Raw genomic sequence first — 72,089 nt, forward strand, 5'->3', positions numbered from 1 at the left:
TCATAATTGGAATTTAATAAAGAAAACAAATAAAGGGAAGGAAAAATAAAATAAAAACAGAGGAAGACAAATCACAAGAGACTCAAATATAGAGATCAGATTGAGGGTTGCTAGAGGAGAAGTAGGTAGGAGGATGGGATAATTGAATGATGGGCATTTAAGGGGGATACTTGAAGTAATGAGCACTGGGTATTATATGCAAATGATGAATCACTGAATTCTACCTCTGAAACTAATAATACAATATATGTTCATTAAATTGAATTTAAATAAATTAAAAAAATAGTTGTCCACCAGGGCACCTGGGTGGTGCAGTGGGTTGGGCATCCAACAATTGGTTTCTTCTCAGGTCCTAATCTCAAGGTTGTGAGATCAAGCCCTGCATTGTGTTCCACATTCAGCATGGAGTCTGCTTGAGATTCATTCTCCCTCTCCCTCCGCCCCTCCAGCTCATTCTCTCGCTCTCAAATAAAAATAAATATTTAAAAAATAAAGGGCTGCTTACCATTTACAGAACAAATATTTCTACTTCATTTTAGTTTCATATCCTAAGAGAACAATAATGGCAGTGCAATTATTGTCAGAGCTGTGTTAATGTTACAGGTAACCTTAAGAATTACACTGTTAAGTCTATAGAGTCGAGGTTTCTGGTTTTCCCTTACAATTTGGATACAAGATAGAGAAGGTATTTTATTTAAAATATTCATGCAAATTTATTGCCAGTGTGTTACAAGATAGTTTTAACATCAAATTATAAGACACAAGGGACGCCTGGGTGGCGCAGTTGGTTAAACGACTGCCTCCGGCTCAGGGCGTGATCCTGGAGTCCCGGGATCGAGTCCCACATCAGGCTCCCAGCTCCATGGGGAGTCTGCTTCGTTCTCTGACCTTCTCCTCGCTCGTGCTCTCTCTCACTGTCTCTCTCTCTCTCAAATAAATAAAATAAAATCTTTAAAAAAAATTATAAGACACAAGACATGAGAAGACTTTTCTGACTCTGCACTTTTTCATTCCAATGCAGTATTGGTAATTTTTTTCCAGAATGAGATGGGGAATTGTTTCTTTCCTCTTGACAGCATTACAATTTTCATGAAACTTAACACTCATTGAAAAAAATAATTGTATGTGTCCATTTTGAACAATAGTCATTATAATTGGAATCTAAGGAGAGGTGGGAATGCATAAAAAGAGTTTTCCCTAAGTCTTTCTCAATAGCAAAGCTGCTAAAAGTAATTACATTTTTCATTTTCATTTTTAATTAATTTTTATTATTACTCAGCAATCAGAAATGATTAATATCTGCCATTTGCATTCACCTGGATGGAACTGGAAGGGATTATGTGTAAGTGAAATAAGTCAAGCAGTGAAAGACAATTATCATATGGTTTCATTCATATGTGGAACATAAGGAATAGCATGGAGGACCACATGGGAAGGGAGGGAAAACTGAATGGGAAGGAATCAGAGAGAGAGACAAACCATGAGAAACTCTGGACTCTGGGATACTTTTTATTTTAATATATAGTTCACTGGTGATGCCTTTTATAGAAAGGATCAGTACATTTGGAAACAGAAATCACAAAATTTATTTTGCTAGGTATAACAATTGCAATTATTTCACTGCATCATTTACTCCAGTACCTAGACAAATTTAACAAGTAGCAAAGAGATCTTGCAATCAAATCTAGAATATGCTTATTTCTCTTATTACCAGCAGGCAGAATATCATGGAGGCAATTGTAAACTGAAATGGACAGTGATAACCTAGTAACTTTAAATTTTGTAAGAAATGCAACTAAGAAATTGTCCTAATAATTTATTCAAGTCAGGCTTGCATAATTCATTTTTAATACATTAAAAAGGAGTATAAAATATTAAGGTCTGATACAAAATAAACAAAGTGTTTATTTATAAACTTTTTGCATAGCAATCCATCTGCCTCAACTTTTGTTCCAGAAGAGATTCAAGGGTACTAAAAAGGAAGTAAGTTTTATAGAGTAAAAAGATGCAATAATGAGACAGTGTCAGGTTGGCAAACTTTTAATGTTTTTTTTTTAATCAAAGACTTTACAATTGGTCTTCAGACACAGTTAACAATCCTAGGTTGGCTGGGAGGAGGCAAGTGAGCAGTTTGGAACATTTCAAAAGAGAGGACAGTTCAAAGATAGGGGCAGAGTGTTTTCTGTGGCTAGCCTTTTCTCAAACAAGTCAGGGATGGGTGCTTTTTTTTTAATGAAAATTGTTCTTATGAGACACTGACTACCATTGTAGGCATCACCCCATTATATGTCTATACTTTCATTATGATTGGAAAGTGGCTAATATTCTGTACCAATGGCATTCCTAATGTTTTCACACTTTATGGCAAGCACAAAATCACAAATTCCATGAGCTTGGCTGAACCAACACAAGCAGAAATATACAAACATAAATGTACTGCTATACATTCATGTGTGTGCAAACACAGGCACATAAAACCCCCAACCTTGATCCTATGTGTCTGAAGAGTTGCCTTACAGTAAAAAGTGATTTAAGTTGGTTACAGTGATTAAAAGACATATTGTAATGAATCCCAGGCAACAAATCATAACATTATGTAATTGCTAATGCAAATCATATACAAAGAAAAATCTAATGCCAAATATATCACTGCATACAGTATGACTTCGGAAGATCTTTCATAACTTGCAATGCAGGTGCATTTTATCTTTGAGAGGACAGTGGTGAAAATAAAAGCAATAATTAGATTGAAGTTCATGGGTTAGAACTTTTGTTTTATCAAAAGTGACTGAGTAATTATTACTAGTTGACATCACTTTTTTAAGATTTTAGTAGCTATCCCTGTGCAGTTAGTGGGTACTGTAGTCAGAAGTATTATCATTAAATTAATTTTATGGATGAAGGTGACTTTTTGTACTTACTTGCATAGTCAAGCCTGGGTCTGGCCAACACTCTACTACTGCCACCATCTTCCTGTTGTTGATATTTTGTGTTGAATGACAATCCCCTATTTCCTCATTTGTTGTGTTGAAAGATATTGGACAGGGGCTGATGATTGTAGACCATGATAAAGAGATTTTTAAAGTTTTTTTTAATTGGTCCCTAGAGACAATAAAAAAGAGATCCATCTTCAACTGACATGGAAAGAGGTGAAAAAAGGAAAGAATAGAATAACCTGGAGCAGATCACACACCATACCCCCACCCTCTACCTTAGGACCTAAAAACACTACCTATGTCAAGCAGTAAAGAATAGTGGTTAAGGGACTGGGTTCTAGAGCCCAAATTACCTGCATTCTAATTATTGACCTGCTGCTTTATCAGGCATATAATCTTGGATAAGTTATTTAATCATCTGTACCTTGTTATCACATAAAATGAAGCTAATATTAGCAACTCTCTCTTGAGGTTATTGTGTATTAAGGTGAATTAAGATATGTTAAATACTTGAAATCATGACTGGCATGTAGTAATTTAAAGTAATGTAATTGTAGCTTTTAAGTAATCACATACATTGCATTGGTCAAATTATAGCTAACATTTATTAAATACTTACTACATGTCAGCTCCCTCCCCTAAGGATTACTGCAGGCTACCTGGGTCCTTTGCTCAGGATACTTATTCCTTTCCCGGTGGCCTATTCTACATGATTCCCTCCTTCTAAATTATGGTAACACTTCTTCCCTAAAATTGGTGTCAGTCCTATGGTTATTATTTTCTTTTGGACCTCTCTCATCAGGATTTTTATGCAGTATGAGACTTTTTCTTTTTCTTTCTTTCTTTATTTATTTTTTAAATTATTATTATTTTTTATTTTTTTAATTAAATTGATTTATTTATTTTCAGAAAAACAGTATTCATTATTTTTTTCACCACACCCAGTGCTCCATGCAATCCATGCCCTCTCTAATACCCACCACCTGGTACCCCAACCTCCCACCCCCCATCACTTCAAACCTCTCAGATTGTTTTTCAGAGTCCATAGTCTCTCATGATTCATCTCCCCTTCCAATTTACCCCAACTCCCTTCTCCTCTCTAACACCCCTTGTCCTCCATGATATTTGTTATGCTCCACAAATAAGTGAAACCATATGATAATTGACTCTCTCTGCTTGACTTATTTCACTCAGTATGAGACTTTTTCAAATGTTCTGAAGATTCTGGTTATGTGCTTGCTGGCACACTGGATGCAGGCACCTAAAACAAAAACAAGAACAAAAACAAAAACACACAGAACTAAGCAGGGGCTGTTTGAACCAAAAATTCATCTCTGAATAAGAAGAAATCAAAGACGGAAACAAACCAAGAGAGGCTCTGGACTCCAGGAAACAAACCGAGGGTTACAGGAGGGAGGGGGTTGAGGAGATGGAGTAACCGGGTGGTGGGCACATGTGGTGATGAGCACTGGGTGTTATATACAACCAATGAATCATTGAACACTACATCAAAAACTAATGATGTACTACATGTTGGCTAATTGAACATAAACAAAATGCATCTCTAGACAGGCCCTGGGTTTCTATCCTACTCTTTTTTTTTAAAACCTCCCTAATTCTTACCTTCTTCAAGCCCCTCAAAAAGTGTCATCTTTTCTGTGGTATATGTATATAATGAAATATTATTTAGCCATAAAAAGAATGAAATATTGTCATTCATGACAACATGGATAGACCTAGAGGTTTTACACTAACTGAAATAAATAAAATAGAGAAAAACAAATAACCATATGATTTAATTTATATGTGGTATCTAAAAAAAAATTAACAAACAGACTAATAAATACAGTGACCAAACTGGTTGTTTCTAAAGGGTAAGGATATGGAAGAATGGGCAAATAGGTGAAGGGGCTGAAAGGTTAAAACTTTCAGTTATAAAATAAATAAGTCACAGGATGAAAAGTTCATTACCGGGAGCATAGCTAATAATATTGTAATAACTTTGTATGGTGATGTGATAGCTATACTTATTGTGGTGAGCATTGTATAATATATAAAATTGTGAAATTACTATGTTGTGCACCTAAAATTAATATAACATTGCATGTGAATTATACTTCAACTTTTAAAAAGGTCAGATAGGAGATTCCTACTTTAGGTTTAATTAAGACATGTAGGGCGCCTGAGTGGCTCAGTGGGTTAAGCCGCTGCCTTCGGCTCAGGCCCTGATCTCAGGGTCCTGGGAACGAGTCCCGCATCAGGCTCTCTGCTCAGCAGGGAGCCTGCTTCCTCCTCTCTCTCTGCCTGCCTCTCTGCCTACTTATAATAAATAAATTTATAAAAAAAAAAGACATGTAAATGGTTGCTGAAATTGGTCTGAAATATTTAAATGATTACTCTTTATTTTGCAGAGTGTGCATTTTGCAAATGAATTTGCAAATGTCCATTAAACATAAGTGTGATGTAAAAAAGTCTCATTTTCTCTTATTAGTCTCCTTACATGAAATGCTTGATGACTGACATTTGCATAGTAATCCATTAATTCAACATTTAGTGAATGTCCCTTTTGTGTCAGATACTACATGAATAAAATTTGGATCAGCTTCTGGGTATTCAATCACTTCCCCACCTTCATGGTTTTCCCTTGTCTCTCCTTGGCCAGAGCTTCAGAAAGTAACAGGCTGGGACTAAAGGAGGTGAAAAAATAATACTAGTGGAAGATCTTAATGTTTCTAAAAGAACACCAAGATATATGGTGCTAGAAGAAGTGAAGGCACTAATTTAACCACTTAACTCTGTTACTAAGCTGTCAGTGACTGGGTCACAGCCATCTGTGGTGGAGAGAAATCCACGTTTTCTTTTATTTTGTACCCAATACTTTTGAGGACTAAGTTACAGAAGTCAGAAAGAGTGAAAGGGATTCAAGGGAAGGGAAACAAAAAGCATCTATGCACTTGATAAAGGCTGAAATTTCTCTCAATAATGGGACAGAAGGAGACCAACTTTTCTTTCCTATATCCTGATATCTCTATAGGAGATCTTAGGTACTTTGGGTTTTGACAGTCACACTGAAGATCAGAGCACGGTTTTATCAGTTTTGTTGAAAGGTATCTACAGAGAGAACTCTAACTGAAACAAAACAAATAAAAAATAAATAAACTAAGGGCAGCCTGGGGGTAAAAAAGGGACTGTATTTTATTTATGAAAGTCCACAGGTTCTTTTCATCTTTTTAATAAGTTTATGCTAAGAATTAAGAGTTGGTCTATTGCTCAAAGCTTTGTTTATATACACATTCCACCTTTTAGAATTTTATCCTTTTAGTTTAAGAATTATATTTTGTTGAGTTTGAGAAGTTCAATAGCCAAACTGTGGAAGGAGCCAAGTTGCCCTTCAACAGATGAATGGAAAGAAGATGTGGTACAGATACACAATAGAATATTACTCAACCACCAGAAGTGGTGAATAGCCACCATTTGCATCAACATGGTCAGAACTGGAGGATGATTATTTTAAGTGAAGTAAGTTGAGCAGAGAGACAGCTATCATATGGTTTCATTAATATGTGGAACATAAGCAATAACATGGAGGATCATAAGGGAAGGGAAGGAAATCCAAAGGGGGAGAAATCAGACAGAGATGAGCCATGAGATACTATAGATCCCAAGAAACAATCTCAGGGTTTCAGAGGGGAGGAGAGTGGAGGCAAGGAGTAACAGGGTGATGGGTATTAAGAAGGGCACCTGCTGTGATGAGGACTGGGTGTTATACTTAACTAATGAATCATTGAACACTATATCAAAAACTAATGATGTACTATACAGTGGCTAACTGAACATATATATATATATATATATACTGTGTTGCAAACAGAACCCAGCTTCTGACTATAGACAAACTAGGTTCTACCCCCTACTCAGCCACACAAAAGTTGTGATGCTGTCTCATTAAACCATTCCAAGATTTCTTTGTCTGAAAAATGGAGCTAATAACAGCCTGTGCAGAATTACCTGAGGAGTGCATCTGTAATACATATAGAAACTTAGCACAAAACCTGGCACATTGAAGATACTCATATTGGGGCATTTCTATGGCTCTCTTCACTTTACACAAATTCATCTCTGAGTCCTGAGTGCAAATGCATGACCAGAAATTGACCTAGTAATATGGGAAGTGCCCAGTTCATGGAAATTAAACACAGAGAAGATCGTTTAGAATTCTGCCAAGGGCCCACCCTGAGTCTGGAACATAATTCCTTCATGCCATAACCCCTAAATCTCAACACAATTGAGTTTTGTCTACTCTTTTTTTCCTTTCTTCACTCTACTTTTGCTACTAAATCATCACTTGTTCTCATTTTCAGTTGTTGAGGTAAATTTTATTTTTATCCTGGAATTAGGGTGTCTAAATTAGTTTCTGTGAATAGAAAAGAAAGGTTTGTCCACCTGCTGAAACCAAACATAGGAAAATATACCTAAGACCTTTGTTCTAGGATCTGTTCTATATGACTATGAGGATTAGATTTCTAGAAAGTCAAAAGCTGTTTACACATTGCCCCCAATCAATCAATCAATCAATCCAATCAATACAGGGAACTTCAAAGAACCTGCAGATATCAGGCTAGAGTAGGTGAGCTTCCTCTGGGCCAATGATGTCCTAGGTCTATCCTGAGAGTCCAATAGGCTCCTTTGCCAAGATATACAGTGCAGCTTCCTGCGGTACAATTTTTTAAAAAGTTTTATTTATTTGTTTATTTATTTATTTGAGATAGAGAAAATGAGAGAGGGTCAGAGAGAGAGAAGCAGACTCCCTGCTAAGCAGGGAGCCCAATGCCAGACTCGATCCTGGACTCCAGGACCATGACCTGAGCCAAAGGCAGTTGCTTAACCAACTGAGCCACCCAGGCACTGCTGAGGTATGATTTTAAGAAGTATATTTAATGTTAATAATTACTAACTATGAGGTAGGCAGTGTGCTAATTTTCTTATATGCCTCATATATAAACTCTCAACAACCCTATGAGATTGGTATTACTTGTCTCATTTTACAGATGAGGAAACTAAGGTACATACAACTTACACAAATTGCTCAGGGTCACAGGTAATGGAGAAGCTGGTAATTTACAGCCAGAACTGCCAATTCTAAGCCCCATACTCTAATCATTATGCTATATTGCCACCTGCATATTCTCTCCAAGCTAGTGAAGTGTAGTATGTACAATTTTTCTTTGAATTTACACATACCCCTGGAAGGCAGATGACATAAATTTATATAGTTACTGTTATCTCTATTTGTGAGTTTCAAATATTTTCTTCATTATTTCCCTCATTAACCAAACATTTACTGGGCACTTACTTGCCACAATGAATTGTATGTAGGTTTCAGGAGTACAAAAATAAAAATAAGATGCAGAACCAGCTCTCTAGTGTGTTGCCAATGGACAGGCTTAATTCGTTTGTGGGTAAGAAGGATTATATTTATAAAAATGACTTTACATTCTGTTCACATTTGTATTCAAGCTCCTAATCAGTCACAGAATAGATACTCAAACAAATGAATAAGGGTGTCCAAGTCAAGAGTCACCACCTTCCTGGGTTTGCAAAGAAGTCTTGGTGCCAGATGCCAAGGCAAAAATTCTAAAAGCTTATGCTCCTGACAAGTGCCGAAAAAGCAGGTTCCCCCATAAGACATGAGAAAAATAGCCAATTTTTCCCTTTGAAGCAGCTTTGTATAGTTAACAAAACAGAAAATGAAATGTGAAACAAACATATCCTGTCCACCAAACATTTCTAAGACCCGCATAAAATTAAGGGTACCACTGTTAACTAAACAGTATAGTCAATGGTGGATTAACTGTCTAATTTCTTATATTAGCAAAGTGGTTGACCATATATGGTGAGGTAGGAGATGCTATCACAATGTCAATCCAGAATTTTGTCTGCCTAAGGATATGATCACTGCCTTACTCCCATTTTAATCCCCAGCACTGGCATGCACAATGCTTAAAATTCATATTTCTTTGATTTAGGATAGTGGCTAATTTTTCTCAAAAATCTATGGCCATCCAAACCATACACACACACACACACACACACACACACACACATATATAACTGAAAAATAACTTACCTAGAGGAATGAAGCATTTCCCAAGGACATTTTGATGGGCTAAGCAAGAGAGTTAACACTGAATATATTAAAATCAGGATTAGGTATGACATTCCATTAAGCTGGGTGAGAGCTTGGCCTAAATGGCCTTAAATATCCCACTTAGCCCAAATACTACAACACATTTTGCTTGGGACTCTCTGAATCTGTTTTATCACCATCATTTTAATACCACCTTCTACCTACAAAGCCTTGGAGCATATACAACGCCCTTTTACCTGTAGTCTTATTTCGTGTTTCCAATGAGCTTGTGAAAATCATATGTCCAATAAATATTTATATAGTGAAAACATTTTCCACAAAAAGAAAGTGTCCCAGGGTCATGTGAATGATAGGATGGAATCAGCCATTGAAGCTTGCAAATGCTATTATATTTGTGGAGAGACACAAACATGTCAGGATACTTCTTTGCTACTGAAAAAGTGATTTATCAAAGAAGAATATATATATTCTGTTGTGTATCAGCCCATTCTGATACATACTATATATCTTATATTTGTTATATAGCTATATATCTGTTAAATATTATGTATATTATGATTATGGAGGCATCAGTGGAACATGAGATAAGTAAATACAACTTTCTCATCTGAGTCATAAAATACATGTTTTCTTTCTCAACAATCAGAATTGTTCTTTTTAGCAATGCATGGGGTACACTTTTTGTCAGAACTGAGTCTGTGGGGGCACTTTTTGGTATTTACTCTGTCTCTTCTTAGTAAATGCCAGGCTATTTAGTCAGCATTATTTGGCTATCTCAAAACAGGCCATTTTTCTCAAAACAGCAATCTAAAATAGAGCTTTTCTGTTCCTAATGTTGACATCTTTTTGCTTGTTTTCAATGTTGTTGAGAAATAATGTTCTTTTAGCATTGCTGCTGTGACTCTATCATAGACAGGAGCTCAGTCATTTTCTTTTATTCAGTCTCCATTCTCTGGGCTACTGAAGTGTGTATTCTAGTTGATTGAGGATAGTGCTTCTACACAAAGCTTCATTCCCAAGACTGTTATAGTTTTTTAAAGACCTACCTCTTCCTTTCCTTTATATATGGAGCACAGTCTCTCTCCAAGTTTGGTATATTTAGAATTATAGACTATGAAATAGCAGAGTAGGGTGGGGAAATGCATATTCACTCCCACCAGCCCCAGGCTTCTTTCCTCTTTCATGATTGGTCATCATTTATAAGAAGGCCTACTGTGAAAAAGGTAGCCACCAGTGCTCAGGGTTGGTCAGCAGCACCAGGTGAGAGGAGTCTTCTCCCACAATAGGAAAGCAGAATTGTATATATCCACTTGTTCCCGAACCTGAGGCCCAAGTCTATGATCTTCTGCATCCAATCCAGTCTGCAAAGATGATAATAGGTCCATTTCAAACTCCTGCAATGAGGACGGGTGAGAAGTGCACCTGTGCATAGCACTTCCATTGTCCCAGGGTGGAGGAAAAATCCAGGTTCTTTTTGATTACATGCTTTCATACTACCTTCATCCTCATTGTTCTCTGATAACAGATCATCTCTTCCTTTTGGGGCATTACCATCCAGCAAGAGGCCCAAAGAACACCTGTGATCTTCCTAAGACTGCTAAACTGAGCCTCTTAGAGCCCTTCGTGGCTTTCCTCTGCCTTCAAACAGAGGTGATTTGTGCAGCAAAACCTGCAATGAGGCTTCCACATAAACTGTAGATATACTCTGAAAATAAAATTCTTTGAAGGAATACTAAAGTTAAACAGGCGCTGAGTTATTGCCCAAGGCTAGTGTATCTGAACATAGTATTTGTTTGAGAAGTCTTCTTTCTAAAAGAGAAAAAAAAATTTTTTTTGAGAGAGAAAGTGTGTGACTGTGAGCGTGGGGTTGAGGGGAGGGGCAGAGGGAGTGGGAGAGAATCTTAAGCAGGCTCCACACCCAGCACGGAGACTGATGTGGGGCTCAGTCTCATGACCCTGAGATCATGACCAGTGCTAAAAATCTCAGAGTTGGATTCTTAACCCACTGGGCCACCCAAGTGCCCCAAGAAAATAATTTTTACAAAGTCATCAAATCACTTCAGTACCCAGATAGTAAGAAATATCATGTTTTTGCAAGTAATCGACAGGACAAAACACTGTGTTATAGGCTTATGGGGATCATTTTCCTGGGAAATCTCTAGTAGCTTTTTTTTTTAAAGATTATTTATTTATTTATTTTCAGAAAAACAGTATTCATTATTTTTTCACCACACCCAGTGCTCCATGCAAGCCGTGCCCTCTATAATACCCACCACCTGATACCCCAACCTCCCACCCCCCGGCCACTTCAAACCCCTCAGATTGTTTTTCAGAGTCCATAGTCTCTCATGGTTCACCTCCCCTTCCAATTTACCCAAATTCCCTACTCCTCTCTAACACCCCTTGTCTTCCATGCTATTTGTTATGCTCCACAAATAAGTGAAACCATATGACAATTGACTCTCTCTGCTTGACTTATTTCACTCAGCATAATCTCTTCCAGTCCCGTCCATATTGCTACAAAAGTTGGGTATTCATCCTTTCTGATGGAGGCATAATACTCCATCGTGTATATGGACCACATCTTCCTTATCCATTCATCCGCTGAAGGGCATCTTGGTTCTTTCCATAGTTTGGTGACTGTGGCCATTGCTGCTATAAACATTGGGGTACAGATGGCCCTTCTTTTCACGACATCTGTGTCTTTGGGGTAAATACCCAGGAGTGCAATTGCAGGGTCATAGGGAAGCTCTATTTTTAATTTCTTGAGGAATCTCCACACTGTTCTCCAAAGAGGCTGCACCAACTTGCATTCCCACCAACAGTGTAAGAGGGTTCCCCTTTCTCCACATCCTCTCCAACACATGTTGTTTCCCGTTTTGTTAATTTTGGCCATTCTAACTGGTGTAAGGTGATATCTCAATGTGGTTTTAATTTGAATCTCCCTGAGGGCTAATGATGATGAGCATTTTTTCATGTGTCTGATAGCCATTTGTATGTCTTGATTGGAGAATTGTCTGTTCATATCTTCTGCCCATTTTTTGATGTGTTTGTCTGTTTCATGTGGGTTGAGTTTGAGGAGTTCATTATAGATCCTGGATATCAACCTTTTGTCTGTACTGTCATTTGCAAATATCTTCTCCCATTCTGTGGGTTGCCTCTTTGTTTTTTTGACTGTTTCCTTTGCTGTGCAGAAGCTTTTGATTTTGATGAAGTCCCAGAAGTTTATTTTCGCTTTTGTTTCCTTTGCCTTTGGAGACGTATCTTGAAAGAAGTTGCTGTGGCTGATATCAAAGAGATTTCTGCCTATGTTCTCCTCTAAGATTCTGATGGATTCCTGTCTCACGTTGAGGTCTTTTATCTATTTTGAGTTGATCTTTGTGTATGGTGTAAGAGAATGGTCGAGTTTCATTCTTCTACATATAGCTGTCCAGTTTTCCCAGCACCATTTATTGAAGAGACTGTCTTTTTTCCACTGTATATTTTTTCCTGTTTTGTCAAAGATTAATTGACCATAGAGTTGAGGGTCCGTATCTGGGCTCTCTACTCTGTTCCACTGGTCTATGTGTCTGTTTTTATGTCAGTACCATGCTGTCTTGGTGATCACAGCTTTGTAATAAAGCTTGAAATCAGGTAAGGTGATGCCGCCAGCTTTATTTTTGTTTTTCAACATTTCCTTAGCGATTCGGTGTCTCTTCTGATTCCATACAAATTTTAGGATTATTTTCTCCAGCTCTTTGAAGAATGCCGGAATGCTCAGAAGTGTTTCAGGGTGCACCTTGACTGCACCAGAGTTGATACATCCAGCTACATCTGTTCAGTCTTCTCCCACCAAAATGACTAGGAGGAGGAATGCCCAACAGAAGAAAAATACAGAGGATGGACCTTCTGCAACAGATCTAATGGCTATCAACATAGACAATATGTCGGAAAGAGAATTCAGGCTAACAATTATCCAGGCAATAGCTAGGTTGGAGAAAGCCATGGATGACCAAACAGAATTGATTAGGGCCGAACTGAAAGCGACCAGACAGGATGTTCACAATGTTAGGGCGGAGCTTAGAGCTACCAGGGAGGAGGTCCACAATGCTCTCAATGAGTTCCAATCTAATCTAAACTCTCTCAAAGCTAGGGTAACTGAGACAGAAGATAGAATTAGTGATTTGGAAGACAAACAGATAGAGAGAAAGGATCAGGAGGAAGCCTGGAACAAAAAGCTTAGATCCCACGAAAGCAGAATCAGGGAAATAAATGATGCCATGAAGCGTTCCAACGTCAGAATTATTGGAATTCCTGAAGGGGAGGAGAAAGAAAGAAGTCTAGAAGATATCGTGGAACAAGTCCTTCATGAAAACTTTCCAAATCTCACGAATGAAACCAGCGTTCATGTACTAGAGGCTGAACGGTCTCCACCCAAGATTATACACTCCAAAAAAACATCACGACACCTGATAGTCAAATTGAGGAATTATAATTGTAGGTATAATCTCTTGAAAGCCGCCAGGGCAAAGAGGCTCCTTACTTACAGAGGGAAGCCCATCAGAATAACATCAGACCTGTCCACAGATACCTGGCAAGCCAGAAGAGGCTGGCAAGATATATTCAGGGCACTAAATGAGAAGAACATGCAGCCAAGAATGCTTTATCCAGCGAAACTGACATTCAAAATGGATGGAGAGATAAAGAGTTTCCAAGACCGGCAAGGCTTAAAAGACTATGCAACCACCAAGCCGACAGTGCAGGAAATATTAAGGGGGGGTTCTATAAAAGAGGAAAAATCCCAAGAATAGCATTGAACAGAATATAGAGACAGTCTACAGAAAGAAAGACTTCAAAGGTAACTCGATGTCAATAAAAACGTATCTATCAATAATCACTCTCAATGTGAATGGCCTAAATGCACCCATAAAATGGCACAGGGTTGCAGATTAGATAAAACGACAGGACCCATCCATATGCTGTCTACAAGAGACCCATTTTGAACCTAAAGATACACGCAGACTGAAAGTGAAGGGGTGGAGAAGCATCTTTCATGCCAATGGGACTCAAAAGAAGGCTGGGGTAGCGATTCTCATATCAGATAAATTAGACTTCAAACTAAAGACTGTAGTCAGAGATACAGAAGGAGACTACATAATCCTTAAAGGGACTATCCACCAAGATGATCTAACAATTGTAAATATCTATGCTCCCAATATGGGAGCAGCCAATTACTTAAGAAAACTGTTAATCAAGATAAAGAGTCATATTGATATGAATACACTAATCGTAGGAGATCTTAACACGCCTCTTTCAGAATTAGACAGATCATCGAAGCAGAAAATCAATAAAGAAACAAGAGCATTGAATGACACATTGGACCAGATGGACCTCATAGATATATACAGAACATTCCACCCTAAAACAGCAGAATACTCATTCTTCTCAAGTGCACACGGAACCTTCTCCAGAATAGACCACATACTGGGTCACAAATCAGGACTCTAGTAGCTTTTGACACAAAACTATCCCAGGAAACCTTGGGCCAGTCTATTCATCACTCTTTACCTCAGTTTCTCCATTTGTATAATGAATGATGGGCTACACCAAATAATATTTAAAGGGTTCTTCCAGCCCTGATATCTTATAGTTCTTTGAAATTCAAACAACTGGGTTACTAAAAATTCTTTCTTTGGGTGTAAAAGGTGTGGTATTTATGCCCATCCTAATACAATCTGAAAATTCAGAATAGGGGACTAGATCTCTCTTTGGTATAGACAGAGGTGCTGTTAACCTCACATTACTTCTGGCCCTTCAGTTTAATGGGGAGCACTTGAACCATACATCAAACCAGGTAGTCTATTCCCTGCTCTTAATAACTTTAAGCAAAGCACCCTAAGCTTTGTTCTTTGAAGTTACTGACCAAAAAAAAAAAAAAAAAAGTCCATTAATATAGGGCGATTATAAAGAGGAATGAATGAACAACTAGGAAGAGGCTGAAACTTCTCAATTGTAAAGGTGTTTTAAAAATAGTAAGTTCTGGGGTGCCTGGGTGGCTCAGTGGGTTAAGCCGCTGCCTTCGGCTCAGGTCATGATCTCAGGGTCCTGGGATCGAGTCCCGCATCAGGCTCTCTGCTCAGCAGGGAGCCTGCTTCCCTCTCTCTCTCTGCCTGCCTCTCCATCTACTTGTGATTTCTCTCTGTCAAATGAATAAATAAAATCTTTTTAAAAAAATAGTAAGTTCTTATTTCATCTAGACTTAGCTATATGTAAAATGTACTTCATAGTCAAAAGGTCTGCATTATTCATTGGGGAAATGTGGCTTTTATTGACTGGGCGAGGTTTTTGATATTTTTGTAAAATGTGATGAGCTTCAACACAGAAACAATATGGATCAATATCAAAGGATGCAAGTGAAAGTAAGAGAAGCTCCTTCTCTACATAGTAGTGATAAGGACACTGTTTTATTCTTGAGTAATCTCCTCAATCTCACCTGGGTGGCTCAGTTGGTTGGACGACTGCCTTCGGCTCAGGGCGTGATCCTTGAGTCCCGGGATCGAGTCCCGCATCGGGCTCCCAGCTCCATGGGGAGTCTGCTTCGCTCTCTGACCTTCTCCTCGCTCGTGCTCTCTCTCACTGTCTCTCTTTCTCAAATAAATAAATAAAATCTTTAAAAAAAAAATCTCCTCAATCTCAAAATCATTCCTAATACAGTATTAAATACCTGCCCTTTCTCTTAAGAGATTTAACATTTACTTTAGTTAATATAAGAATTTCTACCATTTTAAATAGTTTTTATAAATGATTTGTATTTTTAAATGATTAGATTACAATTTTTAATTTTTTTAGCTAATGATTTCTCAATTTCTCTTTTATAATTTGTATCTAGCTTTCTGATCATTTGTGCTTTATCTCTTGTCAATAGTATTTATTGCTAATAATTTGACAGTCATTTGTTGATTAGACATATGCATTAAAGTAAACATATCCTTTTTTAAACATTTTCTACATTGAATAATGCTAAAAATGGCTGAAAGTAGTTTTGCAAGTTCATTAGATATTTTCCCTTTAAGTATTTTTTTAAAGAAAGAAAAAAAATACCCTGATTCAAAGCAGATGGAGCAGTCAAGGATCACTCACACAGGTGAGCTGTATTGAGCTGATTAGTTGTTAAGTGCTTACAGCTCTTAGTTTAGACTTTGAGGAAATTGTAGAAGATCAGGTCCTCCCCTTACCTGATAAGACTTGAAACAATCGTTGTGAAGAAAAGAAAATTGGAATTGTTATAAAAATTATGTTTCTTGGATTTGCAAAGTAAAATAAAGAACAAATGAAAAGCAAGAACTCAAAGTGCCAAAGACTTCTTACTTAACAAATACAACAGGAGATTTTGAGCAGCTTCTTGTCTTAAAAGTGAGTTTATAGTAAGAAGTAATTCAAACACTTTAAAGCAGACTTAATGAACTATTAAGTTCTCTGTGAAATAGCTAACATTTTTACACTCAAATTTTGGTGAAAGTCTTATATATAAAATATTTAACTGAAAGCTGAAATTTTGCATATTCTCTACAGATGCACTGAAGCCTCCTAAAAATGTTAAAGACAACCAGAATTCTGTATGTGACAGATTGCTGGAAAAAGTATCAATTTAACGTTAGGTCTTTAAAGCCTCAGGATAACTAGATTGAAAACTTTAAAAGGAAAAAAAACCCTTTTTTTTTTTAAACTTTAGAGTTTTTTGATCATACAGTTTTATTTGACTTAAAGCAGAAACGAGCCTAGCAAAGTGAGATCTGTAGTTGTTCATTTCTGGAAACTGATCATTTATTGTCAAATCCATCCTGCATAAAACTGCGAGATAAGATTTTATAATTGCTGTGTTCTCTTATCCGAACACTTCCAATAGCTCCCCATCAGGAGTTAGATTAAAACTCTAAGGCCTGTTCTCAAGGACATGACCCTCAAAAATTCAATTTAACCCACCTAATTTTATACATGGTGCAAACAGGGATTTGTCAGCCACCATAGTTTAAGCATCGAAATTGTAAAACCATAATTATTGACACTATATAAGGAAAGACAAATACTACACATATGATCCACTTCTAAACCGAAACATTTAGAGTTATAGAAAATAAGTAACAAATAAGGTTAGTGAAATTTATTCCTTTGGCTCTTGTGGAACATTGGTAACCCTGAGCCATAGGCTTTAATTCTAGCTAGATAGATTCCTAATTTCAAAAGAAGAAGAAACACATCACCTTTCTTATCAAACCCATCCCCTTCTTTAGTCTATTCATTGATACACTCTTCTGTGCTTTTCTGCACTCACTCCTCAAGTCCTAGAATATCTACCAAGGGATACTACAGTATAGTGGTTAGAACACAGACTGCCTGTGTTTTATTCTGACACTTACTAGCTATGTTATCTTAACCAAGTTACTAAAACTCTGTGTTTACTAGTGTATTTGTGGGTATTAAATGAATCTGGCATAAAATATTCTAAAGAAGGTAGCTTGCAGGGAGTACCTGTTAGGTAAGTGTTTGTTATTATTATTTTTTTCTCCCTTCTTCCTTCAAGGCCTGGTTTAGCTCCCATCAATTCCAGGAAGTCATACAATATCCTCGTGCCTTCTGAACTCCAATATCACTTACAATCATTATGACTCCTTTAGTGTTTCATTTTATGCCACTGTGGAAAATAGCCTACACTGTTATACCATTATTTTAAACTTTTTAATGTATTGCCTCTTCAAATAGACTATAAATTCTTTGAGAACAAGAACCATGCCTTATACTTTTTTTTTTATTCTGCTGAACATATCATTGCATGGAATATGCTCAAGCTGTATTTGTCAATGAATCAAATGACTAATGACTAATGAATCAATAACTGATCATGACAGGGGGAAAATTTCACAAGTTTCAGTATAGAATAGAACATTTTGACCACAAGAAAGAAGTATTTCTCTTTCTTTGAAGTGTAGCTACAGTAAATCCTGGGCAGTTATAACTTTTTTTCTGAAAAGAAAGTGAGTTTACATTCTACTTAATAGGTAATCTGCCTGTTTTAGAGCATATTTATTCCATTTTAACCAAGGTAAAATGATTCTTTATAGGAAAGTAACTATTAAATTTTCATAGCTTTACCAAGATTTTAAGACTGCTTAACACATTTTATTGGATGTCTTTACCAAGATTGTAAGACTGCCTGACACATTTTATTGGATGAAAAATACAGGTGAAATAACAAAGATAAAATTTCTTCGAAAGCTCTCTAGACTATTTCATGAGTATATGTAAACTCAGTGCAGCCAGGGACTCACAAAACAGGTCTTTATTGAATATTACACATTAAACTATTCACAAGAAAGTATAGTGTGTACAGAATTTACCAACCATTTCACATCATGGAATATGTGAACAATGATAATATTTTTATGGCCCACTAAATTAAGCAGAGAGGATTTCTTAATCCAGGGATAACTCTCACTAGGACATTGGTAGCTTCATCCCTAGAACTCTGGCTACTTTAGGTCATAGCTTACAACTCTGATCAGTAAGAGAACACAAGTCTCATCACACTTATAACCTACTTGCGTTGGACATATATCTGTTGGAGAACTCTGCTGCTTTTGCAATTCAAAGTGCTTCAGAAAATAAAACAGAACAAAACAAAAGAAAAGAAAAACAAAACAGTGCTGCAGTCTGTACTGTTCTATATGAGGAATACCTATCATAAGAACATGTAAATCCAGATACAAAATGTATTTTGTTGCATTCCTATGTGCAATAATCTCTAAACCTTGCTCAATTCAGTAGCTGTAGAGCCTATTCCGAGCAGATATTGGATTTAGTACAAATCATATTAGACATTTCATTCATTTATCTGTTAACATATTCAATGAGATTTGATTGAACACCATCTCTGTGATAGAGTCTAACAGAACCCACAACAAATCTTGGGGAGAGAGAGGGAATCTGATTATTAGAGTTGCTACATTTTATTATTTAAAATGTCTAATTATTAACAAAAAGTGTGACACATAAATAGAAACAGGAAAATATGGCTCATACACAAATAAGCAATAATCAATATTACTTGTCCTTGAAGTGCTCACATGTGATATTTACTAAATGAAGACTTTCTTTTTATTTATTTACTTATTTTAAGGTTTTTTAAATTGTGTTATGTTAGTCACTGTACAATACATCATTAGTTTTTGATATGGTGTTCCAAGATTCATTTTTTATGTATAACACCCAGTGATCCATGCAATACATGACCTCCTTAATACCCACCACCAGTCTCACCCATCCCCCCACCTCATTCCCCTCTAAAACCCTGTTTGTTTCTCAGAGTCCACAGCTTCTCATGGTTCATCTCCTCCTCCGATTTCCCCTTCACTTTTCCTTTCCTTCTCGTAATGTTCTCCATGTTATTCCTTATGTTCCACAAGTAAGTGAAACCATATGATAATTGAATTTCTCTACTTGACTTATATCACTCAACATGATCTCCTCCAGTCCCATCGATGTTGATACAAATTTGGGTATTCATCCTTTCTGGTGGTTGTTCCATTGTATATATTCCATTGTATATATGGACCTACTGTAATTATAAAAATTACATTGTATATATGGACCTACTGTAATTATAAAAAAGAACAAAAGAAACTTACGGAGTTGAAAAATATAGTCACTAAAATGAACAAGTTACTACAGAAACTCAAGTGGAGATTGGAAGTGGCAAAAGAAAGAATCAGCAAACCAAAGACAGGCTAAATGAGATTTTGTGGTCTGAGAGGCAGAAAGAAAAAGCAATGAAAAATAAATGAACAGATCTTCAGAGACCAATGGACACTATCAAGTGTATTAGCAGAGGCAAATAAAGGTCTCCAAAGGAGAAGAGAAAAAGGAGCAAAAATAATATTTGAAAAATTAAAGGCCAAAGTCTTCTCATATAAGAAACAATCTATACATACAAGAACCTTGGTGAAATCCAAGTAGGATCAACAGAAAGAGATCCATACACTTGGACACATCATAGCTAAACTATTGAAAGGCAAAAACAAAGCAGCAAATAGAAGTTCATCACATTACAAGGTATCCTCAACATTAAAGAAGTTGACAACAGAAACTGTTGAAAATAAAATGCTGTAGGATGATACATTCAAAGAAAAATATTATTAACCAATGATTCTATTTTATTTTTAAAAATATTTATTATTATTTATTTATTTGAGAGAGAGAGACCATGAAAAGGGGAAGGTCAGAGGGAGAAGCAGACTCCCTGCTCAGCAGGAAGCCTAACGTTGGACTCAATCCCAGGACTCTGGGATCATGACCTGAGCTGAAGGCAGTCGCTTAACCAATTGAGCCACCCAGATGCCAACCAATGATTTTATATTCAGCAAAATTATCCTTCACAAATGTAAGAGAAAGTTAATCTTTCCCAGATAGATAATAACAATTTGTCACTAATAGATATATTTTATAAGAAATACTAAAGGGTGTCTTTCAATTTGAAATGAAAAGACAACAGACAATAATTCTAATCCACACAAAAAATAGAGGCCTGGAGTAGAGGTAATTACATATATAAATACATATATAAATGTATTTTTATGACCTTTCTTCCTGATTTAAAAAAGACACTTCTATACAGACACCAGGTGGCTCTGTTGGTTAAGTGCCTGATTTTTGATTGACTTCAGGGTCATGAGTTCAAGCCCCATGTTGGACTCCACACTGGGTGCAGAGACTACTTAAAAAAATAAGAGACACTTCTCTAAAGTAATAATTATAAAACTATGTGGATCAGCTTTCATACAGATGTAAATTGTATGGCAATTAGCACAGAAGACATTCAAAGGAACATAGAAATATTATTGGTATTACATTGGCATTAATCTAAATTAAATGGCTATAAAATTTTAAATTTAATCCTCAAGATAATCCTTTAGGGGAAAAAAGTAAACATATAGTAAAAGAAACAACAAGGAAATGAAATTGGGACACTAGAAAATATCTATTTAAGACAAAAGAAGGCATTAATGGAATAATATGGAACAAAATAGAAGTCAGACATTAAAAAAAATAAAAATGATAGTAAAAGTCAATGAAACAAAAATTCTTTTGGAAAAGAGAAACAAAACTGGCCAGACTTTAACTAGGCTGGCCAAGAAAAAAAGAAAGAAGGAATACATTTTTAAAATTTGAAATAAAAGCAAGGATAATCACTACTAACATTACAAAAATAAAAAAAAAGCATCATGAAAGAAAATTATAAACAATTTTATACCAAAAATTAAACAATCTAGATGAAACAGGCAAATTCCTAAAAAGTGCAAACTACCAAAACTCAATGAAGAGGAGTAGGAAATCTGAATGCAACTCTAACAAATAGATTACAAAAGTAATAAAAAAAAGACCACAAAGAAAAGTCCAGGTCCAATTGGCTTCACTGGTGATACTCATCAAACACTTAAATAACACCATTCTTCACAAACTCTTCCAAAAGATAGGAGGGAACATTTTCAACACATTCTATGAAGCTGTTATTATTCTGATACCAGAACCAAAAATATCACAAGGAAAGAAAACTGGACTATATTCCTTCTGAATACAGAACCAATAAAAACAACCTCCCAACAAAATTCTACCAAACCAGATCCATCAACCTTGAAAAAGATTATGCACCATAAATAAATGAGATTTATCCTGGGAATATAATGCAGAATTGGATTAATATATGAAAAAAATCAATATAACACATCATAGTGATAGTATAAAGGACAATAAACTCATGATCATATCAATAGACATAGAAGAAGGATTTGCCAACCTCAACAACATTTTGTAATAAAAACACTCAACAAACTAGGTATAGAACGAATTTTCCTCAAACAAAATCAGATAATTTAAGAAAAGTGCACAGCTCACATCATGCTTACTGGCTAAATAATGAACATTTACCCTTAAGATCAAGATTAAGATAAAAATGTATGCTCATTCCAGTCTTATTCAATATTGTACTTAAATTCTAGCCAAATTATTAAGGATGAAAAAAGCCATATAGATTGTAAAGAAAGAAGCTTAATTATTTGAGAATAATTAAATATATGGTAAGTAATTCAGTGTCAATTGGAAAACCTAATATTGTTAAGATGGCACTACTCCCCAAATTGACTTTCCCAAACAGATTAAGCATTATGCCTGTGAAATCCCAACTAACTTTATTTTTTTTTGCAAATTAAAATCACAATGCAAATTAAAATCACAACAAAATTTTAATTTTGCAAACTAAAATCACAAATTACCAGTACAGATTTATTGGAATAAAAGCAGTGGCAGCAACAACAAAACAATAAAAGTAACAACAACAAATTCTGCTCAGATAGAGGATAATCAGGATGACTAATACATTGCTGCTGTACCTCTGCAGTACGGTTTGACAGTTTCCTAAAAACTAAATACACAACTACCATAAAACACAGCAACTGCATATTTCAGCATTTAGTCGGAGAAATGAAAACTTTTTATTATTTTTTTAATTTTTAATTATTTATTTTTATTTTTATTTGTTAATCATTATTATTTTTTATTATGTTATGTTACCTTCCACAGAAACCTCTACAAAATGACCAAAGCAGCTTTATTTATCATAGCCCAAAACTGGTAGCTACTCATATGTCTATCCACTGGTCAATAGTTACTGTAATACATCCATACCACAGAATATAATAATGGAAATTCTCACTAATATTTTGATAGCATATATGCAATAATGACTTATTTTAGAAGCATTATGCTTATTGTACACTATTGTTATAGCTTCTAATTTTTTAAAAAGATTTTATTTATTTATTTGACAGACAGAGATCACAAGTAGGCAGAGAGGCAGGCAGAGAGAGAGGGGGAAGCAGCTCCCCACTGAGCAGAGAACCGATGTGGGGCTCAATCCCAGGACCTTGAGATCATGACCTCAGATGAAGGCAGAGGCTTCAACCCACCGAGCCACCCAGGCTCCTCTATAGTTTCTAATTTTTAAGTCAGCATTAAGGGAATGCAATATTTTAATTCTAACATCTTTATCCAGAGGCCAGTTGCCATTTTTGTCTTTTAAGAAAAATTAGCCCTGTGAAAACAGGATTACATTTTATAATGTTAATTTGATTTAGTATCTTCTTTTAAAAAAAAAGAGAGATTTTATTTATTTGAGCAAGGGAGAGAGAGATTGTGCAAGACAGCACAAGCACTGGGAGCAGCACAGTGGAAGGGAGAAGCAGGCTCCTTATTGAGCAGGGAACCTGACCTGGGCCTGGATGTGGGGCTCAATCCCAGTACCTCTTGATCACCACCTGAGCTGAAGGCAGATGCTTAACCAACTGAGCTACCCAGACGTTTCCAGTTTATTATATCCTTGGTTATCAAACTACTCATAGTTTTGGGACCTTGAACTGGTAGATATCAATGTTGTGTCAAAAAGCATCAAAAACCTCAAACACTTTAAAAAATATGTTCAGTGTGTGTGGACATATACAATGACTAGAGTTCAAACTATACATTGTGATTATGGATCTTTTTGTGTCATTTTCTTTTTATGTGTTTTTTTTAAATTTTTGATAATGTAATTATAAACTTTTAAAAGTTGGAAAACAAATGTTATTTAAAAATACTATTATTCCCCTCAGTCAAAGTCCAGAAGGAGACACAAGCATACGAACAACTCAACTAAAATATAGCATAACGTGTGTGTGTGAAGTTTCACTCTTTTGTGAATAGCAGCTGGGATCTTTACCCCTTCTACCCACTGGAAGGCTCTGCGTCCTGACTAGTCAGGAGATCAAAGAAAGTGCCCTGATTCAGGGTGCCTGGGTGGCTCGGTGGGTTGAGCCCCTGCCTTTGGCTCAGGTCATGATCTCAGGGTCCTGGGATCGAGTCCCACATCAGTCTCTCTGCTCAGCGGAGAGCCTGCTTCTTCCTCTCTCTCTCTGCCTGCCTCTCTGCCTACTTGTGATCTCTCTCTGTCAAATAAATAAATAAAATCTTAAAAAAAAAAAAAAGAAAAAAGAAAGTGCCCTGATTCAGCACACCTAAGAACTGTTGGATTTTACTATAAAAATTAAGGTGTGGTGCTGTGTGATGCTAGGGCCTATAGAGTCTTTGTGTGGTGCTAGGGCCCACAGAGCCTTTTTGAAATGTGACACCTCATCTTTACCCCCACCTCATGAATGTTACAACTACAGAAAAGAATCATGGTGACTAGTTTCAAAGCGATGGTATCTTTGCCAAATATGTCTTTCTTCTTCCTGGAATCATTGTTTGAAGAGAATCTAACCTGAGTTTTATAAAACACCTATTAATGTAGCTAAGTATTTGGACTGTCCATGAATTCCTTTTAAGCCAGATGCAATATCTATGGAAGTTCAGTAATGAGTAACTTTGTCACTTGAATTTGGGTCTTACTAAGAAATTATGCTTCCTTTAAATTTTTATTTGTTGGTATTTCTATGGGATAATTTTTCCTAAAATTTTAAGCATTCAATAAAATAGAAAAAGGAGAATGATTAGGCATTAGAGTAGTTGGTAAGAGATCACAATATATTCACATGCCGAAATATAAAAACTCAATTTCAGACAATATTTAAAGGAAGGTAAAATCCTAAAACATCAATATTTCCCCCAAAATGACTGTAAAAAATGGAATATAGACTGAATTTTCAAGCAAAAAATATTTAATTTGAAGACATTAATTTTTTTGAAGACATTAATTTTTATCCAGTATGAAAGCATGATTTTACTCCTGTTTTGTTCTAGCAAAATTTTGAATTATTCATACCATTTTCTATAGCTAAACTACCACATTCTACTTTAATTTTCATGTACAAAATATGTGATCTAAATCCAAAATCAAAATTCTGTCATGTTTAACAGCAAATATATAATTGGATAAAAGAGTTTAATGATACAACTTGTACTCATTTCAAGCTTTTCTGTTATATTTAATATTTTTAACTCTTTTAGGTACTTAAAAATAAATCTAGTATACATGTATACATTTCAACAAAATAGAAATCTCCCATAGCTATGTTTTGTACATCTGCTCAGTATAATGTGTGGTTACATACTGATGTGAAGTACAAATTTGTAAACATGAACATTTGAAACTTTGACAGGAAATGATACTAGTCTTTTTCCTCTCAATATTTTATTGAAACAGCATGTCAAAAGTTGGCCAGACTACACATGTAAATAGTTTTAATACTGAATATGCTTCCAATGTTCTATATATCTATTTATTCTGTTTTATGTTGTAATCTAAACCATGTTTATTTACACAGTTTTAATACAAATTATCATTTAGTTGGAAACCAAACCTAAGAAGTTTAAATGTATATGAAGGCACTTATATCAAAGCAACTGCCACCAATGCCTAAGGTATGCATTTGGCTTGTTTTAAACTGATCCAATAAACATGTTAAATTCCAGTGAAATCAACTGGCAAACTGGTGCTGTATCAGAATATTTTTCTTATTTTGGTTAATTGAAGATTTTTCAACACAAAGGCAACATATCTGTAAATTATAGTTAAAACATTGTACTCCCACCCTGTCGATTCAATTAACAAAATACAGCACATGCATTTAGATATTTCTAAGCATATTTAAATCTGCCTTTCCACTTAAATATATATAATAATAGTATAAGTATGCAATGAGTAGGTATTCTTTCTGGTACCTCTTTTTGAGAAGAGAAAGAAGAAAAAGAAACAGTACAAATCATTTAAAACAAAACTAAACTAAAACTCTACTGATTTTATAAATTACAATGTGATCTCTGTAATTTGTTAAATTTCATATTCAGATAAGGAAAATATTTCTAATTGAGATTTAGTGAGGAGATAACAACTATATATAACCCTACTATATACCTGGACATATAACTCTATTGTCTGAAAGCATCTAAATTTGTCATCAGCATGTTTGTAGATTTTTGTAAAACATATTTAAAGTATTTATACAAAAAGTTTATTTCAATGATGGCAGACTTAGCATTACTAATAACACTTAAAATATATATGTTGTCTGCCTTATGTACACCATCATTTTTCCCAAGATTAATTATTAGGAAATTGAAAGGGAAATTTTCCATAATGTCCAATACACGTGTTTATTTTTATTCACCAGGCGCACCTTGTCAAGTTGTCAGCACATAGGATTCTGATCATTCAGAGTGATTCACTGACTATAACTTGCTAATTCTGTTTGTGTACTTCTTTCTTTTTTTTCCCAATTGTGCATTTCTTTTCATGACATACACTTCAAACTCATAAAAGAAAAATAAAGTCATGTCCATTTCCAGACCACATGTAGAACCCATGCCTAACAGCAGTGAAATATCATAAATATTTACCTTCATAGCTTGGAGAAAATATAACTTTCAAATTTTGTATTACAGTGAATAGGAACAATGATATTAATGTTTGAAAACTCTAATATTATGTAATCCAAAGTTACATATTGGACTTCAAGATGTAATGTCCAGAGGGTTTATCTCTTCTATTTAATGAAAAGAAATAATAGTTTTGATGTTCTAGGCTATTTTATCTAAAGTTGTATATTGGTCTTTAAAATGTAATTAATAATTTATCTACTTAAACATGTGTTCTGCAACTAGGCTCAAATAAAGTCCTTAAAAAAAGAAAAGAAAGAAAGTCTTTGATTTCAGATTGACTGATTATTCCACAAAATAGAACCTTGCTGACAAGGGAATCTGACTACAGTGCTAGGCTCGACTCAGAGCTGTGTGAAAGTAAAGTAACTTCTATTTATTTACCTATCCAATGTACAGATTTTACAAAGTTGATGAAAAGTTTATTTTCTCTAGATTTACTTGGGGTAAGTCATATTGCCAGGTGAGGTTAAGAATCAGGTTTTATATGTTTGGTCAGCTAAATTAAGATGTTTTCTTTTAAAAGGGGGAAGGGATATATATATACATACATATATGATAAAAGCAGATGAAAATAGCAGTTTTAGTTATTAGACTTGGATAGCTATTAAGTATCATTTGCCTACTTTCATTTACTAACTACTAACTATTTCACACCTTGTCTAATCAAGAGTGGCTTTTGATTTTTGTAGTTTTTTAAAAGCAAGAATAATATTTATTTGATTCAGTTGAAATTAATAGTATTCTACAGTATTTTGGTTTTTATCCCATAGCCATAACCTCAATTTACCAAGTTACTCAAGTTTCACACTATCTTATTAAGGAGTAAGAATTTATTCAGTATAAAATAGTAAGGACACTAAATGTTAATTATGCATCAATTAAAGTTACTAACAGCTTCCTGCAGATAAGTAACTTGTTCAGAAAGTAGGGGACTGCTTACTGAACTTCTTGAGGTCTCTTCCAAGTCTAATTTTCAATGAAGCTTTTCTCTTGGTTACTTATCCAATTAAAACTATGAACTGACAGGGCACCTGGGTGGCTCAGTGGGTTAAGCCGCTGCCTTTGGCTTGGGTCATGATCTCGGGGTCCTGGGATCGAGTCCTGCATCGGGCTCTCTGCTCAGCAGGGAGCCTGCTTCCCTCTATTTCCCTCTCTGTCTGCTTGTGATCTCTCTCTGTCAAATAAGTAAATAAAATCTTTAAAAAAAAACTATGAACTGACAATTTTTTTGTTTCAATTTATTTATTTTCAGAAAAACAGTATTCATTATTTTTTCACCACACCCAGTGCTCCATGCAATCCATGCCCTCTATCATACCCACCCCCTGGTACCCCAACCTCCCACCACCCCCCCGCCACTTCAAACCCCTCAGATTGTTTTTCAGAGTCCATAGTCTCATGATTCACCTCCCCTTCCAATTTACCCCAACTCCCTTCTCCTCTCTAACACCCCTTTGCCTCCATGCTATTTGTTATGCTCCACAAATAAGTGAAACCATATGATAATTGACTCTCTCTGCTTGACTTATTTCACTCAGCATAATCTCTTCCAGTCCCATCCATATGAACTGACAATTTATAAACATTATACAAAACAACTTAAAATAGATGTTTAGATTCCAACACTTAAACTTTTACACTTTTATATTAATCATCTTTACCAATATAGTTCTTTATTATCAATTTTAAATTGCTAATATATAACAAAATTATCTGAAATATAAATCATGGGCTACATATACTTGAATGGATACAAAATTAATGCCTTCTCCTAAATAATTATTAAAAAGTAACCCAGAGATTTTCTGGATTTTTCAGTTAAATACTTTCTGTCATTAATTACCAAGTATCTGCCATATAAGCCATCAGACTAAGTTTCATTATACTTTGATATGGGAGTTTCTGCTTTAAAAATTGTAATTTATTTTAACAGCAACCTATTTTGGAGTAGACAGAAATAAAATGTACTTGCTACTTCAATCCATAATTTGATGAACCCAGGTTTAGTATGGATAACCCTGGGTAGTAGAGATTTCCTGCCTCAGACTTTTAAAATAGGTGTCCAGTTAGTTTGGGCTACAAATAATATTTCATCTTGACTAGAATATTCAGTTTAAATGAAACCATGTGCTGTTCTATCCCTATTCCCAGAAGTAAAGGGGAATATAATTTTAATGCATACATAGGAAGGCACATTTGTAAGATACACTTAAAAGGGAGTAACCATTTTGAGAAAAATTAAATAATAATATGCTCTTCCTAATATGTGTTGGAAAGTTACAAAAAGCAGTTTAGAAATTTGGTTAGTTTGAGAAATGTCAAGCCAAACCATTGTAATGTGAAGCACCTTGGCTTAATAAATTATAGAGCTAGTGGCATAAAAACTTAAATTTGATTTATTTTAAAGATATACAAGTTATATGTAGGTTATACTTAACGATTTTTTAAGATTTTATTTATTTATTTGACAGAGAGAGGGAGAGATTACAAGTAGGCAGAGAGGCAGGTGGCGGGTGGTGGGTGGCAGGCTTCCTGCTGAGCAGAGAGCCTGACCCAGGGCTTGATCCCAGGACCCGAGATCATGACCTGAGCCAAAGGCAGAGGCTTAACCCACAAAGCCACCCAGGTGCCCCAATATACTTAACAATTTTTTCCAGAAAACTTAGAAACGAGTGAAAGGAAACATTTCAACTTCATAAACTAAAATAAAAATCTCATTTATGCTACTTTTTGTCTAGTCCAATTTACCATGACTGACTCACAAGAGTGGAATTAAACTATACCAAAGTAATGATATTTTCATATTTATGGATTCAAATGTATTATCTCCCTTTAAATAATAATTTATTAGTCTTCTAGGAGAACTACAATAATTTGTTTTAGTAAACTGTATAAAACACCAGGTTTGTTAAAAGAATAAGTAAATAAGCTTCACCTGGGAATGATCCAAAAAATAAAAAGAAACGAAAGATCAAATTTATTTAGAATATTTTGTTTTTTATTTAATCTTTGTTTTCCTTCAGGATTAAATGATTTTTAGGTTGCAATAATTACTGTTTGAAAATTCCTGTCCTTATTTGTAACTTAGAATTGAGATTAGTAGCTTCTCCAACAATAAAGTATAAAAGTAGGCAAGTGAACAATGATTTTTCTACAATTACTAGAGAATTACAATAAATATAATTTTCATAGATAAAACTAAAATTGCTTTGCTGCTTTCACATGAATTAAATCCAACTTCTTTTGGTCATTATCAATATGTAAGAGGCAGCTGACATGGTAAACTGACTTCACTGTAATTAAAGGCTTCATCTGGAGTCAATTTTCACCCATAGTCTATCTCATCAAATAATATTTATTGACTATCTTATTTTGAGGCCCAAGGCTACTGTAATCAGAGATTGTTACAGGTCATATTTGACCTATAGCAACCTCTTATGAACATCTGATAAGGCACTTTAAATGCATAACAGAAATACCTCTGATAATAAAACTTTTAAAACCCAAAAGCTCTTGACCTTTCTTTGGCTACAAATAAAGAAAATACATGCTTATGTGTAATTGGTTTAGGAATGTGATTATTCCATTAAAGGCAATGATTGATTGTTGGGTACCAATGAGCATGGCTGCATTTGCCTTCTCTAAAAGAAACTTGGTTATTGTCATTCTTCACTTTGACTTTGAGATGGTTGGCAGCATTTACCAGTTTAGATGGCACTGAGAAATTGTACCTATAAAAACCATAGGAAGGATGGAAAGAACAACCAATTGTTTCCTGGACAATGGGGTTTGGTGATAAAATACTTCCAGGTGCCTGTAATCCATACAACATTTGACTGGAAGAATTAGGTGCCTGTAGACACTGCTCACTTAAGTCTTGAAATGAACTGTTTTTTGAACTGGTGATCCCCAGAGAAGAGAACATGGAAACTTCCATCATGAGAGGGGCTAAATACTGAGAACTGTTGCTACTTGCTAGTCTTTCAGGAGAAGGCAAGATAAGGGGCTGCTGTTGCCAAAAATTAGTTGGGCAAATCTTGTAGCAAAGGGGCAGGTTGATATTGTGCAGGTACACCTCTGGACAGGGCATTCCAAGGGAGCCTGTAGGTAAGTGAAATGTAGGCAGAGAGCAAGTTGGAAAAAGCAAGGAGTTCAGAGGAGAGGGAGCCCCTCCACTAGAGGTCACTGGAGATGAGCCACTGCTTCCACCTGTGAATAATAAGTCAGTCAATGAACGATGAACTTGATGTTCCTAATAAATGAGTACTAAGGACCACAAATATCATTCTTTTTCACAAGTTCACACTTCTTTTAACTTCTTTGGGAAAGAATATGCTCATTCCTCTGACCAAAGTTGAAAATGATATCTTTACAAGGACCATTATTACTTTTAGCACTACAATTATGTATTATGTACTGAGCATTCACTATGCACAAGAGCTGTGCTAGGCACTTGGACATTTATCCAATTAATTACAAAAGATGCCTAAATAAATAGTACCCAGAGCCAATTATATCTTACAAATTTAAAAAAAATTAGTTTTAAAAAATTTACAAAAATGAGTATTTGATTAAATTAAACAAATTGGTTGGGATTCAATAAAAAGCTTCATTCTTATAAAAATATTGGAGCACATGAAAATAATCTTTATAAACTAACATTTAAGTGCACTTGCTAAAGATAATTTTTAGGTAAAAAAGTAAAAATAAAAAGTTCATAGTAACGTCAAGTGACCTTTTATGTTTGCCTAGCATCTACTAAAGTTAGGGATAGTTATAAAGTCCATGAAAATCTAGACTTTACACCTTATTTTCATGTTTGAATTTTAAAATTTTGACTAAACTTGATGGTTTCTTTTGTGTGTGTGTGTGTCTGTTGTTTTTCTTCACTATTTTATGTAAGCATAGCCTAATTCTTTATTAACAAGGTGGCAAATGTCTTTTATAATTAAATACTCTAAAGTCATTTGAAAAATGGTACCCCTTTTCTTTGGAACTTGAGAGCAATCTGGACATTTCAGTAATTAAGAAAACTGTATTTTAAGTTATCAATTAATGAATTAATGATCATTGTCGGTTTTTTGTTTGTTTTGTTTTGTTTTAGTGCACTTCATGTTGACCTGGATATTTTAAAAGCATGCTGCCTAGATGCTATTAGTTAAAGTGTTCATATTTTTCTATGCAACTTTGTAAACCAAATTAATACAATCAATACAGTGAAATATTTTACCAAATAATTATTAGAGTTGATCTGTTTTCAATGTTATAGTAGTTAGTAGTATATAAAATTCAACCTAAATAAACTTATTTAAACTTATGTAAAACTTATGTAAATAAGTTTATTTAGGTTGAATTTTATATACTACTAACTACTATAACATTGAAAACAGATCAAATAAATGTTGATGATTTTCTCCAGTATTTATAAACTTGCTTTAATGTCCTAAGACAAACAAATTTTAGAGTAAAGACAAAAGCAGTAAAATAATTATATGTTGTTTGCAAATACTCTTTTATTTATTATTAAACACCAGAGACATGAAGGTATACATTCTTCTACCAGAAAGCTTGCATTGTCTAATTATTATTATTATTTAATCATGTAATGCATTACCTGATAAAAACTACCTTGCAAATATTTTTAATGCTTGTGGCAATTAAACTAATTGTGATGACTTAGTGTTGTTTTCAATATTTATTTTCCTTACTTACAGTAAAAGGAAAATTAGAACTAAGTGATGGTAAAATTTAATGGATGTCATTTTAACATGTGTGGAAAGTTTATGAGAAACATATTTATTTCGATATCTAATGTATTTGCAAATAAGGCCATACATGTACCACAGGCAGATTCCAAAGAATGTGAGATAGTGAGTTGCTGAAGAATCCAGGTGAGATTTGGAGATCTCAGGATATGTGATAACTTAAGAAGACTGAAGTCAATAAATCCACCATTACCGCGGCTCTGTTCTTCTCCTTCATGCCAGTTCCCCCCTCTTTTTGCCTCTTACTTTCTCATCAAGTTAAATATACACCAACTTTCTTGTAAACCCACATTCTCTGGCAGGAACTTATCCCCTTGTATAATATTTACTACAGAGGCTCTGACTATTGTTACTTCATTAACATTTAAAAGTAAACATTAATAAAACTTTTCTTACATTGTGTGTCTGCACCAAAAGTTTTAAAATCCAGAGTAGCAGAAGGCCTCCACGGGTAGATCTCTAAAAGCCTATCCAATATAACCCTGAAAAATAGATTCAACTTTCAGCAAGTCCAGAATTCAATTCCTTAAAATAATGATTTATGTAAACTTTTAAGTTATCTTAATACAGTTTTTAGGGGTCAATATCTGAAATATAATTCTTTTATAGCCAGACTGCTGAATAAAATTCACAGTAATAATTCCCTGAATAAAAACCTCAGGTATCTAGAATAAGTGATATCTTTGTTTTAATTATTTTAATGGATATATAATATTTGCCCCAGGGGTACAGGTCGAGAATCCTCAGGCTTACACACTTCACAGCACTCACCATATCACATACCCTCCCCAGTGACCATAAGGCGACCATCCTCTCCCTAACCCCCTCCTACCAGCAACCCTCTGTTTTGTGAGACACAATAGAATACTATGCAGCCATCAAAAGAAACGAAATCTTGCCATTTGTGACAACATGGATGGAACTAGAGCGTATCATGCTTAGCGAAATAAGTCAAGTGGAGAAAGACAACTATCATATGATCTCCCTGATATGAGGGAGTGGTGATGCAACATGGGGGCTTAAGTGGGTAGGAGGAGATTGAGAGTCTTTTACAGTTTGTCTCCCTCCCGATCCCATCTTGTTTCATTTTTTCCTTCCCTTACCCTGCAAACCCCCTACTCTGCCTCTCAAATTCCTCATATCAGGGAGATCATATGATAATCTTGAAAGTGGATTGGGAGAGGAAAAGAGGAGGCGAGATTTTAGAGACAAAACACTACATTCTTTTCCAACTACGTACCAGTTACAAAACTTAGGACCTCGGAGTCTCTGAGCCACAGTTACCTTATCTGTAATACTTGTGGAAAGTGCTATATAAATATTAGATATGATTGTTATGTTGCTTACCTACTTCTTCTAGAATCTCTAAAACCTTTCGCAAAAGGATTCCTGTCTATTTTCAGTTTGGTAATCTATAGATTAAAAAAAAGAAGAAGAGAGAAAAAGATTAAGTCAGTACCCTCAGTAATAACACTCACCATTGCTTTTAATGGTTACAACAACCACAAAACACTTCAATGTGTAATTTGGCACATTCAATTAATACAAGCATATTGTTAAGTTGAATTTGGAATGGTTACCTCCTTTCTCCCCTGGCACTTTGTTCTGCTTTCCTTTCTCTTTTCTCCTTTTCCACACAATTCATAATCAAATTTGCTTTGATGACAATGCAATATGACTATAATATTTTTTTAGTTGTGGAAAATTCAATCCATATAGTGCAGCTTGCTGCCATCCAGAAAGTCCCTCTGGAGACAGCTCTGCTTTCCCAGGATCAAGTTGCCCTTACCTGCTGGTTTTGGTAAGCTGTCACTGTGGTGAACTCCGTTTCTTTAAAGGAGAATGTTTTAACCCCTTCAGTGGGTAGGGACTGAATCCTGGACAGGTCAACCTTGCTGTCCTGTTCCACCACATGCACACGAGGCTTGTACTTATGCATGGACTGCAGAATGATCTGGAGGACAAATCATCAAGTGTTTTCCTAGAAAGTGGCTTCCCCTCTACAACACTGGTTTCCTCTCATTGGCACCCCCAACATGCCCACATGCAAAAGTGAGGCTAAACCAGAAAGGATAGGTTAGCCACACACAAGGACTTTTCTTTGACACTTAGTTCTGGACAGACATGCTCAAGGCTAAGAGGTTTCCAGATAGGAGTATCACAGCAACAATAGGCAGCCATGATTCCATTTCCAGATGAGACCCTTTCTTGCTTCTAAGTGTGGACAACCATGTGATGTCCCCTGGATCTGACTGCCTGCTAGAAGTTCCCTGGGCTTATGTTAACTGAAGGGGAGCCATAGGACATACCCCACTTCTTAATCCTGGGGTCCTCCCTCTCTTTATTTGTGGCTGGCCCAGGGCAAGACCAGGCATGGCAGGGGGAAGATGCATATGAGAATAAGGCTCAGATCCAGGTAACCTATAAATAACCTCTTTCACAAGTGAGTTGTGGAGGGGATTTCTGTCATACCATGCCAGACAGAAGGTGCTCATCTAGGAGAAGGCAATCAGAGCCCACAGCGATTGCCCTGGAGTCTGAGATGCAAGAGAACTCCACAAAGTGCATTCCCTTCCACACTCTCAGACCAGGATTTATGGCTTAAACAAATCTCATTTGATCTTCAAACTCCTTTCATTCACCCTTCCCAAACCCCAGCACTCTCAGATGCCAAACAAAGGTCATAGGAGCTACTTTGGTCACAAGCCCAGAACTTGAACAGTTCCTAAAGACCACCCGGGAGAAGCATTTTACACCTCTCCAGGGTAACATGCAGGCTGATGATGCCTTGACACCTCCATCCCCTCCTCAAGACAAAGGATTTCAAACACTTACATGGCCTTTGTCATCCATCTCATTGTTGGTGAGTTTCAAGCAATCAAAGCTGATGATCTGCTGCATCCAGGTGTCTCCAGAGCAGGGTGAGTGTGGGTGAACATAGAACCTGGAAGTAATGCATGAGTGGTCTGTATTCCCAGCTACCATCCACTGTGAGCTGTGGTACACATACCTAAAAAAAGCAGAGTGTGTGGCTTTAGGTGCAATGGGCCAAAGCCAGGTGCATGTGAGTAAGCCTGCTGGATCTAGTCCTAATGACACCGGCCAAGGTTTGCCTCCTAATCCCAAAGAAGAAGATCCAACTTGATTTCCAAAGGGCGTTCAGAGATAAAAAGCAAACCATATACAAACACATGCCATTAAAATGTAATGAAGTTCCAGGGCAAGTATAACATCATGGGATTTCAGAGTCTGGTTTGTATTTCCTCACGGAAACAACCACAGAAATTGATCTAATCCACTTTGCTGTGCAGAGACAGTTTAAAAACCCTCATGGCTCAAGCCAGAAGCATCAGAGTCAGAGAAAAAGCAAAAGAGAGCATAAGGTGTCTGTCCAACCCACCTCCATCTCTGCCAGTGGCCCTCAAAGCCCTTTCACTAACAAGGCTTCACATCAGAACACCACCTGCAACTCTAGCCCATGAGGCCTCAGGGCTGATTTCACCCTGTTTCCAATATCAACCACTCAATTGTGCACTGCATTCCCAAGCCAGCTCAAACGCAAGAAGCAAGCCACTTGTTCTATTTACAAACTGCATCTCCAGTAGGCTCTTGAGCTGTGCTTTCTCTTTGCCCCTCAAATCCAGCCCTGGGCATCATGCGTGCTCTCTCTTAGAAAAGCTAGATATCCACTTCAGTGGAATGCTCACAGCCTGAGTAAGAGTGGCTCCTGCACAACGCCATAGCCTCTAAGCCAAGTGCTGGCATAGCTGCACGCCTGGAATGCTACGCCCGAGAGACCTCTTGGCTTTAGATCAATTTGAACACTATTAGCCTGCTCTATTAGAGAGCCTGATTCAAAAAGAAAGGTTATTTGTAATTTCTAGGACCCAGCTGCCACTTCAGAAGAGAAGCTAAAGAAGGAAGAAATGATACACCTAAATATGGTAACTGTTAAATTAGCATTAGATGATAAATCAGAACATCACTCCAGGACTCTGATGCCAAAGTAGCACAACCCAGAGCCCAGTGCAGCCCCAGAAGCACAGTCACTTCTCTCTAAATTCCTTCAAACAACTTCTTAACTTCCTGAGTCCATACCCTCTGCAGCTGGCACAGCCAAGGCCAGAGCGGTGGATAGGCAAATGATGTGGAGTACATTGAAACACAAACTGGCGCCTGCTCCAGGAGTGAGAGGAAAGAGAAGCAAGACTGCTCCTCTTAGTCTGAACCTCCATTTGAGTGAGAATATTCAACTCCCAAAGTCCACAGGAGAGCAATTTCACCACCACTCCCATGGTAGAGTTTTCCATATAACATTCTCGGGTTCCATAAGTATCCTCATTCCCAGACTTGGTCTGGGGTATCCTTCTTTTGGCCTGGTTACCTATAACGCTTGGAATCTACTGGCACCACGTCGATGGCCACATAGTACTTCTTCCCTGGGTCCAGCCCTTTCACTTTGACTCGAACAGAGGGGAACATCCGCCTGTGGGAAAGAAAATAGCCACTGACCTAGTGTTTTTAGAGACATTTGGAGTGGGATGGGGTGGGGAGACAAGGGAAAAATGAAGATATTCACAATACCTTCCTCATTATAGGACAGATTCAAGGAATAATATTTGCTACATGGAGAAAGATTGTTGATTGTATGCTTGATTGTACACTTTCAGGATTGCTGTGTGGAGCAGAATATTCTTACCACAAGGCTTTGTCCACCCCACTCCCTACCATCACCACTAATAAAAAGCCTTGTAAGAGAAAGTAGAGAAAAAAAAAAAAAAACTGTGCCTGGGCCCTCAGTGTCAATGGTACTTTCTGTAAGGCAGATTTGGGAAAGACTGAAATTAAGAGGATTCATGTAAAAAAATAAAATTAAAAGATAGAAATAAATAAATACATAAATAATAACCCGGCTGATGTGATGCTGCCCCAAAGCAAAAGGTGAAAGCAGAAAAAGCCCACTTCAAATTACCCCAGGCTAGGTTGGGATGGTAGGCTGGGTTTTCGTCCACTGATAACTGTGAGGCTTTAAGGAGAATTTCTTGAAGTCACTGCCTACAAGAAAGAAAAACTGAGCCACTAATAGTGCGATTTATTGAGAGGCCGTGACTTTCTAAAACCTGTGGGATGACAAGGACAGATATAGAGTATGAAGCTGGAGGCACCGCATCTTATGACTTCCTACTGTGTGCGTTCTTTGAACATCTTGTACAGAGCCCAACCTGCCAGCCTTTGTAATGATCATCTCAGTCCCAATGTCATGGAATCTCTTCCACAGTTCAGATCCTTGAAGTTCCATTTGGATAGCATCTTTCTCTTCCAGATTTTTGCAGCTGTTGTTATCACTGTCGCTGCTGCTATAGCCAGAGAAAGCAGTTGCTGAGGGCTCGGTCTTGGGTCGCTTTTCTGCTGGACACAGAGACACCAAGAGTTTGACAGAGGTTCGACAGAGGTTGGAAGTTCCTGCGTCCCCTTCTCACTGATACCTGTCTTGGAGTAGACTGGCCCCGCTGCTTCTCTGGGAACCTTGGAAGCGTATATTCAAGTTCCCCACAACACCCCCTGTGGCCCCCGGATGGGGAGAAAGGGACCCAGATCGCGTCCTGGAAAAGTCTCCTGTCCTTCTTCAAATTTGCCCATCCTTATTCTCTTGAGACTTTTGGACCCTGAGGCTGAATCCCCCCGCCCCAATCTAAATGCCTGCCTGCTTCCTATCCGGAGAAACAGCTACCAGCTGGCTCTCAAAACCTGGGAGGATGCATAGTGTAACTTCACAAACGCACAGGGAAGCTCCCCTTCACCGCAAATGAACGACAGCAACACGCACTGAACCTGGAAGCTCTGAAGCTTCCCCTATAGCCAAGTGACCGAGGTGTCTCCGTGGTCCCAAATGTGACCATCCAGCTGGACCAAAGCGTCCTAGTGAGGGCTAGAAGCCCTCTCTCAGCTTCGGGAGTGGAGCTGAGATTTGCAGGACAGCATGCTCTGGTAGCAGGCTCAGGGTTTGGGGGCTGCGGTAGGAATACTTACCGGGCTGCTGACTCTTTTCCCTTGCGGCTCTTCTCTTTCTCTCCTCCTCTCTGCCCTCCTTTTCCAGCAACTCAGGCTGAGTCTCCTCTCTTGGGTCTTGCAGTTTTCTTTTCCCGGGTCTCTGCACCAAGGCTTCCACAGAGAAGGCAAGTGCCGGAGAGCTCAGAGCCATCCCAGGAGGGGGTGAAGGGAATGTGCAATGCAAAGTTTCAACCTGAGCTCAGTTAGGGAGGGAGAGGGAGGGAGGGTGCAGAGGACAGAGCAAGGAGGGAAAGCAGGAAAACCTCCAAATTAGAAAAACCGTTTCTGAATCTATAGTCAAAGAAAGAAAGAAAGAGAAAGTGTATGTGTGTATTTTATATATATATATATTTTTTTTCTTTTTCCCCTTTGAATAGACAGAATGAAAGTAGAGGAAGATCAAACTGGAGCCAAAGTCCTCTGGATTCTAGTCTCTCTTCCCTTTGTGGTTTCCTCTCTCCCAGTGGACATGTGCAGACCATCAGACCTCAAATCACTGAATCCAGGACCTGGCAATGCGCAGAGACTGGCAAGCTCAGGCCTTTTAGGGAGCAGACCTGCCTCCAATAGCTGCTCAGGAGGCTTGGATTGGGAGATACTGTTGCATACTACTGAGTAAATACCAGGCTGGTGACAGGGTCCACTGCTTGTTTTGGAAACTGTTAAGGTATATATAAAAACAAACAAACAAACAAATAAACAAAACCATCATGAAGGACAATTCAGAGTCTGACAGAGGAAGGGGGGGTGGGATAGGGGTGTGGGTGGAGAGAGGGTTATGCATGGCAGGAAAGGGTAGAGGGATACAAAATGTTGCTCTTTAACACTGAATTGTGAAACTCAAAGCTATGTGAAATAATCCCTCATGAAAGACCACTTTTCCAACCAAAGTCCAAATATTATTTAACCAGATTCAGAGAAGTATATCTGGGTCTTTTGCTTTACAGCAACCGTGGAAAAGTAGAGGAGTGCAAGCTTTCTGGACAATTTTGTTCTAAAGTTTATGTCTCAAATTGAGTGGATCATGTTCTAGTCTATCCTGTCTATCCAGGAGGGGATGCAAGGGCCAGCATGGGCAGGAGCCTCTCAGATGCCCACTGTCAATGCTCAGAGTAAACCTGGGCCTTCAAGCTCTGCCTCTCCTGGAGCCCAATATTCCTATACACAGCCTCTTCTTACTCATATGTCTTAGTCATCAAAGACAACCTAAGGACTCCAGGGCAACCAGCAAACATCAACATGAATTTTGTTTCCAACAACGCTGCACCTCAAAATGCTGGGCTCAAATAATGTGTGTCTCCTGGAATATATTCCTGGATTTTACTTTTCCTTAAATTGGGTAAGCAGATCTTTTTGTGTGTGTCAGGAAGAGAGTTGTCTACCACTTTCAAGGAGCATGTCTGTGCATGTAGATATGAGATGTCTGCCTGTGTGCATGGGAGTTGGCCTGCCACTTTCCATCAGAAGTAAGAAATCAAGCATCCCTGGACTCTTTGGCAGACTACGTCCTAACTAAAGATATTTGTATTTGCTTAGAAAGTTTCTCCTGTTCTCCTCTGACATGTTTGTTCAAAGAACATTTAAAGTCCATCCAACTCTGTTAAAAATAGGATGGAAACTGAATGAACTAATAGTATATCAGTACTAGAGTTTGACAAAAAACAATTTCTTGTGGCCTGTTAGTTTCAGTTCCTTCTGTACAAGTGTGAGGTGATAATGGTGGTGGTGGTTGAATGGGGTGGGGGTGAGAGCATGTCCAGCTGATCCATGGGAAAGTAATTTTCAGGCAATTAGGCGATTGGGTATGATTTTGATGATATGGCAAAGGGTTAATTGCAGCCTGAATGCTGCTGAACAGTTTGGTTCAATAACCAATTATCCATTACTTACCATGCAGGGCTGGGAAAGACACTACCCTTAACCTTCAGGGGCAGAATGAAGCACAATGTACAAAGCACTTGAGCTGAAAAACAGCCAGGTCTGAATGTGATCTTAACCACATCTTCATGAGCATTTGTTTCTTTCTGCAGCCATTTGAGGGGAGGTGGATGATATTAATGCATTTTCCCATCCTTCCTTATTCAGAAGAAACTTTTTTTTTAATCTATTGTATGTTCTTAGCTAAAAGACACAGCTCAGAAACAGAAAAGTCAAGAGTTCATTTGTTAAATTTAGAGTGTTAATCACAATGTACCACTTGCATTAGTGTCTCCTAATATGGACTTTTTTTTTTTTTTTTTTTTGCTTTTGAATGATTGCTCACTTTATTGCTAAAAAGCAGGAAATTATGTTGTGTAGCAAAGGAAGGTTTTGCTTAATAGTTTTGTTTTGTTTTTTAAGCCAAGTTTCTAGGAAAATAAGGCAAAATATGTTTGTTGCAACGTCCATTCTAGTATTTCAGACTATTCGCTGTATGATGTGATATTTTAAATAAGATAAATACCATATCTTGGGACATAACTTCCTTTCTTAGGATAAACTTATTCCTCAATATTTATTACACACACCTAACTCAGTCATCTAGGACTTCTTATTTTGTAATCAAAACTTTTCCATTCGCATTTCAGTATCTATCCAATGAAATAACTGGGATAAATGGAGCTCAGCTCTCCCTCATGTGTACTAGACTAAAGTGTAGTTAATTTCTGTTTACTTTTATCTGAGAGAAAAATTATTGCAAGCCACAGAAACAGTTTTGCAATCTGTTCAGCTGCTGGAGCACTGGACTATCAGGTACTGGGGTCATGAGGGAGATACATTTATGTCAGTAATTAATTTTCCACAGCTGGGAGTCACTTTTGAGTACTTTCTGTTTTAACAAGAACACCCACAAACCTCTATAAAAGACTTTCAACCCACATGGGACATGGAGGGAAGGAGACTCTGGGGCTCATAAGTACCCACTTTAGAAAGAAGGATAATTTTTTTTAAAAAATTTGATAATTGGAAAATACTTACAGTAAAGTGTTGATTTTGAATTACAAAAAAAAAAGTTAAAACCAGAAACACAGAATTTATCACTTGAAGGAAAAATAAATTCGTGGTTAACACACATCAGATCTAATTTAAATTGATAAATATAGGTAAAGAGTATATAGATGTGCCTTAAAGGAGATATGGTTTATTTGAGCTCTTACTCAGTATGAAATCTGAACCTGATTTAAGGAAATAGAAATCAATTTGTAATTATTTAATAAAAATTCCAATATTTTCTTAATTGGTATAAATAGGCATGTGAATTAAGACATGTACAAAATATAGTCATCCCTGAAAACATTGCTTTTGGTAAACTGTATGTGCTTTAAAGTAGATGTTCAAAATTTAGAACTGTATCTGAAAATGTTACATTTCTCAGAAATATTAAGGGCAAAGATTCATGGCCTCCCTAGCTTTCTATATAGGCAATATGAGTTATTTGAAGAAAAACTTATGTACAAAATGAACTAAGTCTCCTTGAAGGGGAAAAAAAAATCCCCCTGTGTTTTACTGTACTTACTAAGGGGATGAAAACCCATATCCATATGGAATTCCAGCTGCCATTTTTAATTTATAAGGGAAAGAATGAAATAAATAAATATTTCAAATACATATCTATGTTAAGAATAAATAAAATAACATGCTTTGAGATTGATTGGTTACTTAATGCATACTTTGGCAAAAGCATAAGCAACTTCAAGATAGAAATTGTTTCTTCCCATTGTTATTCTTCCATCTCTCCCTTGATGCTCATTCTCCATTGTTAAGATATTTTGCTGTAGTGCTAAGCTTGTAGAATGTGAAATAACTTACTCGTGACCATTTTTGCCATTAGTTGGGGAAAAGGCTATCAGAATGAACCCTTAGGAAAGCTGAGTCAAAAAACTGAGTCAGTTTCCTCACAACATTGTTTGAGTACCTGAATTCAACTTTGCCTAAACTAGTTAATTGCTTGAGCAGATAAATCATCACTGTTACTTAAGTACATTTCAGCTAGGGTTCTATTACTTGTAGCCTTCATTACTTGAGTTTGTGGTGTGTGCATTTTAATATAGGGTCATTCTAACTTGAAATTTATGCCTTATAAATTTCCTTTACTTCCCTCATCCTCAATACTTCCTTTCTTAGTCTCTTCTTTTATAGGGTATTTACTTTTAAGAAGATAAGAATCAGAATTACCTCCAAATATGTTTTATGCATCAGCCATAACAAAAGTGGGCTAGGATCTGAGAAATGGCAACATTTACCAATTTGACAGTTTTAAGTACATAATTCTGACATGTAGCAAAATATCACCAGCACAGATCATTTGACTAGAGGTATACCAAGTTTATTCCTCAATTAATTAATTGTTGGAAAGAATGATATTCTTTAAGAAAAATTATTATGTTTCTCTAAAACCAGGTAAAGGCTTGTTTTACACCACACCCACCCCCCCCCAGTTCTCTCACCAAATGACTGCATGCCATCAACACAGTAAAAAAACTGGACTTCAGGTCAGTGGGGCCACCTTCCTCTGGCTCTGTGTAATCTGGGCAGACATGAGCCCACCAGAAGTAGATCCTGCCACTAAGGAGAAAATCTTCCTGAGCTTCATGGACTGCATCTACCAAACTCCCATGCCCATTTAAATTCTATTTATTTCCTTCTTGGTATTTCCAACATGTTTTCCCCTCCTTATTTTGGCACCCCATCCCATTATGCTTGGCGTATGTGAATAAAGTGTTAAAAGCTTCCTTCCCTATTTTCTTAATGATCAGTTTTTGATTAGGAATTTTCAGTACCTAACATTTATAGAAATATTGATAGTGGGAAACTTTGGGGAGTAGGCAGAGGGATAGTCCTTAAGTCCATCAGGACACCAGAGATAGGCACACACCTACCTAATCTACATTTAAAGATAATTTATGCCTACTTTCACCCACTATCTTCCTTCCCAGGGTCCTATATTAACATTACTAGATCAAAAACTGATCCTGCATGAAGTGAATGCTTTTGGAATTAGGACACCCTGATCAGTATTTCCAAGGGCCAAAAGGGTAGGCCTTACTAATAAAGCAATAAAAATACACAAAGAAAGATACAAAGAGAATGGGGAGACAAGATGGCGGGGAAGTAGGAGGAGGCGCCCGTTCAACCTGCACCCTAAAGTGAGCTGATTATCTTCCAAAGATCTCCAATCACCCACGAAATCAGCCTGAGATCAGAATTATACACGTCTGGATCTCTACTGGAGCAGAACACGCTAGTGGGCAAATAAAGCGGAATGGGAACGGCGGACTGATATCGGAAGATAAACAGAGGCGACCCGTTGGAAAGTAATATCCCAATACGAGAGTGTCCTGCGCCTGGGGACCAACATTAACTCGGGAATCTAGTAGAAAGCACTCAAAAAGAGCAAAGGATCACCGAGGGGAAGTTGCGGGAATCGGTGTGTTAGGGTCGGGGCTTAAGTCCCCAGACCCAGCAGCAGAGAAACCAGGTCTCAGTCCCTGAACCACCTGCGCGCCTGAGAGTGCTCGGCGCCTGGCTCCCTTGAGGGGCTGGGAACCTCGCCAGCCAACAGAAGCACAGTCTTTTTGCAGTCCCCACACAAGTGCCCTGCTGTGCCATCAGAGTCTGAGTCTTGCCCAGCGCCCTCCCCTGAGAGAGGTGCACACAAACGGCAGTTGGGTGCTCTAGGACCGGAAAGACCAGGCGCTCCCAGCCCGGGCCAGCAGGAAAATCTCAGTGTGTGATCACTGCTTGGAACTTCTCTGGCAGTCTGGAGCTGCCCAGACAGCCGCCACTGCAGTAGTTTTGGGTACAAGCAAAAAATCCTGAGTCCCCAGGGACCGCGACTGGGAACCTGCTCTACCAGCGGCCAAGGGGGTCTTTATATATATGGGCTCTGCAGCCAGACTGAGGCTTCTCTCTGAGAGGGAGGTCAGGGTGCAGTTTGCTTTCCTCTAAACCTACAAAAACCATCAAAAGCGGTCAAGGCGAGAGAGAAAACCAAAAGTGAACAAATACAAAAACCTCCAGAGAACAAAGCCTGAAAAAAACAGTTTCCTCAGAACCCACACCCTTGAGAGGGGTGGGAAGACTTAGCTGAGAGAACTTCAGGGACTGAAAACCCACATGGCAGGCCCCTCCCCCAGAAAACCAACCAGGAAAAAAAAAAAAGACAACAAGAGAACAACCACTACTACTTCATAGGACAATTTTTTTTTTTTTAATAATGGCATTATGGTTATATTTATTTTTTTTTATTTGGGGTTTTTCTATTTTTTTTTCCAATTTATTTATTTTCAGAAAAACAGTATTCATTATTTTTTCACCACACCCAGTGCTCCATGCAAGCCGTGCCCTCTACAATACCCACCACCTGGTACCCCAACCTCCCACCCCACCCCCGCCACTTCAAACCCCTCAGATTGTTTTTCAGAGTCCATAGTCTCTCATGGTTCACCTCCCCTTCCAATTTACCCAAAAGCACATACCCTCCCCTATGTCCATAACCCTACCCCCCTTCTCCCAACCCCCCTCCCCCCAGCAACCCACAGTTTGTTTCGTGAGATTAAGAGTCACTTATGGTTTGTCTCCCTCCCTATCCCATCTTGTTTCATGGATTCTTCTCCTACCCACTTAAGCCCCCATGTTGCATCACCACTTCCTCATATCAGGGAGATCATATGATAGTTGTCTTTCTCCGCTTGACTTATTTCGCTAAGCATGATACGCTCTAGTTCCATCCATGTTGTCGCAAATGGCAAGATTTCGTTTCTTTTGATGGCTGCATAGTATTCCATTGTGTATATATACCACATCTTCTTTATCCATTCATCTGTTGATGGACATCTAGGTTCTTTCCATAGTTTGGCTATTGTGGACATTGCTGCTATAAACATTCGGGTGCACGTGCCCCTTTGGATCACTACGTTTGTATCTTTAGGGTAAATTCCCAGTAGTGCAATTGCTGGGTCATAGGGCAGTTCTATTTTCAACATTTTGAGGAACCTCCATGCTGTTTTCCAAAGAAACGGAACAAATAATTTTAAAATTTATATGGAACCAGAAAATACCTCGAATAGCCAAAGGGATATTGAAAAACATAGGACAATTTTTCATTATTAATTCGATCCCACTATTCTGGCTCATTTTTTTTATATAGTTAATTTTTATTATTATATAGATACTTTTTTAACCTATTTACCATCACAGTGAGATGTCCAGTACATCAAATTCCATAATAACCTTCTAACCTAAACTTTTTTTTTTAAAGATTTTATTTATTTATTTGACAGAGAGAGATCACAAGCAGGCAGAGAGGCAGGCGGAGAGAGAGGAGGAAGAGCAGAAAGCCCGACGCGGGCCTCGATCCCAGGACCCCGAGACCATGACCCGAGCCGAAGGCAGCGGCTTAACCCACTGAGCCGCCCAGGCGCCCCTAACCTGAACTTTTTGATACATACACCTGTGTTTTCCTTTTGCATTTCTATTTTTTAAATTTCTTTTTTTTTAAATTTTAGTTTAGTTTAGTTTATTCCTTTTTTAATTTTTATTTTCTAATATTCATATAGAGTTAATCTTCAAGGTAATCCCCTTTCCCCAATCAATGCCACCCCTATAGGTAAACCAATTCCTAATCCCCCCTTATCTTAGGAAAGTTGAGTCCTTTAACAAAGATATCAAGATACATCCAGGAAGAATCAAAACAAACTTCCTCACCCACACTGAGTATTTACAACCACTCTCCCATCTTTTTCTTCCACCAGTGTTTCTGTGTTTTTGTGTTTGTCCTGATAGTATATAAATCTGACACTCAGGGGCATCTGGGTGGCTCAGAGTGTTAAGCCGCTGCCTTCGGCTCAGGTCATGATCTCAGGGTCCTGGGATCAAGTCCTGCAACGGGCTCTCTGCTCAGCAGGGAGCCTGCTTCTCTCTCTCTCTCTCTCTCTCTCGCGCGCGCGTGCTCGCTCTCTCTCTCTCTCTGCCTGCCTCTCCATCTACTTGTGATCTCTGTCAAAAAAATAAAATCTTAAAAAAAAAAATCTTACACTCAGGGTTCTTAGTGACGAGGTTCTTCCTTTATTTGCATATATATATGCAAATATATATATTATTTTTTTCTCTTGTCATATACTTTTATCAGTCTTTTTGTTTGTCTGTGTCTGTATACTTCATAAATCTTTTTATTTTAAAGATTTTGTTTATTTGACAGAGAGATCACAAGTAGGCAGAGAGGCAGGCAGAGAGAGAGGGGGAAGCAGGCTCCCTGCTGAGCAGAAAGCCTGATGTGAGGCTTGATCCAAGGACCCTGGGATCATGACCTGAGCCCAAGGCAGAGGCTTTAACCCACTGAACCACCCAGGTGCCCCTACTTCATAAATCTTACCTTGGGGCCCATTTGGGCTAAACCTTCTCTTTTATCTCACCTTTCTTTCCTGTCTCTCTCCCTCTCTCTTTTTTTTTTCTTTTCCTTTTCTTTTTCCTCTCATTTGGGTGGGGAACCCTGATTGCTCAGAAGTGTTCCAGGGTGCACCTTGACTGCACCATAGTCGATACACCCAGCTACACCCGTTCAGACATCTCTCACCAAAATGACTAAGAGGAGGAATGCCCAACAGAAGAAAAATACAGAGGATGGACCTTCTGCAACAGAGCTAATGGCTATCAACATAGACAATATGTCAGAAAGAGAATTCAGGCTAACAATTATCCAAGAAATAGCTAGGTTGGAAAAAGCCATTGATGACCAAACGGAATTGATGAGGGCCGAACTGAAAACGACCAGAGATCATGTTTTCAATATTAGGGAAGAGCTGAAAGCTATCAGGGATGAACTTCACAAGGTTCTCAATGAGTTCCAATAAATCTAAATTCTCTCAGTGCTAGAGTAACTGAGACAGAAGATAGAATCAGTGATCTGGAGGACAAACGGATAGAGAGAAAGGATAAGGAGGAAGCCTGGAACAAACAGCTTAGAAGCCATGAAAACAGAATCAGGGAAATAAATGATGCCATGAAACGTTCCAACGTCAGAATTATTGGAATCCCTGAAGGGGAGGAGAAAGAAAGAAGTCTAGAAGATATAGTAAAACAAGTTCTTCATGAAAATTTTCCAAATCTCGTGAATGGAACCAGCGTTTATGTACTAGAGGCCAAAAGGTTTCCCCTAAGATTACAGATTCTCGAAAGTCCTTGAGACACCTAATAGTAAGAAAAAAGAGTTATAACTGTAGGCAGAACCTCTTGACAGAATCTAGGACAAAAAAGATCCTTACATACAGAGGAAAGGCCATCAGAATAAAGTCAGACCTGTCCAGAGAGACTTGGCAAGCCAGAAAGGGCTGGCAAGATATATTCAGGGCACTGAATGAGAAGAACATGCAGCCAAGAATACTTTATCCAACAAGACTGACATTCAAAATGGATGGAGAGATAAAGAGTTTCCAGGACCGGCAAGGCTTAAAAGACTATGCAACCACCAAGCCAATACTGCAGGAAATATTAAGGGGGCTTCTTTAAAGGAGGAAAAAGCCCAAGAATAGCAATGAAAAAAATATAGAGACAATCTACAGAAAGAAAGACTTCAAAGGTAACTCGATGTCAATAAAAAGGTATCTATCAATAATCACCCTCAATGTGAATGGCCTAAATGCACCCATAAAATGGCACATGGTTGCAGACTGGATAAAATGACAGGAACCATCCATATGTTGTCTACAAGAGACCCATTTTGAACCTAAAGATACACCCAGACTGAAAGTGAAGGGATGGAGAAGCATCTTTCATGCCAATGGGCCTCAAAAAAAGTCTGGGGTAGCGATTCTCATATCAGATACATTAGATTTTAAACTAAAGACTGTAGTCAGAGATCCAGAAGGACACTACATCATTCTTAAAGGGACTATCCACCAAGATGATCTAACAATTGTAACTATCTATGCCCCCAATAGGGGAGCAGGCAATGACAAAAGAAAACTGTTAGTCAAGATAAAGAGTCATATTGATATGAATACACTAATCGTTGGAGATCTTAACATGCCTCTCTCAGAAATAGACAGATCATCGAAGCAGAAAATCAATAAAGAAACAAGAGCATTGAATGACACCTTGGACCAGATGGACCTCATAGATATATACAGAACATTCCACCCTAAAAAAATAGAATACTCATTCTTCTCAAGTGCACACGGAACCTTCTCCAGAATAGACCACATACTGGGTCACAAATCAGGACTCAACCGATACCAAAAGACTGAGATTATTCCCTGCATATTCTCAGATCACAATGCTTTGAAACTGGAGCTCAATCACAAGTAAAAGTTCAGAAGGAACTCACACACCTGGAAGCTAAAGACCACCTTGCGTAAGAATGCTTGGCTCAACCAGGAGATCAAGGAAGAACTGAAACAATTCATGGAAACCAATGAGAATGAAGACACTTCGATCCAAAACCTATGGGATACAGCAAAGGCGGTCCTAAGGGGGAAATACATAGCCATCCAAGCCTCCCTCAAAGAAATTGAAAAATCCATAACACAACAGCTGTCTCTACACCTTAAAGAACTGCAGAATCAACAACAAATCAAACCAACTCCACAAATAAGAAGGGAAATAATCAAGATTAGAGCTTAGATCAATGAGGTAGAAACCAGAGATACAGTAGAACGTATCAATGAAACTAGAAGCTGGTTTTTTGAAAGAATAAATAAGATCAATAAACTATTGGCCACACTAATCCAAAAGAAAAGAGAGAATGCTCAAATACATAAAGTTATGAATGAAAAAGGAGAGGTCACAACGAACACCAAGGAATTAGAAACAATAATCAGAAGTTATTATCAACAGTTATATGCCAATAAGCTAGGCAACCTAGATGAAATGGATGCATTCCTGGAAAACTATAAACTCCCAAAATTGAATCAAGAAGAAATTGACCACCTGAATAGACCAATATCTAGTAAAGAGATTGAAGCAGTGATCAAAAACCTCCCCAAAAACAAGAGCCCAGGACCTGATGGATTCCCTGGGGAATTCTACCAAACTTTCAAAGAAGAATTAACACCTATTCTCCTGAAGCAGTTTCAAAAAATTGAAGCAGAAGGAAAAATTCCTGACTCTTTATGAAGCCAGCTTTATCCTGATCCCCCAACCATGCAAAGACCCTACCAAAAAGGAGAATTTCAGACCAATATCACTGATGAATATGGATACTAAGATTCTCAACAAGATCCTAGCCAACAGGATCCAACAGCACATTAAAAAGATTATCCACCATGATCAGCTGGGATTCATCCCTGGGCTACAAGGATGGTTCAACATTTGCAAATCAATCAATGTGATAGAACAAATTAATAAGAGAAGAGAGAAGAACCACATGGTCCTCTCAATTGATGCAGAAAAAGCATATGACAAAATCCAGCATCCGTTCCTGATTAAAACGCTTCAAAGTATAGGGATAGAGGGAACATTCCTGAACCTCATCAAATCTATCTAAGAAAGACCCACAACAATTATCATCCTCAATGGGAAAAAGCTTGCAGCCTTCCCGTTGAGATCAGGAACAAGACAAGGATGCCCACTCTCACCACTCTTGTGCAGCATAGTATTAGAAGTCCTAGCACCAGCAATCAGACAACAAAGGGAAATAAAAGGTAGCCAAATTGGCAATGAAGAAGTCAAACTCCCTCTTTTCGCAGACGACATGATTCTTTATATGGAAAACCCAAAAGACTCCACCCCCAAACTACTAGAACTCATACAGCAATTCAGCAACATGGCAGGATACAAAGTCAATGTGCACAATTCAGTGGCTTTCTTATACACTAACAATGAAAATACAGAAAGGGAAATTAGAGAATCAATTCCATTTACTATAGCGCCAAGAACCATAAGATACCTGGGAATAAACCTTACCAAAGAGGTAAAGGAACTGTACTCGAGGAACTACAGAACACTCATGAAAAAATTGAAGAAGACACAAATAGATGGAAGACCATTCCATGCTCTTGGATCAGAAGAATAAACATTGTTAAAATGTCTATACTGCCTAGAGCAATCTATACTTTTAATGGTATTCCAATCAAAATTCCACCGGTATTCCTCAAAGAGCTGGAGCAAATAATCGAAAAATTTGTATGGAATCAGAAGATACCCTGAATTGCTAAGGAAATGCTAAAAACAAAAGAACTGGGGGCATCACGTTACCTGATTTCAAGCTTTACTACAAAGCTGTGATCACCAAGACAGCATGGTACTGGCATAAAGACAGACACATAGACCAGTGGAACAGAATAGAGAGCCCATATATGGACCCTCAACTCTATGGTCAAATAATCTTCGACAAAACAGGAAAAAATATAGAGTGGAAAAAAGACAGTCTCTTCAATAAATGGTGCTGGGAAAACTGGGCAGCTGTATGTAGAAGAATGAAACTCGACCATTCTCTTACACTGTACACAAAGATCAACTCAAAATGGATAAAAGACCTCAACGTGAGACAGGAATCCATTAGAATCCTAGAGGAGAACATAGGCAGTAATCTCTTCGATATCAGCCACAGCAACTTCTTTCAAGATATGTCTCCAAAGGCAAAGGAAACAAAAGCGAAGATGAACTTTTGGGACTTCATCAAAATGAAAAGCTTCTGCACAGCAAAGGAAACAGTCAACAAAACAAAGAGGCAACCCACGGAATGGGAGAAGATTTTGCAAATGACGGTACAGACAAAATTTTGATATCCAGGATCTATAAAGAACTCACATTCAACACACACAAAACAGGCAATCATATCAAAAAATGAGAAGAAGATATGGACAGGCACTTCTCCAATAAAGACATACAAATGGCTATCAGACACATGAACAAATGCTCATCATCATTAGCCCTCAGGGAGATTCAAATTAAAACTACATTGAGATATCACCTTACACCAGTTAGAATGGCCAAAATTAGCAAGACAGGAAACAACATGTGTTGGAGAGGATGTGGAGAAAAGGGAACCCTCTTACACTGTTGGTGGGAGTGCAAGTTGGTGCAGCCTCTTTGGAGAACAGTGTGGAGATTCCTCCAGAAATTAAAAATAGAAGCTCCCTATGACCCTGCAATTGCACTCCTGGGTATTTACCTCAAAGATACAGATGTAGTGAAAAGTAGGGCCATATGTATCCCAATGTTTATAGCAGCAATGGCCACGGTTGCCAAACTGTGGAAAGAACCAAGATGCCCTTCAACGGATGAATGGATAAGGAAGATGTGGTCCATATACACTATGGAGTATTATGCCTCCATCAGAAAGGATGAATACCCAACTTTTCTAGCAACATGGACAGGACTGGAAGAGATTATGCTGAGTGAAATAAGTCAAGCAGAGAGAGTCAATTATCATATGGTTTCACTTATTTGTGGAGCATAACAAAAAGCATGGAGGACATGGGAGTTAGAGAGAAGGGGATTGGGATAAATTGGAAGGGGAGGTGAATCATGAGAGACTATGGACTCTGAAAAACAATCTGAGGGGTTTGAAGTGGTGGGGGGTTGGGAGGTGGGGGTACCAGGTGGTGGGTATTATAAAGGGCATAGAATGCATGGAGCACTGGGTGTGGTGAAAAAATAATGATGCTGTTATGCTGAAAATAAATAAATTAAAAAAATTAAAAAAAGAAAGATACAAAAGAGCAAACACTGGAAACAACAAAGACCTCATTATATAAATAAATCATGTTTTAATTACTGGGGAAGAAGGAGAGCATGAAAGAAGAGCAAAGGCACTGGTTTATATGTGTTGGCAAATGAATGCTTGTCTTTAATAAACTGGGTTCAACAGACCATTCTGTATACCCTAGAGGCAACTCACTCCAGTCACTGCTGAACAGAGGATTGACTAAATCATCTCCGTGAAGGCAGTTAAGTAATTGCCACTTAAACTTTGGACTTGGTACCTCCAGCCTAAAACTTGACTCACTTGACAGCACCAAAAAAAAAAAAGGTTGATACATAGTTGAAATACACATGTATTTATATTTTTTAAGATTTTATTTATTTATTTGAAAGAAAGAGACACAGTGAGAGAGGGAACACAAGCAGGGGGAATGGGGGAGGGAGAAGCAGCCTCCCTACTGAGCAGGGATCCTTATATGGAGCTCAATCCCAGAACCCTGGGATCATGACCTGAGCTGAAGGCAGACCCTTAACAACTGAGCCATCCAGGTGCCCTTATATTTTTATATTTTATGAATGTGAATACAGAGTTATTTAAATTGTGCATATTCATATCTCTAACGGTAAGTAATTAATGAATTTTTCAAGGTATTAAGCCAGTGAGTCTTTGGAAAAGAATTGGATCAGGGGATTTAGTATATAGCTTTTTATTAAATACTAAATAACTCTGTATCGCTCTTCATAATTGATTTCCATTCTCAGATTGTAGTCCCTGGTTTAAACTGAAACCTAGTCATTACTTTCCATTTCGGCAAGCTTAAAACTTTACAGTAATTTTTACTGACACACACATCCTTATTTCTCTCTCCTTGTCTAGGTCCAGCTAGAATGTCTCTTGATGTTTTAATAAGCTTTGGTGGCTGGAAGAAAAATTTTACAAAGCATTTTCTTGTGTGTATGTGTGTTTGCATGTGCTGTGAAAATGACTACAAGTTTATATTTTCAGGAAAAATATCGAAGTTATGCATGAAAAAGGTGACAGTAAACATTTTCTTCAAGATTTTTTTTCCTAACAGAAATTCCACCCTCTATTCTCCATAATTTCATTTTGGCATTGAAAAGATTTAGAATTCAGTGTTGAATGGGTTTTAGTGAGTTTATCTAGCATTGCTACTTCACTGTTCAGTTTTCTTCTAGATGACATAGTGATAAAAACTGGAGCCACCATAGAATGCCTATGCTCTCCAGGGCACCAGAGCTGGTTCAACTTGAGGATATTCGTTTGACAGAGCTCTAAGTCTATTCTGCCAAGTTCTCCAGAAACTATAAGCCAGGCTAGATCAAGCTGCTATGGAGGGATATGCTGATAAAAGACTCAATGGGTCTCTATTCCACCTACTTCTCAGACTCAGTGTCTCTTCCTTGATGCCTTTCTCTTTGTCAGGCTACTTGAATTTTTGTGTGTATTTCTGTCTCAGATTCTGTGTCTTTCAATTTGGTCTTTTTAAAAAATGTTATTTTATTTTTTTCAATGTTCCAAGATTCATTGTTTATGCACCACACCCAGTGTTCTATGCAATACGTGCCCTCCTTAATACCTGCCACCAGGCTCATCTAACCCCCCCACTCCTCTCCCTTTCAAAGTCCTTAGTTTGTTTCTCAGAGTCCACAGTCTTTCAAGGTTCATCTCCCCCTCTGATTTCCCCCAATTAAGTTTTCCTTGCTTCTCCTAATGTCCTCCATGTTAATCCTTATACTTCACAAGTGAGACCATATGATAATTGACTCTCTCTGCTTGACTTGTTTCACTCAGCATAATCTCCTCCAGTCCCATCCACATTGATACTGAAGTTGGGTGTAAGTTGTACAGAATTAGCCATATCAGCCTACAGCAATTTCCTTGGCATTCCTTTGACTTTCTGATGCTTTCTTTACTCTCCTTCTCTGCCTTGAAGGCAGGTGGTGTGTACGTGTGTGTGTGTGTGTGTGTGTGTGTGTGTGTGTGTAGGGTTACAAGACAGTGTCTTAACTAAAGCTCTGATGAGAACAAGAAGGAATAAGTAAAAAAGAAAAGGTGTCTTTTGACACACCCTGCCCTCATCCTACTGGCAGTAGCCAATTTCCCATATTTTGGGGCCTCAGACATCCTACTGAGGGTGAGGGACTGAAGTCAAATGAGTGCAAGGAGAATTGAGAAAAAGCCTTCTGGCTCAGTGATCTGGAGCTCTTTGGGGAAGAGCGTAGGAATAAAGTGTCACTGCTTTTCGCTCACTTTTCGCTCACTTTTCGCTCACTTCTCAGTGCTAGACGCTCACCACTCATTTGAATATGCTTCTTTCAGATATGGCTGAGCTGTAGACCAAAGTCCTCACCTTCTACTGGGTCAAGTAGGCCTCTTGCTTTAGCTCCCTTGCTCTCTAAGCCTGTCCGATACCAGTTTGCTGGGCCTGGGGCCTTCTGGCAGAGTCCATGCTTAAGAAAGGGACTATTACTGGGTCTTTCTGGTATCATTTTGCTCCCTCAAAAGACAGGCCACATTTAATCTTCATTCATTTTAAGAGCATTAACGTTCCACCTGAAGTGCCCCAGAAGAGGTTTCAAGATCCCTGTCACAAAACCCCTCCCCCCCCACACCTGCAGGAGTGAAGAAGAAGGTAAAATGAATAATTAGGACTTCAGTTGGATCTTCCTAATTTTATAGATTTGCCTAGTGATTGCTAAAAAGAGAGGCAGATGTTGAGAATATTTTTTTTTGCCCAAGGCCTCCAAAGAAAACCCACAGATTGGCCAGTAAGACTGGAGATTTTACATGGGAGACAAGAAATGGTTGGTCACAGTGTCAAGAGGCCAGGACAGCCTGTGATCAGAAAGCTGAATTTCAGGATGGATTCATTCTTTCCATATATTCAACACCAATTCATCTTCAAAGTCTAGAGGAGAATGGCCTGGAGCCAGGGTGCAAAAGAATGTGATGTCATGGTATCCAGCTTCCTGGGATGGACCCAACACATGCCTTCCTCCACAGGGAAAACTGCATTGACTAGAAGACAACCATTAAGGTAAAATGCAAGTTTGTGATTTTATTTTATTTTTCAAGTTATTATTTAAGAACCCATTAGTTAACATATAGTATAATAGTTTCAGAGTAGAATTTAGAGATTCATTACTTACATACAACACCCAGTGCTCATCACGAGTGCCCTCCTTAATCCTCATCACCCATTTAACCCATTCCCATGACCACCTCTCCATGTAATTTTCAGTTTGGTCTCCATAGTTAAGAGTCTGTTTCATGATTTGCCTCTCCACACACAAGGGAAATCATATGGTATCTTTCTCTCTCTGACTGACTTATTTGGCTTAGCATAATGCAGTCTAGCATCATCCATGTCATTGCAAATGGCAAGATTTCATTTTCTTTTGATGGCTGAGTTATCTGATATATGATCTATATCTATGTCTATATCTATATCTATCTAATCACCTCACCTTTATCCATTCATCAGTCAATGGACACATGAACTCTTTCCACAATGTTACTATTATGATAATGTTATAATAAACATTGGGGAACACATGTCCCTTCAAATCAGTATTATTGTATCCTTTGGGTAAATACCTAGTAGTGTAATTGCTGAATCGTAGGGTTGTTCTGTTTTCAATTTTTGAGGAATCTCCATAACTTTTTCAGACTGGCTACACCAGTTTGCATTTCCACCAATAGGGTAAGAGGGTTTTCCTTCCTCTGCATCCTCATCAACATCTGTTGTTCCTGTATTGTTAATTTTAGCCATTCTTTTTTTAATTTTTTTAATCAGTATAGCTTTTATTGCATCTTTAAAATTTTTTTTTAATTTTTTTTTAAATTTTTTTTATTTTTTATAAACATATATTTTTATCCCCAGGGGTACAGGTCTGTGAATCACCAGGTTTACACACTTCACAGCACTCACCAAAGCACATACCCTCCCCAATGTCCATAACCCCACCCCCCTTCTCCCAAATTTTTAGCCATTCTGACAGATGTGAGCTGATATCTCATTGTAGTATTGATTTGTTTTTCTTAATGATGTGTGATGCTGGGCATCTTTTCATGCATGTTAGCCATCTGAAAGTCTTCTTTGGAAAAGAAATGTCTATTTATGTCTTCTGCCCATTTCTTAACTTGATTATTTGTTTTTTGGGTGCTGAGTTTGATAAGTTCTTTATAGATTTTGGATACTAACCCTTTATCAAATCTGTCATTTGCAAATATCTTCTCCAATTGCAGAGGTTCTCTTTTAGTTTTATTTATTGTTTTTAGTTTTTGTTTTGTTTATTGTTAAAGCTTTTTAACTTGATGAAGTCCAAGAGTTCATTTTAGCTTTTCTTTCCCTAGCCTACAGAGACTTTTCTAGTAAGAAGTTGCTAAGACCAGTGTCAGAAGGGTTATTGCCTGTGTTCTTCCCTAGGATTTTGATGGATTCCTGTCTTACATTTAGGTCTTTCATCCATTTTGAATTTATTTTTGTGTATGGTGTAAGAAAGCGGGCCAGTTTCAGTCTTAAGAGTATTGCTCTCTAACATCATTTGTTGAAGAGACCGTCTTTCATCTATCAAGATATTTTTTCCTGCTTTGACAAAGATTAACTGACCATATAGTTCTGGGTCCATTTCTTGGTGTTCTATTATGTTCCGTTAATCAATGTGTCTGTTTTTGTGCCAGTACCATACTATATTGAACAATACAGGTTTGTAATATATCTGGAAGTCTGGGATCATGATGCCACCTACTTAGATTTTCTTCTTTAAGACTGCTTTGTCTATTCAGGGTCTTTGTAGTTCCATACAAATTTTAGGATCCTTTCTCTATCTCTATGAAAAATGCTGGTGGTACTTTGATAGGGATTGCATTAGATATGTAGGTTTATTTGGATAGTATAGAAATTTTAACAATATTTTTCTTTGAATCCACAAGTATAGGTTGTTGCCCAATTTCCTCGTATCATCTTCAGTTACTTCCTTCAGTGTTCTAGTTTTCAGAGTACAGATCTTTCACCTCTTTGGTTGGGTGTATTCCTAGGTATCTTGTTTTTTGGTGCAATTGAATATAAGATAAATTCCTTCATTCCTCTTTCTGCTGAATTATTGCTATATAGAAATGCAACTGATTTCTTGTTGATTTTGATGTTGATGTTGATCCTGTGACTTTTCTAAATTCATCAATTGCTTCTAGCAATTTCTTGGTGAAGTCTTTAGGGATTTCTGCATAGAGTATCATGTTGTCTCTGGATAATGGATGTTTGATTTTACCTTGCCAATTTGGATGTCTTTTTTTTAGATTTATTTTTCAGGTTTTTTTGACACCACATTTTTATTATTTTTAATTATTTTATGTGATCCTAGTCACCATACAGTACTTCTTTGGTTATTGATGTAGTGTTCCATGATATAGTATTTGCCTGTAAAACCCAGTGTTCATGGCAGTATGTGCCCTCCTTAATACCCATCACCTGGCTAACCCATTGCCCACCCCCTTCCCTTCTAAAACCCTCAGTTTATTTCCCAGAGTCCATAGACTGTCATGGTTCATCTCCCCATATGGTTCCTACCCCTTCATTTCCCCCTTTCTTTTCCTAATGTCCTCCATGCTATTCGTTATGATCCTTATGTTTCACATATGATAATTGTCTTTCTATGTTTGACTTATTTCACTTATCATAATTCTTTCAGCTCCATCTATGTAGATTATTAATTTTTTGGGTGTTGAGTTTGAGAAGTTCCTTATAGATCTTGGATACCAGCCCTTTATCTGAAATATCCTTTGGAAATATCTTCTCCCATTCCATGGGCTGCCTCTTAGTTTTTTTTTTTTTTTCCAATTTATTTATTTTCAGAAAAACATTATTCATTATTTTTTCACCACACCCAGTGCTCCATGCAAGCCGTGCCCTCTATAATACCCACCACCTGGTACCCCTACCTCCCACCCCCCCGCCACTTCAAACCCCTCAGACTGTTTTTCAGAGTCCATAGTCTCTCATGGTTCACCTCCCCTTCCAATTTACCCAAATTCCCTACTCCTCTCTAACGCCCCTTGTCCTCCATGCTATTTGTTATGCTCCACAAATAAGTGAAACCATATGATAATTGACTCTCTCTGCTTGACTTATTTCACTCAGCATAATCTCTTCCAGTCCTGTCCATGTTGCTACAAAAGTTGGGTATTCATCCTTTCTGATGGAGGCATAATACTCCATAGTGTATATGGACCACATCTTTCTTATCCATTCATCCGTTGAAGGGCATCTTGGTTCTTTCCACAGTTTGGCGACTGTGCCATTGCTGCTATAAACATTGGGGTACAGATGGCCCTTCTTTTCACGACATCTGTATCTTTGGGGTAAATACCCAGGAGTGCAATTGCAGGGTCATAGGGAAGCTCTATTTTTAATTTCTTGAGGAATCTCCACACTGTTCTCCAAAGAGGCTAAACCAACTTGCATTCCCACCAACAGTGTAAGAGGGTTCCGCTTTCTCCACATCCTCTCCAACACATGTTGTTTCCTGTTTTGTTAATTTTGGCCATTCTAACTGGTGTAAGGTGATATCTCAATGTGGTTTTAATTTGAATCTCCCTGAGGGCTAATGATGATGAGCATTTTTTCATGTGTCTGATAGCCATTTGTATGTCTTGATTGGAGAAGTGTCTGTTCATATCTTCTGCCCATTTTTTGATATGCTTGTCTGTTTTGTGTGTGTTGAGTTTGAGGAGTTCATTATAGATCCTGGATATCAACCTTTTGTCTGTACTGTCATTTGCAAATATCTTCTCCCATTCTGTGGGTTGCCTCTTTGTTTTTTTGACTGTTTCCTTTGCTGTACAGAAGCTTTTGATTTTGATGAAGTCCCAGAAGTTTATTTTCGCTTTTGTTTCCTTTGCCTTTGGAGACGTATCTTGAAAGATGTTGCTGTGGCTGATATCAAAGAGATTACTGCCTATGTTCTCCTCTAAGATTCTGATGGATTCCTGTCTCACATTGAGGTCTTTTATCCATTTTGAGTTGATCTTTGTGTACAGTGTAAGAGAATGGTCGAGTTTCATTCTTCTACATATAGCTGTCCAGTTTTCCCAGCACCATTTATTTATTTATTTTTTCCAATTTATTTATTTTCAGAAAAACAGTATTCATTATTTTTTCACCACACCCAGTGCTCCATGCAAGCTGTGCCCTCTATAATACCCACCACCTGGTACCCCAACCTCCCACCCCCCCGCCACTTCAAACCCCTCAGACTGTTTTTCAGAGTCCATAGTCTCTCATGGTTCATCTCCCCTTCCAATTTACCCAAAAGCACATACCCTCCCCAATGTCCATAACCTTCCCCCCTTCTCCCAACCCTCCTCCCCCTAGCAACCCACAGTTTGTTTCGTGAGATTAAGAGTCACTTATGGTTTGTCTCCCTCCCTATCCCATCTTGTTTCATGGATTCTTCCCAGCACCATTTATTGAAGAGACTGTTTTTTTCCACTGTATATTTTTTCCTGTTTTGTCAAAGATTAATTGACCATAGAGTTGAGGGTCCATATCAGGGCTCTCTACTCTGTTCCACTGGTCTATGTGTCTGTTTTTATGCCAGTACCATGCTGTCTTGGTGATCACAGCTTTGTAATAAAGCTTGAAATCAGGTAAGGTGATGCCGCCAGCTTTATTTTTGTTTTTCAACATTTCCTTAGCGATTTGGGGTCTCTTCTGATATTCTCCTGAAGCTGCTTCAAAAAATTGAAGCAGAAGGAAAACTTCCAGACTCTTTCTATGAAGCCAGCATTACCCTGATCCCCAAACCAGGCAAGGACCGTACCAAAAAGGAGAATTTCAGACCAATATCACTGATGAATATGGATGCTAAGATTCTCAACAAGATCCTAGCCAACAGGATCCAACAGCACATTAAAAAGATTATACACCATGATCAGGTGGGATTCATCCCTGGGCTACAAGGATGGTTCAAATTTGCAAATCAATCAATGTAATACAAAAAAATAATATGAGAAGAGAGAAGAACCACATGGTCCTCTCAATTGATGCAGAAAAAGCATTTGACAAAATCCAACATCCGTTCCTGATAAAACGCTCCAAAGTATAGGGATAGAGGGAACATTCCTGAACCTCATCAAATCTATCTAAGAAAGACCCACAACAATTATCATCCTCAATGGGAAAAAGCTTGCAGCCTTCCCATTGAGATCAGGAACAAGACAAGGATGCCCACTTTCACCACTCTTGTTCAACATAGTATCAGAAGTCCTAGCAACAGCAATCAGACAACAGAGAGAAATAAAAGGTATCCAAATTGGTAATGAAGAAGTCAAACTCTCTCTCTTCGCAGATGACATGATTCTTTATATGGAAAACCCAAAAGACTCCACCCCCAAACTACTAGAACTCATACAGCAATTCAGCAACGTGGCAGGATACAAAGTCAATGTGCAGAAATCAGTGGCTTTCTTATACACTAACAATGAAAATACAGAAAGGGAAATTAGAGAATCGATTCCATTTACTATAGCACCAAGAACCATAAGATACCTGGGAATAAACCTAACTAAAGAAGTAAAGGATCTGTACTTGAGGAACTATAGAACATTCATGAAAGAAATTGAAGAAGACACAAAAAGATGGAAGACTATTCCATGCTCTTGGATCGGAAGAATAAACATTGTTAAAATGTCTATACTGCCTAGAGCAATCTATACTTTTAATGCCATTCCGATCAAAATTCCACCGGCATTCTTCAAAGAGCTGGAGCAAATAATCCTAAAATTTGTATGGAATCAGAAGAGACCCAAAATCGCTGCCTCTTAGTTTTATTGAGTGTTTCCTTTGCTTTTTCCTTTGTGCAGAATCTTTTACCATGATGAAATTCCAATAGTTTATTTTTGCTTTTGTTTCTCTTGCCTTTAGAGACATATCTTTCAAAAAGTTGCTGTGGCCAATGTTAAAGAGGTTACTGCCTATGTTTTCCTCTAGGATTTTGATGGATTCCTGTCTCACATTGAGGTCATTCATCCATTTTGAGATTATCTTTGTATATGGTGTAAGAGAATGATCCAGTTTCCTTCTTCCGCATGTGACTGTCCAATATACACAGCTTATGAAGAGACTGTCGTTTTTCCATTAGATATAGCATCAAAAACCACAAGATACCTAGGAATAACACAAACCAAAGAGGTGAATCATTTAAACTCTAGAAACTACAGAATACCTATGAAAGAAATTGAAGACACAAAAAGATGGAAAAACATTCCATACTCATGGATTAGAAGAATAAACATTGTTAAAATGTCTATGCTGCCCAAAGCAATCTATACTTTCAATGTCATCTCAATCAAAATACCAATGGTGGGCGCCTGGGTGGCTCAGTGGGTTAAAGCCTCTGCCTTTGGCTCAGGTCATTATCCCAGGGTCCTGGGATCAAGCCCCACACTGGGCTCTCTGCTCAGCAAGGACTCTGCTTCCTCCTCTCTCTCTCTCTCTCTCTCTGCCTGCCTCTCTGCCTACTTGTGATCTGTCAAATAAATAAATAAAATCTTAAAAAAAAATACCAATGACATATATCAAAGTGCTGGAACAAACAATCCTAAAATTTGTATGGAAGCAGAAAAAACACCAAATCACCAAGGAAATGTTGAAAAAGAAAAACAAAGCTGAGGGCATCACATTTCCTGATTTCAAACTATATTACAAAGCTGTGATTACTAGGACAGCATGTTACTGGAACAAAAACAGAAACATTGATCAGTGGAACAGAATAGGGAACCCAGATATGGACACTCAACTGTGTGTTCAACTACTCTTCGATAGATCAGGAAAAAAACATCTGTTACTTTTTTCTGTTGTCTGATTACTGAGGCTAGGTCTTCCAGTACTGTGTTAAGTCAAAGTGGTAGAAACAGACCTAACCCCTTAGCCAGTATATAATTTTTCATAATATTCATATATATATATGTAATTTCTTTGGTGTTGTTTGTAATCTCTCCTTTCTCATTTGTGATTTTTTGAGGTCCTTTCTCTTTTCTTTTCAATAGGTCTGGCTAGGGGGTTATCTATTTCAAAGAAAAAACTTCTGGTTTCATTTATCTACTATGTTTTCTTGTTTGCTTCTATTTCATACTTCTTCTCTTCTCTTTATTATTTCCATTCTTATGGATTTAATTTACATTTGTTATTCTTTTTCTAGTTCTTTTGGATATAAAGATAGGTTGAATATTTGAGATTTTTCTTGCTTCTTGACGTAGGTCTGTCTTACCATATAGTTCCCTTTTAAAACCATTTTTGCTGCATGACAAGGGTTTTAGACCATTGCGTTTTAATTTTCTTTTGCTTCCATGTACTTTTAAAAATTTATTTAAATTCCTGGTTGACCCATTCATTCTTTACTGGGATATTCTTGGTATTTTCTGATTTTTTTCTTGTGGTTAACTGCAAGTTTTATAGAATTGTATTCAGAAAATATGTACAGTATAATCACATTTTTTTTGTACTTGCTGAGGCTGAATTTGTGACCCAGTATGTGATTTGTTTTGGAGAATGTCTCATGTGCACTAGAAATGAATGACGGTGGAGGAGTTAAGAACTCTGTTTCAAGCAGTCCCCTGAGTTTAGCTGGATATCTATCAAGCCAATCTGAACACCCATGAAATCAGTGTGCAATGTAAAATTATACATCTGGATCTCTACAGGGCCAGAGGATCTTCAGTCAAGAGGTAAAAAGAAAGGGGTTGTGTGATTGCAAGGACAGATCTCTTAGGATAAACAGGGAAGGAGGGGCAAGATAGAGGAGAAGTAGGAGACCCTGTTTCAACTGGTCCCCTAAAGTGAGCTAAATATTTACCAGAACACTCTGAACACCAATGAAATGAGCCCAAGATGTAAGATTATACACTTCTGGAATCTCTATGGGGACAGAAGATATCAGTGGAGAGGTAAAGTGCAGTGGGAGCTCTTGGACTGATACTGGAGGATAAACAGAAGGGGGAGGGAGCCACCAGAAACAATCCACTGGTAATTAATACACCAATACAAAAATATCCTGATTGGAGGCCAACATTTACTTGGACTCTGGTTAAAAGTACTCAAAAGAAGCAAAAGATCATAAGGGGCAACTGGTGGAATCAGGTGGTCATGGGCATGGGCCTAAGCCCATGTTCCCAGGATGATTGTCTCTGGTGACCACCTACTCCAGAGAGTCTGGCAAGGCCTCCAGTCCGTGGTCCCTGTGCCCTTGGCTTTCTGCTCCTTGCACCACAACTTGGCTTGGTGCACTCTAGCCCGTGCCTGAGAGAGTCTGCTATGGGCACCAGCCTGTAGTCTCTAGGAGTGCAGCCTTTTGCAACCAACTGCAGGGTCTGAGTGCTCCCAGCCTGCACTTGAGAGAACCTGGTGTGATCTCTGTTCAGGACTTCAGTGGCAGCCTTCAGCAACCTGCATGACCACTGGATCTAAGCACACCCAGCATGGGCCTGGACTCCAGACAGCAGTCCTGGCAAAGGCAGCCCCCAGAAGTGGGCTCCCTGGACCAATATCACTAGTGGTTTTAGTGGCACAGGGCTGCAGAGAAAATGGGAGGTGACCAGTGGGACAGCAGCTGGGGGTACACTCTACCTGTGGGAGGTTGTGGTATTCAGCAGAGTTTGCAGAGGAAGAGTCTGTCTGTTCTGGACCACCCAGAGGGGAGCAGATTGAAGCTTCTCTCTGAGGTGAAGGTCTGGGTGCAGACAGATTCTTTCTTTGCTCTGATCCTCTGAAAAGCCTCCAAAAGCCGCCAAAACCCAAAAACCTCCAGAGAACCAAAGCGTGAAAAACCGGTTTCTGCAGAGCCCAGTCCCTTGATCATCTGCAGGGCTACTCAACCCAAGCAAGACTGACTGGAGAACAGTTCAGCAGACCCCTCCTCTAGAAGAGAAGGGAACAAACAAGAAGACAACCACAACAAGGACCCCATAAAATTGCAAAACCCCAACATTGGAGAAAACAATATATTAAGCTACTGGTATTGCCCTAAAGCTTGTATACTTCATAGATACAACTTTTTTTTTTTTAAGCTTTTATTTGTTTATTTGACAGACAGAGATCACAAGTAGGCAGAGAGGCAGGCAGAGAGAGAGAGAGAGGGAAGCAGGCTCCCTGCTGAGCAGAGAGCCCGATGCGAGACTCGATCCCAGGACCCCGAGATCATGACCTGAGCCGAAGGCAGCGGCCCAACCCACTGAGCCACCCAGGCGCCCCACAACTTTTTAAAAAAAAAAAAAATTTGTTCTCATGATAGTTGTTCTTTTAATTTTTTAAACCTACTTCACAATTAGAGGTTTAATACAACATATTCCATAATAACTTTTGTTTAAAGATTTTATTTATTTATTTGACAGACAGAGATCACAAGTAGGCAGAGAGGCAGGCAGAGAGAGAAAGGAGGAAGCAGGCTTCCTGTGAAGCAGAAAGCCCAATGTGGAGCTCGATCCCAGGACCCTGGGATCATGACCTGAGCTGAAAGCAGAGGCTTTAACCTACTGAGCCACCCAGGCACCCCCCCCATAATAACTTTTTAACTTGAACTTTTTTCATACGTATATCTGTGTTTCTTTTTCTTTTCTTTTTGAAATATAGATAGATAGAACCTTCAATGTAATCATTTTTCCCGACTAAATATTACCCTAATATATAAACCAGTTTCAATTTCCCTGTATCTCTGGGAAGTTGAGTCCTTTAATGAAGATAACACAATACACCCAGGAAGAACCAACATAACCTTCCTTGCCAACATCGAGGATTTATAACCACCCTTCCTTCTTATTCTTCTGTCAGTGTTTCTGTATATTTGCTTTTGTTCTGGTATTATATAAATCTTATTCTTGGATTTCATTTTGGCTGGGTTCTTCTTTTCTTGTTGTCATTTAATTTTGTCAGTCTTTTTGTTTGTTTATTATTGTTTATATACCTTATAAATCTTACTTTGGGGGCTCATTTTGGCTGGATTTTCTTTTTTTTCTCTTTCTCTCTCTCTCTCTCTTTTTCTTTTTTCTTTCTTTTTGGTGGTGATTTCTGATTGCTCCAAAACTTTACAGAGCACACCTTGCCTGGATGTGGTAGATATATTCAGCTATACATCCCCTCAACCACCTTTCACCAAAATGACTAGGAGGAGAAAAATCCAACAGAGGAAAAATTCAGAGACTGTGCTCTCTCCCCTCAGAACTATTGGATGTGGACATAAACAGTCTGTCAGAAAGGGAATTCAGGGTAACAATTATCCAGGCAATGGCTAGATTGGAGAAAACAATTAGTGACAACATAGAATCTCTAAAGGCAGAAGTGAGAACCAATCTGTCAGATGTTAAAGATGCTATCAATGAGATCCGATCTAATCTAAATACTCAAAAAACTTGGGTAACTGAGGCAGAATATAGAATTAGTGATCTAGAGGACAAACTGATAGAGAAGAAGGATCAGGAGAAGGTCTGGAACAAATAGCTTAGAAGCCATGAAAACAGAATTAGCAAAATAAATGACACCATGAAACATTCCAATGTCAGAATTTTTGGGATCCCTCAGGGGATAGAGAAAGAGAAAAGGCTAGAAAATATATTTGAACAAATTATGGATGAAAATTTCCCCAATCTGGGGAGTGGAACAAGTGTTCATATCTTAGAGGCAGAAAAGACACCCCCTAAGATCAACAAACCTAAAAAGACCTGCAGACACTCTGTTGTGAAATTCACGAATAGTATTAGATATGAGTTTCCAAGGGCAGATCGGGGGAAGAGGTACGTAACATACAGAGGAAGGTCCATCAGAATAATGTCAGACCTCTCCACAGAAACGTGGCAAGACAGGGAGGGCTGGCAAGACATATTCATGGCACTAAATGAGAAGAACGTGCAGCCAAAAATACTTTATCCAGCAAGGCTGACATTCAAAATGGACGGATAAATAAAGAACTTCCAAGACCGACAAGGTTTGAAAGAGTACATGACCACGAAGCCAGCACTACAAAAAATATTAAGGGGGGGTTCTATAAAAGAATAAAGAACCCAGGAGTGACATAGGACAGAAACTTACAGAGACAATCTATAGAAAGAAGGACTTCACAGGCAACATGGTGTCAATAAAAACTTACTTTTCAATAATCACTCTCAATGTGAACAGCCTAAATGCTCCCATAAAATAGCACAGGGTTGCAGACTGGATAAAATTACAGGACCCATCCATATGCTGCCTATAAGAGACACATTTTTAAACTAAAGATACATCCAGACTGAAAGTGAAGGGATGGTGAATCATCTTTCATGCCAACAGTACTCAAAGGAAAGCTGAGGTAGTGATTCTCATATCAGATAAATTAGTAAAGACTGTAGTAAGAGATACAGAAGGACCCTACTTCTTTCTTAAGGGTCTCTATCCACAAAGATGATCTAAAAATTATAAATATTTATGTCCCCAATATGGGAGCAGCCAACTACATAAACCAACTGTTAATCAAGATAAAGAGTCATATTGATATAAATACGTCAATTGTATGGGATCTTTTTTTTTTTTTCATTTCTTTTCAGTGTATCAGTATTCGTTGTTTTTGCACCACACCCAGAGCTCCATGCAATATGTGCCCTCCCTAATACACACAAACTTGTTCCCCCAACCTCCCACCCTCCGCCCCTTCAAGACCCTCAGGTTGTTTTTCAGAGTCCATAGTCTCTCATGGTTCACCTCCCCTTCCAATTTCCCTCAACTCCCTTCTCCTCTCCATCTCTCCATGTCCTCCATGTTATTTGTTATGCTCCACAAATAAGTGAAACCATATGATAATTGACTCTTTCAGCTTGACTTATTTCACTCAGCATAATCTCTTGCAGCCCCGTTCATGTTGCTACAAAAGTTGGATATTAATCCTTTCTGATAGAGACATAATACTCCATAGTGTATATGGACCACATCTTTCTTATCCATTCATCCATTGAAGATCGTCTTGGCTCTTTCCACAGTTTGGCGACCATGGCCTTTGCTGCTATAAACATTGGGGTACAGATGGCCCTTCTTTTTACTACATCTGTATCTTTGGGGTAAATACCAGGGAGTGCAACTGCAGTTGAAGCTGCAAGTAGCTGCAAGCAGAAGCTCTATTTTTAAATTCTTAAGGAATCTCCACACTTCTCCAAAGTGGCTGCACCAACTTGCATTCCCACCAACAGTGTCAGAGGGTTCCCCTTTCTCCACATCTTCTTCAACACATGTAGTTTCCTGTCTTGCTAATTTTGGCCATTCTGTTGTAAGGTGATATCTCAATGTGGATTTAATTTGAATCTCCCTGATGGCTAGTGATGATGAACATTTTTTCATGTATCTGATAGTCATTTGTATGTCTTCAATAGAGAAGTATCTGATCATATCTTCTGTCCTTTTTTTTGATATGATTATCTGTTTTGTGTGTGTTGAGTTTGAGGAGTTCATTATAGATCCTGGATATCAACCTTTTGACTGTACTATCATTTTAAATATCTTCTCCCTTTCCGTGGGTTGTCTCTTTGTTTTGTTGACGGTTTCCTTTGCTGTGCAGAAGCCTTTGATTTTGATGAAGCCCCAAAAGTTCATTTTCGCTTTTGTTTCCTTTGCCTTTGGAGACATATCTTGAAAGAACTTGCTGTGGCTGATAGGGAAAAGGTTACTGCCTATGTTCTCCTCCAGGATCCTGATGGATTCCTGTCTCACATTGAGGTCTTTTATCCATTTTGAGTTGATCTTTGTGTACGGTGTAAGAGAATGGTCGAGTTTCATTCTTCTACATACAGCTGTCCAGTTTTCCCAGCACCATTTATTGAAGAGACTGTCTTTTTTCCACTGTATATTTTTTCCTGTTTTGTCAAAGATTAATTGACCATAGAGTTGAGGGTCCATATCTGGGCTCTCTACTCTGTTCCACTGGTCTATGTGTCTGTTTTTATGCCAGTACCATGCTGTCTTGGTGATCACAGCTTTGTAGTAAAGCTTGAAATCAGGTAACGGGATGCCCCCAGTTTTATTTTTGTTTTTCAACACTTCCTTAGCGATTTGGCGTCTCTTCTGATTCCATACAAATTTTAGGATTATTTGCTCCAGCTCTTTGAAAAAATACTGGTGGAATTTTGATTGGAATGGCATTAAAAGTATAGATTGCTCTAGGCAGTATAGACATTTTAACAATGTTTATTCTTCTGATCCAAGAGCATGGAATGGTCTTCCATCTATTTGTGTCTTCTTCAATTACTTTCATGAGTTTTCTGTAGTTCCTCGAGTACATATCCTTTACCTCTTTGGTTAGGTTTATTCCCAGGTATCTATGGTTCTTGGCACTATAGTAAATGGAATCGATTCTCTAATTTTCCTTTCTGTATTTTCATTATTAGTGTATAAGAAAGCCACTGATTTCTGCACATTGACATTGTATCCTGTCATGTTGCTGAATTGCTGTATGAGTTCTAGTAGTTTGGGCGTGGAGTCTTTTGGGTTTTCCATATAAAGAATCATGTCATCTGCGAAGAGAGAGAGTTTGACTTCTTCATTGCCAATTTGGATATCTTTTATTTCTCTTTGTTGTCTGATTGCTGTTGCTAGGACTTCTAATACTATGTTGAACAAGAGTGGTGAGAGTGGCCATTTTTGTCATTTTCCTGATCTCAATGGGAAGGCTGCAAGCTTTTTTCCCATTGAGGATGATATTTTCTGTGGGTCTTTCATAGATAGATTATTCCCTGCATATTCTCAGATCACAATGCTTTGAAACTGGAGCTCAATCACAAGGAGAAGTTCGGAAGGAACTCAAACACCTGGAAGCTAAAGACCACCTTGCTGAAGAATGCTTGGATCAACCAGGAGATCAAAGAAGAACTGAAACACTTCATGGAATCCAATGAGAATGAAGACACTTCAGTCCATAACCTATAGGATACAGCAAAGGCGGTCCTAAGTGGGAGATACATAGCCATCCAAGCCTCCCTCAAAAAAATTGAAAAATCCAGAACACACCAGCTGTCTCTACACCTTAAAGAACTGCAGAATCAACAACAAGTCAAACCAACTCCACACATAAGAAGGGAAACAATCAAGATTAGAGCTGAGATCAATGAGGTAGAAGCCAGAAATATAGTTGAACGTATCAATGAAACTAGAAGCTGTGTTTTTGAAAGAATCAATAAGATCGATAAACCATTGGCCACACTAATCCAAAAGAAAAGAGAGAAATCCCAAATTCATAAAATTATGAATGAAAAGGGAGAGATCACAACTAACGCCAAGGAAGTAGAAACAATCATCAGAAGTTATTACGAACAGTTATATGCCAATAAGCTTAGCAAGCTAGATGAAATGGATGCATTCCTGGAAAACTATAAACTCCCAAAATTGAACCAGGAAGAAATTGACAACCTGAGTAGACTGCTATCTAGTAAAGAGATTGAAACAGTGATCAAAAACCTCCAAAAAAACAAGAGCACAGGACCTGATAGATTCCCTGGGGAATTCTACCAAACCTTCAAAGAAGAAATAACACCTATTCTCCTGAAGCTGTTTCGAAAAAATTGAAGCAGAAGGAAAACTTCCAGACTCTTTCTGTGAAGCCAGTATTACCCTTATCCCCCAATCCAGGAAAAGACCCTACCAAAAAGGAGAATTTCAGACCAATATCACTGATGAATATGGATGCTAAGATTCTCAACAAGATCCTAGCAAACAGGATCCAACAGCACATTAAAAAGATTATCCACCATGGCCAGGTGGGATTCATCCCTGGGTTACGAGAATGGTTCAATATTTGCAAATCAATCAATGTGATAGAACAAATCAATAAGAGGAGAGAGAAGAACCACATGGTCCTCTCAATTGATGCAGAAAAAGCATTTGACAAAACCCAGCATCCGTTCCTGATTAAAACGCTTCAAAGTATAGGGATAGAGGGAACATTCCTGAACTTCATCAAATCCAGGGTTTTTTTTTTTTTTAATTCTTTAATTTCCTGGTTTACCCATTCATTCTCCAGTAGCATGTTCTTTAATCTCCATGTATTTATGGTCCTTCCAAATGTTTTCTTTTTTTTTTCAATTTATTTATTTTCAGAAAAACAGTATTCATTATTGTTTCACCACACCCAGTGCTCCATGCAAGCCATGCCCTCTATAATACCCACCACCTGGTACCCCAACTTCCCACCCCCCCGCCACTTTAACCCCTCAGATTGTTTTTCAGAGTCCATAGTCTCTCAAGTTTCACCTCCCCTTCCAATTTACCCAAATTCCCTTCTCCTCTCTAATGCCCCTTGTCCTCCATGCTATTTGTTATGCTCCACAAATAAGTGAAACCATATGATAATTGACTCTCTCTGCTTGACTTATTTCACTCAGCATAATCTCTTCCAGTCCCGTCCATGTTGCTACAAAAGTTGGGTATTCATCCTTTCTGATGGAGGCATAATACTCCATAGTGTATTTGGACCACATCTTTCTTATCCAATCATCCGTTGAAGGGCATCTTGGTTCTTTCCATAGTTTGTCGACCGTGGCCATTGCTGCTATAAACATTGGGGTACAGATGGCCCTTCTTTTCACGACATCTGTATCTTTGGGGTAAATACCCAGGAGTGAAATTGCAGAGTCATAGGGAAGTTCTATTTTTAATTTCTTGAGGAATCTCCACACTGTTCTCCAAAGAGGATGCACCAACTTGCATTCCCACCAACAGTGTAAGAGGGTTCCCCTTTCTCCACATCCTCTCCAACACATGTTTTCATAGCATTCTTTTCTGAAAATATGCATGGTATGAGTAATTTGTTTGTATTTGTTGAGTCCTGATTTGTGACACAGTATGTGATCTATTTTGGAAAATGTACCATGTGCACTCAAACAGAATGTGTATTCTGCTGCTTAAGGATGAAATATCTGTTAGGTCCATCTGGTCCAGTGAGTCATTGAAAACTCTTGCTCCTTGTTGATCTTCTGTTTTTGTTTTGTTTTGTTTTTAATCTGTCCATTGCGTGAGGGATGTTAAAGTCCCCTATTATTATCGTATTATTGTCAATAAGTTTCTTTAAGGTTGTTATTAATTGACTTGTATATTTTTCTGCTCCCAAGATGGGGGCATAAATATTTATAATTGTTAGATCTTCTTGTTGGATAGACCCTTTTATTATGATATGATGTCTTTATTCATCTCTTATTACAATCTTTGTTTTACAGTTTATTTTGTGTGATATAGGTATGGTGGCTCCAGATTTCTTTTGATGACTATCAGCTTGATAAATGGTTCTCTACTCCTTCACTTTCAATCTGGAGTTGTGTTTGGATGTAAAATAAGTGTCTTATAAACAACATATTGCTATTTTTCTAAACACATTCTTATACCCTCTGACTTTTGCTGGAGTGATTAGTCCATTTAAATTCAGAATAATTATTGAAAGCTATGAATTTAGTGTCACTGTATTACTTGTAAAGTGGGTGTTCTTGTAGATTGTCTGTAAAGTGGGTGTTCCAGTAGATTGTTTCTTTCCTTGTAGATTGTCTCTATATAATCTTTAATGTCTCTTTTATAATATTTGTTAATTTTGATCTCTCCTACTCAAAGGTTCCCCTTTAATATTTCTTTCAGAGCTGGTTTAGTGTTCAGGAATTATTTTATTTTTTGTTTGTATGGGAAACTATCTCTACTTCAATTCTGAATCACAATATTGCTAGATAAAATACTCTAGGCTTCATATTTTTCCCATTTAACACACTGAATATATCATGCTACTCATTTCTGGACTGCCATGTTTCTGAAGACCAATCAGCTATTGGCCTTAAGTGTCTACCCTTGTAGGTTAAGTACATTTCTCGTAGATGCTTTCAGAATTCTCTTTATCTTTGTATCTGCATGTTTCACTATGATGTATCATATTGTTAACCCGTTTGTTTGTTTGTTTGTTTGCTTTAAAAGGGGAGTTCTCTGTCTTCTTGGATTTGAATGCCTATGTCTTTCCCTGAATTAGGGTAGTTCTGAACTAAAATTTTTTACATAAAGCTTCTGCTCATTTTTACCACTTGTCTTTCTTTGGGATGGTTATGATACAGATATTATTTCTCTTTACGGA

At 37.8% G+C, this 72,089-nt stretch overlaps 1 protein-coding gene across 1 annotated transcript; it reads right to left on the reverse strand.

Moving 5' to 3' along the window:
* Positions 1–30,109: 30,109 nt before the first annotated feature.
* Positions 30,110–38,490, reverse strand: TBX22 (T-box transcription factor 22). The gene is made up of 8 exons (XM_044235309.1): positions 38,319–38,490; positions 37,511–37,697; positions 36,673–36,774; positions 35,124–35,298; positions 34,078–34,242; positions 33,636–33,700; positions 32,685–32,770; positions 30,110–30,732 (listed from the first exon to the last, which is right to left on the reverse strand). The coding sequence occupies exons 1-8, from the start codon at positions 38,488–38,490 to the stop codon at positions 30,110–30,112; spliced, it is 1,575 nt and encodes a 524-aa protein (XP_044091244.1).
* Positions 38,491–72,089: the final 33,599 nt, after the last annotated feature.

Source organism: Neovison vison, chromosome X, assembly GCF_020171115.1.
Source record: "Neovison vison isolate M4711 chromosome X, ASM_NN_V1, whole genome shotgun sequence".
Lineage (NCBI taxonomy): Eukaryota > Metazoa > Chordata > Mammalia > Carnivora > Mustelidae > Neogale > Neogale vison.

Bases quoted from the DNA above. Each gene is read 5' to 3' on its own strand.
- TBX22 (XM_044235309.1), bottom strand. From the start codon at position 38,490: ATGGCTCTGAGCTCTCCGGCACTTGCCTTCTCTGTGGAAGCCTTGGTG. The intron at 35,299-36,672 runs GTAACCAGGCCA...TGCTTTTTTTAG, and splicing joins GTAGATTCCAAGCGTTATAG to GTATGTGTACCACAGCTCAC. The intron at 30,733-32,684 runs GTAAGAAAAGTT...TATTATTCACAG, and splicing joins TTTTGGTGCAGACACACAAT to GTGGAAGCAGTGGCTCATCT.